At 38.0% G+C, this 72089-nt stretch overlaps 1 long non-coding RNA gene across 1 annotated transcript; it reads right to left on the reverse strand.

The window, feature by feature from the left end:
• Nucleotides 1-1620: 1620 nt before the first annotated feature.
• LOC132597834 (uncharacterized) lies at nucleotides 1621-55786 on the reverse strand. The gene is made up of 3 exons (XR_009565202.1): nucleotides 55659-55786; nucleotides 22219-22321; nucleotides 1621-4921 (listed from the first exon to the last, which is right to left on the reverse strand). It is a non-coding gene; the product is annotated as an uncharacterized lncRNA (long non-coding RNA).
• Nucleotides 55787-72089: the final 16303 nt, after the last annotated feature.

The following is a 72089-nucleotide window of genomic DNA, read 5'->3' on the forward strand; positions in this document are numbered from 1 at the left end:
TTCATTTTATTGTACTTTGTCTGTTAGAGATTTGGGATCCCTGCTGTTGGCAGTGCTATCACACACACAAAAAAATAGTATTATGGTTTAGATTTTCAGTACCATGCCAGCCTTGCTGGGTCTGAATCTTGGCTCTGATCCTTTCAAGCTATATCTCCTTGTGTATGTAACTCAGCTTCTCAATGCCTCTGTTTCCTCCTCTTTAAAGTAAAGGGAACAACCTTTCCACTTCACAGGGCTGTTGGAAGAATTATACGAACTAATTCAGTGCTCCTCAAACTTCAATGTACATATGAATCACCTGGGAGTCTGGGAAACCTGTGGATCCTGGTTGCAAGGGCTAGGGTGGAGCCTGGTGTTCAATGTGCAGGATGTGTAGACCAGAGGCTGACATGGAGTGATTTTTCAATAGTGGTCAACTATGATCATTTAATGATTAGATAAGGGAAGGTCGCTTGGAGCAAACGCTACTTTCGAACGAATTCCTGAGGGAATGATGATTGAAGAGATCCTACATTGTGCAGGCCAGCCCACCATGCCAGAACTTCTCAGAGGTTTCACCACGGCATGGCTGAAGGGTCAGGCACAGGCTACCTTCTTCCTGGAAATGGTATAATTCTGAAAATGCAGTTAGGACCAATGTGGCAGTGATGCAACCTACTAAAGAGCAATTCACTTATTGAACAAATATTTATTAAGCATCTTATGCTTTCACTGTTAGAGATTTGGAGTCAAGTAAGCATTTAGCATATGTCAGGCATTGAATTAGGCATGGGGAATCCTTGGCCATGCCATTATTTTAAAAGCTCCCCCAGTGGAAAATCCCCTCCAACACCAGCTGCGGGGTGAATGGTTTTTCTTTATGGGGAATATCTGTCCTTGCTCTGCTGCAGTGCTCCTTTTCATATCATATCTATCATTCCCTATTTATTCCCTTTGGTTCCCCCATTTTGATCTGTTTGTTTTAAGTACATCACTCTTCCGGACAGTCCCTGAGCTTATTCGCTTTCTCATCCACCCCACACATCTTTATTGAGTGCCCAGTTCATATATAATGTACAGCTGTTAGCACTGTGAGTGTTGGAAAAAATAATTAACAGGTAATTGACCATAATTTACATGATCTGTAGTGTTCTTAAAATTTTCCTATTTGCCGCAAAATAACATCTTTCTTGTTTGTATGCCTAATGTATCTGCAAGCAAATAAAACAGGGCATCTTGCCACAATAACCTGAGATCCACCTTAAACACTAACACTTTGCATACATGTTTAACTGTAATATAAAGGTGTTAGAAACTCAGCGGAAAGCAAACTTCTCAGTCCCCCTGTTTTGATAGATGCCTTTTTCACGAAACATATTTATATTAACATATTTTGTCCACTTTTACTTGTCTATCCTGTATCAGCTTCATCTTTATGGGCATCAGTCCTGTATTATCCTTAGGAGGCAGTAATCATGGTTTCAGATGTTAGAAATACCAACTTGTTAACATCATCCATAGGATTTTCTGATTTGCTGTGGAACCTTTGGTGATTCCAGCAGATTTTTTTGCACAAACTCTGCTAAATGCTCAAAAGAATGAAACAGAAGGCAGGCAGTTGTTCTTTTTCCCCCCAGCTTTATTGAGTATACTTGACAAATAAAAATTGTGTACAAAATGATGTTTTGATATACATGAACATTATGAAATGATTACAACAACCAAGCTAATTAATGTATCTATCACCTCACATAGTTACAATTTTTGTGTGTGTGGTAAAAACACTTAAGCTCAACTCTCTTGGCAACTTTCAAGTGTACAATATGGTATTATTGGCTGTAGTCACCAAGTTGTACATTACATCTTCAGAACTTATTCATCCTGCGTAATAACCTTTGTACTCTCTTACCAACATCTCATTTTCCGACCCACAGCCCTTGGCAACCACCATTCTACTCTCTGCTTTTATGAGCTTGATTTTTTTAGATCTCACTTATAAGTGAGATCATGGGGTATTTGTCTTTCTGTGTCTGGCTTATTTCACTTATCATAATGTCTTCAAGATTCATCCATATTGTCACATATACCAGGATTTCCTTCTTTTTTAAGGTTGAATAATATTTCATTCCATATGTACATGGAATATCATATATATATATCACTTTTTAAATCCATTCATCTGTTGATGGATACTTAGGTTGTTTCCATATCTTGAATAATGATGAAATGAACATGGGAGTGCAGATATCTCTTCAAGATCCTGATTTCATTTCCTTTGGATATATACTCAGAAGTGGGATTGTGAGATTATATGGTAGTTCTCTTTTTAATTTCTTGAGGAACCACCATATTGTTTTCAATAAGGCTGTACTAATTTGCGTTCTCACCAACAATGTACAAGATTTTCTTTTCTCCACATTCTTACCAATGCTTGTTATCTTTTGTCTTTTTGATAATAGCCATTCTAATAGGTATGAGATGATACCTCATTGTGGTTTTGATGATTAGTGAGTGTTGTTTGCATTCCCTGATGATTAGTGAGTGTTGTTGAGCATATCTTCATATACCTATTGGCCATTTGTATGTCTTCTTTTGAGAATTGTCTATTCGGATCCTTAGCCCATTTTTTAATGAGGTGTTTCTTGTTGTTCGTTTATTGTTGATGTTTGCCACTGACATGTTTGAGTTTCTTATATATTTTAGATATTAACCCCTTATCAGATATATGGTTTGCCAATATTTGTATCCATTCCACATAAGAGTGTAGCTCTATTAAAGGTAGACCCATGGCACAGTTCTCAGGGAAAAGAAACAAGAGAAAACAGTCAGTGCTCACCAAGCTTCTTCAAAGAAGGGATCTGGGCACATGGGTTTTTATTTATACATGCTTATGGAGGTACATGCTGCCATAGTGCCACCAGCACTTCCTCTTTGGAGATAAAGATGTGGGTAGAGCTGTGATGGTAGATGATAGACATAACACCTGTCTGTTATTATAGAAAGAATTCTGACTCAGAGCCAGGAACACCAGGATTGTCATCCTGATTGCTGTTAAATCCATGATCTTAACCAGTCATTTTATTTCTCTTGGCCTAAATGTATTAATCTGCTGAACTCATGGAATGGCATGTGACTTTCATACCTCAAAGAGTGTTCTGAGTATAAAAAAAATTGATAGGTGCTAGTTTAGAAAAAACTATAAATTTGCCCCAAAACACTGTACATTATGATTATTTTCATAAGCACTATCAGAGGTGTTGGGAGACTCTTCAATTTTTATCATTCACTCATTTTACTATTACTACTTGTATAATTACCACCACTCATAATATATCAGCAGGCAATTGCTTTACTTGCTTTGATGTTCAAGTTTCTCTTTTTGGAACCAAGGGTATCAGATGGAACATCTCTTATGTATATATGGAGAAGTGAAGTCATTGGAGGAAGACCCTATGTTTTTAGTCTCAAGAATTTGCTTTATCATTGACATCCTAAAAGACTCTCTAAGTAGGTTAAACTAATTTAGGAAGAGACTGAAGATAATGTTGAAGGTGTAATTCACTGTGATTAATAAAGAATCTTTAACCATAGAAAAGTTCCTCTTGATTGCTAAAAGAGTTTCAAACTTCAAATGCAAGTTTATCATTCTTTCTTAGAAAATGAAATGTAGCAGAGATGTACTTTTGCTTCAAATTGCTTTTATACTAATGAACAAATAAGTTTTACATTGTTCTATTTTCATGGGTTTTTACTGGGCCTTAGTGGACGTAGAAAACTCAAATTGTGATACCTTAATCTAATAAGAGACTTTTAAAAGGTAATGACTGTCACAGAGCCTGTTTCTCCAGTTCAGAGTCTTCCCTGATAATTCATCTAGTTTGGGTTCTCTGTAATTATATGGCATTTATATTCTCTTCTCAATGTACTCATATTACTTTTATGTCAATTGACAGAATATTTCAGGGCAGAATAAGTTGAGCCCTTGTTTCCCTCTGCTGCTCCTCTGGTAATTGTTTGAAGAGTTCTGTGAAGACTTCTTTTTAATTCCTCTCACTTTGAGGTAAGCCTTTATAAAGGTGGTCATAATACAGAAAGCGGGGACTTGTGCTGAGAATGACATTGTTTCATAAAAATGTCAGTGATTATTAATTCACAGAAGATTTGTGAGGCAAGTGGAAAGACTTGATAAGCCTCATTTCCTTGACCATACTCATTTCTTACCCTGGAATATAGATTTTGTTAATCACTATTTAAAATTTCATTTGCCTTTTACCCAGCCACAACTGTGTTCATTTTAATTAGTTCAAGTTTGAGGGATGTAAAAATGTTTTCCTATTCATCAAGATGTCCCTAGAATAATACTCTCCAGAGTCCTAGGCATTCTTGAGAAAACAGGGTTCTCTGCAGCAGATCAAAGAGCACTTCTAAGGGCACTTTCCCAAGTATATATACCTAAGGAGTCCAATAATATAGAATCACAAGGAAAATAACTTATTTTCAAACCTCTTATCACTAAAAATTCAGTAATTCTAAGGAATAATGACATTAACTTACACTGTGCTCTAAATTTGTTCAACTAAATCTCCAAGAACACAAAGTACTTTTTAAAACAGTACCACACTAACCCCAAAGACTATTAAACTGCAAGTAACGTTTCTTTCCAGTACCAAGTTTTCACAGCTTGCTCTCAAATGCTGGGAATATCCTCTGAGGCTCCTCTGTGGATCCAAAGGTCAAGGAACTGACACTTTAATATCAGCCACATAACTTTGGAATCTAGCAAAAAGATAAACGTGGTGAGTTACTTGTCCAGTCTTGACAATTAATATGGCTTGTAAAATCTGAGGCATCCCAAGTGAAAACAACAGATGTTAGTATCCGCTTTGGGTAAGAGATCCTGGCAGGTCATAGCCAGAATCAGAATGAGCATCTTGAACTCCTATAAAAAAAAAAAAAAAAGAAAGAAAGAGCTATTAGGCTAAGAGGATCTAAGTCCAGAAATTATATCTGCCCTCAGAATCCATATCTTGAACTCTGATACTGGACAAAATTAAATGTCAGTCTTTGGAGACTTTTTTCTGAACCACAGATATTTTTGTGCCAATCAGTTCTACAATCGAGTCTTAAGTGGATTTGAACCAAGAGAGAAGAAGAATTTTTAATGAAGGCTTTAAGAGGGTTTACATTTAACTTAATAATAAACTTTCCTCCAAACATTGCTGAAATGGACATTTTAAAACACATATTTAAGAGTTTGGGATTAACAAATACACACTACTATATATAAAATAGATAACCAACAAGGACCTACTGTGTAGCACAGGGAACTCTACTCAATATTCTGTAATAACCTATATGGGAAAAGAATCTGAAAAAGAATAGATATATGTATATGTATAACTGAATCACTTTGCTGTACACCTAAAACTAACATAACATCGTAAATCAACTATACTCCAGTATAAAATAAAAATTAAAAGAAAAACACATATAGCCATTCAAATACATCATTTTAACACAAGACTTCCTAGTCAGATTCTGATGAATGCTAAACCTTTCTAGAGCAAAGAGTTGGACTCATTCGTCTTTTCCTCACAGCACCAGGCAAAATCTCTTGCCAAAAGTGGTGCTAGTTGTTGAATAAAGAACACTTTTAACATATTATTTCCTTGCTGAAAAACCCCTAAGAGACCTCAACCCCGTGTCTATCGTGTTCAAGTTGAAACTCTCCTTCAGTCTTGTTTCCCACCACTCTCCGCCTCCCCCACTGTTCTGGGACTTATTTCCTTATGGTATTCCCACTACTGCGGTTGTGTCCCCTCTTTCCCATTGTTTTCTCAGTCCTAGCCATCATCAAGTCCTAATTCAAGTTGTATTTTGTCCATAAACTCTCCTCCTACTGCTTAGCCCACAAAGCTCTCTGTGTGATTGTTTCACCCTTAGAATCCAATGCTTCTCACTTAGCTCTTCTCTAATCACCAGATGCATGTTAGGCTTGTGATACATCAGAGTGTAATCACCTTCAGGGTAAAGACCAGGTCTTCTTGGCTGTCTTTCCCCTTAGGTTCCGGCCTAGAGTGAAGAATGAGTATGAATATTCATATGAATTAATATGAGTAAGGATATGATGGTGTCCTGAAGCACTGGATTAAGAGATTCTCATGGAGCCAGAACAGCCAGTTAACTTGAAGATTCTGTTCACTTCCATTAATTAAGAAATCAGGCTCAGATTTAGGTTCAGATCATGAGGACTACTCCAGACCCTCCCTAAATCAAACATGTGTGATCTTCTTGTACAGTTATTGCTAACTTTCAATAATATGTGACCACATACCCACGAATTCAATCTTCTGGGTTTATAAAACTTCTGCATTGATACCAATCTCTCTCTCTCTTTCTAGTTTCTTAAAAATCAGATGTGCTGATGTTTGTATCATAACCGTGAGTTGAGACTGAGCTGTAAAAATATCTCTTACACTTCCTGGGGGAGGTATGCAATTCCTTTTGGAGAATAAGTTTGCGTTGTTGAGATGTCCACATTCTATTTCAAACTCTCCTCTTGTATACCTGTGACTCAAAGATCATAGCTGGAAGAGAAAAGCTGCCTTTTCCCACTGACTAAGCTAAAATTTCTACATAGAAAGAGAGTCAGTTTCCTTTTAACCCAGAGGTTTGTGACATTAACATCTGTAAAGAGAGTCAACTAGACAAAATGGATCACCATCCCTATGGGAGGATAAGGGCTGATAGTTTATACACCCTGGATCGATAAGAAATGCAAAGGAAAGCCAGAAAGAGAGAGTGAGGAAGAAAAGGAAAAAGAGATAAAAGACAAGATTAACAGGTGATGTGAACTAAAATTAGTTCTAAGGTAGTACTAATATACAACTGTACATGGAAGCTTTGCCCCTCTTCCGCTAACATAGAATAGGATTCAGTCTTCACTACAAACCTGCTGTAAATTTTCTCAAATTGTTTCAAACACTTGACCAGTTTCTGAACTCCTAATATGTGCCTGGCACTGTTCTACATGCTGGTATATCAGTGAATGGAACGAAGTCTCTGTCTTCATGGTGTTTAGATTCTAGTGAATGACCAGAATCTATGTATCAGTCTATATTTATATCAATAATAATATGCTTTAATTGAGTAACTGCTAAGTGCTAGGTTCTTTGTATGTCATTTTGGATTTAATTCTCAAAATAATCCTAAGAGGTAGAAATATCACTATCCCCATTTTACAGATGAAAAACACTGAGGTTAAGAGAGAGCTAAATAACTTTTGCAGTGTCACACAACTACTTAGAAATGGAGCTTGGATCTGAACCCACCTTCCCTGACTGCTAAGCAGGAGGGCCAAACAGGCTTTAAATACCAGCATGTAACTCAAATGCTGAATAGATTCCACTTCATACATGCAATGTGTTATAAGGAAAAGTCCAAACTGGGAAAGATTTGATACATTCAATTTCTTTTATATCATGAGTTTTATTTTATGTAGAGTTATTGGGATAGTAAATAGCAGGGTATTTGTTTTCATGTTAAACCTTTTAACCATTAAAATAGTGTACATTATTGTAGCCTCCTGTAATGTCCCTAATCTTCCATTAAGGGCAACATTTTGCCTACAAAGTCTAATTTTTAAACATTTCTAAAAATCTTCGAATGAAAAGTATTCTGGTGATCAAAAAAGACTGTTCAGTATTTCCTTTGAGCTCTCTTTGGCTTCCCTTTGGGTTGGTTCTCACCTGTCAGCTTTCACAGGCATCTGGGCCGTGGTCCAGGGAACCTATAGGCCGTGGCAAGTGGAGCTCTGGGCAGTGCTGGGCTCACCACCAAGCAGGAGGCTGGCAGCTGTGGGCACCATCATTTCATAGGTTTCCAGAAATGTGTGCTGTTCTCCAGGAATCTGGGATTCCTTCACATGGACAAGGGCTTAGCTGCCTGAGAACTGTTAATGAGAATTTTGCAAGGGGGTGGGAGAGGAGAGGCCCAACCTCGGGACCTTTTTAACTCTCAGCCCCTGGGACCCACTTATAGTTCCTAGAAGGCCTTTGGGAAAATGAGCGCCAGAGAAAGCCAGACAATAAGACCTGCTGTGGACCTGCAGCTTACAGAACATTATGCTACAGCACAAGGAAAACAATATGCGTTGCTGCTGCCCCAGAGGATTTTATATTCTAAAGGAGGAAGGAAAATATTTTGAAACACCTAACTCAGTCAACAAGCCATACATCTAATTAGAGCTATGTAACCACTGGAGAAATGTATGATAACTATAGCATCCTCCTTTCCAAAAGGACAGTTTCTCTCCAGAAGTCGCATAATATCATAGTTGGAAGTATAGCCTCTGGAACCAGACAGCTTGGGTTTAGAGTCCTGATCTGCAACTTTCTAGTCGTGTGACCTCAGCTGAGTCATATAGCTTCTTGTGCCATAGTGTCCTTATGTGTAAGACACAATAATAAAAGTATGTCACTTGTGGCACTGTTGTGAGTATTAAATGAGTTAATACGTAGAAACCACTTGTATTAGATGAGATAATATATTGAAAGTGCTTGTAACAGTATTTGACTAATAGAGCTATAGTAAGTCTAGGTAGTGTCACATTCTATTTATTTTTAAGACAGATCTTAAGACTGAGTGAGTTATTATTCTACAGTAATAATAGCAATTTTTCACGTGTACTGAATGCTGAATGTGTAATGGGACATGTCCTGTCTCACTTAATTCTCAAAACAATCTTAGGAAGTAGATACCATTTTAAATTATACTTGAATATGAAGAAAACAAGGCTTAGAGAAGTTTAAATAACTTCTCAAAAGCTCAAACCCAGATTTGTCTGCCTCTTCTGGAACCCATATTCTATTAAGATCTCTTGCTTCCTCCCCTCAACCATGAAAGAATGTCAGAGACTATTTTGGCATTTGAGATGGGACTTGATACTAAAAGAAAGTTGGTAAGTGGACAGAGGAAGGAATTGAACAGCTCTCTAAATCTTATAATTTAAAGCAACTGAAGTGCAGCTATAGCAGCAGAGTTTTGTTACCCCTGAAGTTTCTTTAAGAATCTGACACACATTGGAAGTCCATTCAGATTATGTTTCCCATTTCTAAATTTTCTGCCACTAATATTTATGACAAGAGAAGGAAACATGGATGAAAAAGGCGGCATTTCTGAGGCCAGAGTTACTGGTACCTTACTCAGGTTTTGATCAGAAAAATGTAAAAGCTGATGGAGCTCTTAGAAATGTGGTTGAGGCAGACAGGAGGGAGAAAAGGGGTCTGTGTCTTGGGGACAGACCTGCTGGGCTGCATTAGAGCAGTAGGTGGCTCTTTACAACTGGTGACTGCATTGCCCATGGTCAGCCGGTCTAGTTTTAAAAGATCTAGATTGAGAAAAGAGCTTTCAAGAGGCATTAAGATAATGCTGAAGTTTCAGTCAGTCCTTTGGGGCAGACTGAAAAAATAATAGGTTTATTAAAATTGCCTGTGCATTATGCTATGAAAACTTCTACAAGGATGCACAGATGGGCTTTAATTTGGACAACACTGTTGCTGCATATTAAAGGCCTTTGATTTTAATATCCAGTAATGAATAAAACTACTGGTGGGTGTCCTCCTGTGTCATAATGTAATCGGAGGAGAATGAATCTGGCTCTCATTTCGTTTTGCTATTGAATATTTGCTCTCAGACAGATGTACCTATGCTGAAAACACAACAACGAATCATTCTATATGTAGTGGAGGAAACCAAGGGGATTTCATCAGGTGGGAAGCACGAACTGACTAGAGTCAAATAAAAATGTGGCTTTGAAATTATGGGGTTTTCTAGAAGAGATCAACTCTAGGTATCCACAGTCCTTCAAGTAAGCCAAAACTTTCCTGTAATAAAACATAGTTTACTGAGAACTGCCACCTCCACTCTCTACCAGCCGGCTCAGCCCCCTGCTCGTCATAGATGACTCTAAAGGTAGAGCTTAGCACTAGGATTTAGCACTACCTGCCTTCTCAGGTGCCTCAGTGCTGGCTGCTGTTTACCTAGGTTACTGATACCTGATACGGCTTCTCTTTATGATCCCGAAGACACTGCTGCCTGAATGGTGCGTAAGATCTCTATGTGCTTTGCATCCTTTACCTTTCTCACTTGGCAAATTGCATTTTCTTAGTTGAGGTAGTTTGAAGCCAAATACCACTTCCCTTATGTTCTTTCCTGTCCCCAAGTAAAGCCATTGTGTGGCCCCAGTTCTTCACCCTTTCTTCTGTGCACCTTCTTTTCCATGTGATTTTGCAGTCCCTTCCTTCATGTGGTGGAGTCTATCTCTCTACCCTCTGATTTGACTTGACTGTCCCCTTGACCTGTTTCTGCCAGTAGATTGTGGAAGAAAATGCAGAGAATGCCAGCTTTAAGCTTAGCCCCAAGAGGACACGGACACGTTGGCTATCTCTATTGCTCCCCTTCCTTCAGCATCTCATGATGCTCTCTTGTTCTCAACAAGAACAGGCTAGCCTGCTGGAAGATGAGAAGCCACATGGAGTAGAGCCAAGTGAGCTCAGTTGTCCCATCAGGTCCCAGAAAAAGTCTACCCCAAATCAGCAAAGCCACCCTGATGATGGGAAGCTGACGTGATCAAGTGCCAATGCCTAGCAAAACAACCCAGCCATCCTGATGACTCTTGAGGAGGGAAGGTATGATAGCTGTTTAAAGCCACTAAGTTTGGGGGTAATTTGTTACATGACAATATCTAACATACAACCACCATGGTGTATCCCCCAGCTCTGAGCTCTGACATGCACGCTTGAGTGTGAGCTATCTTCAGCTCCTAGTATCTGACACTCAGTACCTCTCATAACATAATTACTAAATAAATGATACCATCAAATTCACATCAGTGAACATCTGGATTGCTCTCTAATTTGTAATCAGATCTAAGTTTATTTTTCTTATTAATCAGCATCCTCCTTTGCCAACTGTGTCTCTTTTGTATTCTTAATTTGATGTCCTCCCTGTTTCTGTTTCCCTTTCACTTAGATAGAAATGAATAATATATTTAAAAGATTAATATACTTTTAAAATTTCTTTGCTGGAGAAATTTAGAAAGTAGAAGGAACCACATGAAGGGAAGTGCAAATGATCCAAAAGCAAATGAGAATGGAAAGTTTGCCTTGATCTTATGAATTTGATGATGAAATTCTGAGTCACCAAACAATTATTAGGGGTATTATTGCCTAATAACAAATCCTTATATTTTTATTTATTCATTTATTTATTTTTCATTTCATTCATTCATTTATTTTTTTCCTGCATAAAATCATCCTTTATTTTTTTTTAGCATCTTTATTGGAGTATAATTGCTTTACAATGGTGTGTTACTTTCTTCCTTATAACAGAGTGAATCAGCTATACATATACATACATCCCCATATCTCCTCCCTCTTATGTCTCCCTCCCACCCCTCTAGGACACAAAGCACCGAGCTGATCTCCCTGTGCTATGTGGCTGCTTCCCACTAGCTAGCTATTTTACATTTGGTAGTGTATATATGTCCATGCCACTCTCTCACTTCATCCCAGTTTACCCTTCCCCCTCCCCGTGCCCTCAAGTCCATTCTCTAGGTCTGCATCTTTATTCCTGTCCTGCCCCTAAGTTCTTCAGAACCATTTTTTTTTTTTTTTAGTATCCATATATATGTGTTAGCATATGGTATTTGTTTTTCTCTTTCTGACTTACTTCATTCTGTATGATAGACTCTAGGTCCATCCACCTCACTACAAATAACTCAATTTCATTTCTTTTTATGGCTGAGTAATATTCCACATATATATATGTGCCACATCTTCTTTATCCATTCATGTGTCGATGGACACTTAGGTTGCTTCCATGTCCTGGCTATTGTAAATAGAGCTGCAATGAACATTGTGGTACATGAGTCTTTCTGAATTATGGTGTTCTCAGGGTATATGCCCAGTAGTGGGATTGCTGGGTCTTTTGGTAGTTCTGTTTGTAGTTTTTTAAGGAACCTCCATACTGTTCTCCATAGTGGCTGTATCAATTTACACTCCCACCAACAGTGCAAGAGTGTTCCCTTTTCTCCACACCCTTTCCAGCATTTATTGTCTGTAGACTGTTTGATCATGGCCATTCTGACTGGTATGAGGTAATACCTCATTGTAGTTTTGAGTTGCATTTCTCTAATGATTAGTGATGTTGAGCATCTTTTCATGTGTTTGTTGGCAGTCTGTATATCTTCTTTGGAGAAATGTCTATTAGGTCTTCTGCCCATTTTGGGATTGGGTTGTTTGTTTTTTGATATTGAGCTGCATGAGCTGCTTGTTATTTTGGAGATTAATCCTTTGTCAGTTGCTTCATTTGCAAATATTTTCTCCCATTCTGAGGGTTGTCTTTTCATCTTGTTTATGGTTTCCTTTGCTGTGCAAAAGCTTTAAAGTTTCATTAGGTACCATTTGTTTATTTTCGTTTTTATTTCCATTTCTCTAGGAGGTGGGTCAAAAAGGATCTTGCTGTGATTTATGTCATAGAGTGTTCTGCCTATGATTTCCTCTAACAGTTTTATAGGCTCTGACCTTACATTGAGGTCTTTAATCCATTTTGAGTTTATTTTTGTGTATGTTGTTAGGGAGTGTTCTGATAGTCTTTTACCTGTAGCTGTCCAGTTTTCCCAGCACCACTTATTGAAGGGGCTGTCTTTTTTCCATTGTATATTTTTGCCTCCTTTATCAAAGATAAGGTGACCATATGTAAGTGGGTTTATCTCTGGGCTTTCTATCCTGTTCCATTGATCTATATTACTGTTTTTGTGCCAGTACCATACTGTCTTGATTACTGTAGCTTTGTAGTATAGCCTGAAGTCTGGGAGCCTGATTCCTCCAGCTCCATTTTTCTTTCTCAAGATTGCTTTGGCTATTCGGGGTCTTTTTTTTTTTTCCATACAAATTGTGAAATTTTTTGTTCTAGTTCTGTGAAAAATGCCCTTGGTAGTTTGATAGGGATTGCACTGAATCTGTAGATTGCTTTGGGTAGTATAGTCATTTTCACAATGTTGATTCTTCCAATCCAAGAACATGGTATATCTCTCCATCTATTTGTATCATCTTTAATTTCTTTCATCGGTGTCTTTTGGTTTTCTGCATACAGGTCTTTTGCCTCCTTAGGTAGGTTAATTCCTAGGTATTTTATTCTTTTTGTTGCAATGGTAAAAGGGAATGTTTCCTTAATTTCCCTTTCAGATTTTTCATCATTACTGTAGAGGAATGCAAGGGATTTCTGTGCATTTTGTATCCTGCTACTTTACCAAATTCGTTGATTATCTCTAGTAGTTTTCTAGTAGCATCTTTAGGATTCTCTGTGTATAGTATCATGTCATCTACACACAGTGACAGCTTTACTTCTTTTCCGATTTGCATTCCTTTTATTTCTTTTTCTTCTCTGATTGCTGTGGTTAAAACTTCCAAAACTAAGTTGAATAATAGTGGGGAGAGTGGGCAACCTTGTCTTGTTCCTGATATTAGAGGAAATGGTTTCAGTTTTTCACCATTGAGAATGATGTTGACTGTGGGTTTGTCATATATGGCCTTTATTATGTTGAGGTAAGTTCCCTCTATGCCTACTTTCTGGAGGGCTTTTATCATAAATGGGTGTTGAATTTTGTCGAAAGCTTTTTCTGCATCTATTGAGATGATCATATGGTTTTTATCCTTCAATTTGTTAATATGGTGTATCACATTGTTGGATTTACGTATACTGAAGAATCCTTGCATTCCTGGGATAAACCCTACTTGATCATGGTATATGATCTTTTAATGTGCTGTTGGATTCTGTTTGCTAGTATTTTTTTGAGGATTGTTGCATCTATGTCCATCAGTAATATTGGCCTGTAGTTTTCTTTCTTTGTGACATCTTTGTCTGGTGTTGGTATCAGGGTAATGGTGGCCTCGTGGAGTGAGTTTGGGAGTGTTCCTCCCTCTGCTATATTTTGGAAGACTTTGAGAAGGATAGGTGTTAGCTCTTCTTCAAATGTTTAATAGAATTTGCCTGTGAAACCATCTGGTCCTGGGCTTTTGTTTGTGGGAAGATTTTTAATCACAGTCTCAATTTCAGTGCTTGTGATTGGTCTGTTTATATTTTCTATTTCTTCCTGGTTCAGTCTCGGAAGGTTGTGCTTTTCTAAGAATTTGCCCATTTCCTCTATTTCCTCCAGGTTGTCCATTTTATTGGCATAGAGTTGCTTGTAGTAATCTCTCATGATCCTTTGTATTTCTGCAGTGTCATTAGTTACTTCTCCTTTTTCATTTCTAATTCTACTGATTTGAGTCTTCTCCCTTTGTTTCTTGATGAGTCTGGCTAATGGTTTATCAATTTTGTTTATCTTCTCAGTGAACCAGCTTTTAGTTTTATTGATCTTTGCTATTGTTTCCTTCATTTCCTTTTCATTTATTTCTGATCTGATCTTTATGATTTCTTTCCTTCTAACTTCGGGGTTTTTTTGTTCTTTCTCTAATTGCTTTAGGTGTAAGGTGAGGTGGTTTATTTGAGATGTTTCTTGTTTCTTGAGGTAGGATTGTATTGCTAAAAACTTCCCTCTTAATACTGCTTTTGCTGCATCCCATAGATTTTGGGTTGTCGTGTCTCCATTGTCATTTGTTTCTAGGTAGTTTATGATTTCCTCTTTGATTTCTTCAGTGATCTCTTGGTTATTTAGTAGTGTATTGCTTGGTCTCCATGTGTTTGTATTTTTTACAGATTTTTTCCTGTAATTAATATCTAGTCTCATAGCATTGCGGTCGGAAAAGATACTTGATAAAATTTCAATTTTCTTATATTTACCAAGGCTTGATTTGTGACCCAAGATATGATCTGTCCTGGAGAATGTTCCATAAGCACTTGAGAAGAAAGTGTATTCTGTTGTTTTTTGATGGAGTGTCCTATAAATATCAATTAAGTCCATCTTGTTTAATGTCTCATTTAAAGCTTGTGTTTCCTTATTTATTTTCATTTTGGATGATCTGTCCATTGGTGAAAGTGGGGTGTTAAATTCCCCTACTATGATTGTGTTACTGTCGATTTCCCCTTTTATGGCTGTTAGCATTTGCCTTATGTATTGAGGTGCTCCTATGTTGGATGCATAAATATTTACAACTGTTATATCTTCTTCTTGGATTGATCCCTTGATCATTATGTAGTGTCCTTCTTTGTCTCTTGTAATGGTCTTTGTTTTAAAGTCTGTTTTGTCTGATATGAGAATTGCTACTCCAGCTTTCTTTTGATTTCCATTTTCATGGAATATCTTTTTCCATCCCCTCACTTTTAGTCTGTGTCCCTATGTGTGAACTAGGTCTCTTGTTGACAGCATGTAGTGGGTCTCTTGTAGACAGCATATATATCTTGTTTTAGTATCCATTCAGCTAGTCTATGTCTTTTGGTTGGAGCATTTAATCCATTTACATTTAAGGTAGTTATCAATATGTAGGTTCCTATTACCATTTTCTTAATTGCTTCCGGTTTGTTATTATAGGTCTTTTCTTTCTCTTGTGTTTCCTGCCTAGAGAAGTTCCTTTAGTATTTGTTGTAAAGCTCGTTTGGTGGTGCTGAATTCTCTTAGCTTTTGTCGAATCTGAGTGAGATCCTTGCTGGGTAGAGTAATCTTGGTTGTAGGTTTTTCTCTTTCATCACTTTAAATATGTCCTGCCACTCCCTTCTGGCTTGCAGAATTTCTGCTGAAAGATCAGCTGTTAAACTTATGGGGATTCCCTTGTATGTTATTTGTTGTTTTTCCCTTGCTGCTTTTAATACTTTGTATTTAATTTTTGATAGTTTGATTAATATGCCTTGGTGTGTTTCTCCTTGGCTTTATCCTGTATGGGACTCTCTGTGCTTTCTGGACTTGATTGACCATTTCCTTTCCCATATTAGGGAAGTTTTCAACTATAATCTCCTTAAATATTTTCTTTTTCTCTTTTTCTTCTGGGACCCCTATAATTCGAATGTTGGTGCATTTAATGTTGTCCCAGAGCTCTCTGAGACTGTCCTCAATTCTTTTCATTCTTTTTTCTTTATTCTGCTCTGTGGTAGTTATTTCCACTATCTTATCTTCCAGGTCACTTACACGTTCTTCTGCATCAGTTATTCTGCTATTGATTCCTTCTAGAGAATTTTTAATTTCACTTATTGTATTGTTCATCATTGTTTGTTTGCTCTTTAGTTCTTCTAGGTCCTTGTTAAACGTTTCTTGTATTTTCTCCATTCTATTTCCAAGATTTGGGATCATCTTTACTATCATTACTCTGAATTATTTTTCAGGTAGACTGCCTATTTTCTCTTCATTTGTTTGGTCTGGTTGATTTTTGCATTGCTCCTTCATCCTCTGTGTGTTTCTCTGTCTTCTCATTTTGCTTAACTTACTGTGTTTGGGGTCTCCTTTTCGCAGGCTGCAGGTTTTAGTTCCCGTCGATTTTGGTGTCTGCCCCCAGTGGCTAAGGTTGGTTCAGTGGATTGTGCAGGCTTCCTGGTAGAGGGGACTAGTGCCTGTGTTCTAGTGCATAGGGCTGGATCTTGTCTTTCTGGTGGGCAGGACTGCATCCTGTGGTGTGTTTTGAGGTGTCTGTGACCTTATTATGATTTTAGGCAGCCTCTCTACTAATGGGTGGGGTTGTGTTCCTGTTTTCCTAGTTGTTTGGTATAGGGTGTCCAGCCCTGTAGCTTGCTGGTCGTTGAGTGGACCTGGGTCTTAGCATTGAGATGGAGGTCTCTGGGGGAGCTTTCGCCATTTGATATTACGCGGAGCTGGGAGTTCTCTAGTGGACCAATTTCCTGAATTTCCTCTCCCATCTCAGAGGCACAGGCCTGACACCCGGCCGGAGCACCAAGACCCTGTCAGCCACACGGCTGTAGTCCTCCCCTTGGTGCTCTGCGGCACAATCAGGAGAAAACTCTGAGTTCCTGGCTTCTCCCTTTGGTGCTTTCCAAGTCACCCCGATTCTGCCTCCAAAAAGTCCTCTCTCCTTTCCTTCCCTTCTTTCTTGTTAAATTCTATATTTTTATTTATGTAGTTTCAAATATTTGCTACCTGTCCTACATTTTATTCATTGTACTATCTTTTGATTTTTCTTGAAACTTCACTCAGAAGGCCAGGCATTAAAGTTATTTGTAAATCTATTTATTTGGTGATGGGGTCCTTCTGCTTAGGAGAATTCAGGACACGGCTATGTTTTCTATATTTTTCTGTATTTTCTCCTATCTTCTAATACTTTGAGATCTTCAGCCAAGGAACTACTTTTTTATGATTGTCAACAGTTTCCATTCACAAAAGGTGCACAGACGTGCTTTTTTGGGCATGAAGTCTTCAGAAGAGAACATTCTACAAACGTAGACTGGACATACAATGCAGTTTTTTGCATTATTTCTCCTTTGGGATAGAATCCACCAAATTCCATTATTAGTTTAGGTGGCAAAGTAATGAGTGCTTTTGAGTTATTTGCCCCTCTCTGCATCTAAAGCAGTGTGCAATGTAGGCATTAGAAAGCTGTTGTACTCTACAGAGATGCTGAGGGTGTTGTTCCCGTGCTGTGGCTGAGGACTGGCTGCTTGTTTCCCTTTTCTACAGAGACAAGTGAACTTGCAATCAAAATGGGCAATTCAGAAAAGGAAGAATAAAAAGGAAGTAGCCATGTTTTTCTCTTAATTATCCCATTAGACTGCAGCAATTTAGTAAGGTCTGGCGCTTGATTGCGTTCCTTGTCTCCTGAGGAATAGGAGCATTTCCCGTCGTGGCTTGGCTATTGATGCAAAGATTCTGTGAAAACCTTGTTCTTGTCTCATTCTTTCTCTGCCTCATTAACTTGTTCATTTTAATGACTACATCTTCATAAAGTCTAACATTTCAATATCAAATGTTCTGTTCTTAAATTAAGCATTAAAAAATAAGGAAGGGAGGGTTGATCACCATACAGTCTGTCCTTATCTATTTCAACACTTACAATGATTCCACTTCATTATTTGAGAGATGTGCAGGGGTTTACGTATCCCTGTGTCCTTACCATCTATTAATACAACTCCACTTTCCTTTGTCCCTGTATTTGACACACATTTATTGAGCTCTTTCAATGTTCAAGGCCCTGGAGAGAGGCTTTGAGGAAAAGAAGGAGAAGTATCGAACCCTCCTAAAAAGAGCATGTATCTCATTCCCTACATGGGATCAACTTTGAGGAAACCCTGATGAAGAAAGATAACACACACTAACGTAAAGGAGAAAAGACTTGAATAAAGGCCTGGAAGACTAGGAGTAGACACAGGAAATGAAAAGTATATTCGGGGGATTCACCAGACTTGTCTTCAATAACTTGTTAAGCTCTATATTTATATACTTTTCTCTATATTCATTATATCTGCAATTAAAAAATATCAATAAGATTAACGTATACTGGTAATGCTTCAAAAGGAAAGACAGGAGTATAGTTACCAAAAAATGATTGGATGCTCTTAGGAAGCTAAGGACAATTAATTTTCAGGAAGACAATTAAATTGGTATCTCATTTCAGTATAATTTAGACCCATAGTAAGATTAGAAGATATTCAGGTATGATTTTATTATTCTCCCCAAAGAACAGAAATATGGCCTGTGTGTAGGTGTCATTAATTAGCTTTCTCTTATACCCTACTCTAAATGCAGTCTGTCAACATTAATTTTTTATGTCATCCAAGTTAACAGATGTTGAATATTTGATCAATTAAATATGCTAGCTTGTTTTACATGGGAACAAATACCTCTTTGTCCTATGCAATTGATCTTTTTCATCTAAATTAGGTCTTTACAACATCCATAAAAAATTTGATCTGTATAATTCCAATCTATCTAGATTATTTAAAATTTTTTGATTTTATGTCAATTATTCACTCTACCTATAAGGTTTTTTACTCACCATTTACTAAATTATTCAATAAGTATTTATTACGTGCTTCCTATGTGCTAGACACTATTTTAGGTGCTGAGGAGATAGCAATAAACAAGACAAAGTTTCCTACCTTCATGGGACTTAAATTATAGGAGGGGAGACACATAGTAGAAAGAAGACAGAGAAGAAGACAGTACATATGAACTGTGGAGACAAATAAACTAGAATAAAGGGTTTAGGGGATGTAGAGGCCTCTAGGTACTGGTATCAGCCTTGTGTTTGGAGAGGAATGGTGATGAGGTCAGTGGCTCTAGCAGAGGGAAGGGAAGAGGCAGGATATGAATACAAAGATATGAAGAGAGCTGTGCCCTGAGGGCCCTTGTGGACCGTGGGAAGGCTTTGGCTTTTACTCTGCATAAGATGAGAAGCCATTGGAGAGTTTAGGTCAAGTTGTAACATACCTAACGCACATTTTAATAGATTTTACATTTTTAAAAAGTTGTGCTGAGAATAGATTGAAGAGGTGCAAGAGTAGAAACACGCAGATGTGCTGACTATTGCAGTAGTCCTGGCAAAATGATACTGGTTTGGACCAGGTGGTAGCACTGGAAGTTGTGAGAAGTGGTCAGATGCTGAATATATTTTGAAGGTTGGATTATGTAACTTGTTGACTGGGTATGAAGTGTGAGCAAAAGAGAATTCCAAGTTGAGTCCACGGTTTGAAGCCTGAGCAAGCAGAAGGGTGGAGTTGCTGTCTACTGAGATGGGGAAGGCTGCAAAGAGAAGGCTTGCAGGTGGGAGTTAGGAGCTGTGTTATATTTGACATGTTTAACAGACATACAAGTGGAGACATTAAGTAGACAGTTGAATAACTGAGTCTGGAGTTTAGGGGGAGAAGTTCTGGCTGGAAATATAAATCTGAAAGTCATCAGCGTATAGATGGCTTTTAAACCCAAGCAACGACATTGAAGCACGTAGGGAACTAGTGCCCAGAGAAGAGGTGATCTCCCAGGACAAAGCTCTGGAGAATGCAAATGCTGACAGGCCCAAGAGTTGAAGAAGAATCAGCAGAAGAGAGTAAAAATGTGTAGCCAGTGTAGTAGGAGGGTGTGAGACATGCTCTCCTGTATTTGATCAGGGTGGCTCACTGCACAAGTATTTTCAATGAACCCTTTGTGTGTTACTGAATCTTTCCTTTTTCTATGCACTACAGCATTACAGCTACGAAACACCTCCCTGTACCCTTCTCCTTCCATTCCATTCTCTCTCCCCGCAGAGGTCACCGCCACTCTTTTAACGTTGATATTTATTATCCTCGTGCAATATTTTCGTATTTAAGTATAAGGAAGTAATTTTGTACTATATACATGTGTTCACATATATATGTATATATGCATATAATATTATTTTCCAGGTTTTTCAGCTTTTTCTGTGCAACCTGTACATTGCCTTCACACCTCTTGGCTTGTGTTTGCTTAGTAGTATATTTTTAACATGTTGTTACATGTAGTTTGGGGTCATTTTTTAAAATGTGATACCACATTTTATTTTAAGAATATGCTACACTATATTTCCCCAAACACTTTATGCAGGACATTTATGTTTCCAATTTTTGCTGTTTCCAACAATGATGCTGCAGAAATTCACATGCTATCTTTAATGTACCGATGTGTGTGGCTTTCTCTAGCATAAAAGTTCAGAAGTGAAGTTGCTGGTTATACGGTATGTGCATCTTTATCTTATTGAATGTCATTATATTCTCTTCAAAGCGGCTGTGCCAGTTTCCACTGCTATCAGCAGTGAAGGACAGTTCCCTTTGCTGGACTCCTCAGCGATCCTTAGATCTGATGGGACCAAATAACATCCATTGTTGTTTTAATGTTCTTTTTTCTGAGTACCCATGAAAATAAATTCACATTCTCAAAAGTTTACTGTCCTTTGGGGTTTCCTCTTCTGTGAATGGCCTGATCATATCTTTGTCCATTTTTTGATTTTGTTTGCTAATGCTCTACAAATGGGAAAATTCACATTAAATTCTGGTTTTTGCTTTTGTTGAAAAAACAAGATCTGGAAGTAGCCACCAGCTTTTTTACAAGGCAAGAGTTGATGGGAACTCTTGAGCTGAAGCATACACTTTTCACTTTGCCACAGTCTGAAATACTCCTAATTGCATTACTACTAGCCTACTTCACTCATTTATTCTAATCTACCTGACCCCAAGAGGCATCTGAATGGGGGATCCTGTCTTAGAACCACCTGAACCAAGGTAGGGATCCAGGATTAATAGGGTTTCTCTTGAAAATATTGTTTAACAAGGTTAAACACGTAGGAATGCTATTCTTAAAAAAAAAAAAAAAAAACCCCAAAACCCCTTAGTTTATTTTACAGACATATCCCTGCTTTAGGTAATTCCAAAGCATGAAAATCCAGATTTTTAAAAGCAGAAGGTGATTATTCTCCCTGTTCTAAATACTTCTGTAGGTGGATTTTAAAATTTATCAAAACTCACTATGGGATTTCTTTTAACAAAGCAACCTCCCCTAATGCACGTAAAACATGCATTATTATTCATTCAACATAAACTTAACAACCTACCATTACCGCCCGTTTTCTAAAAACATCTATTATGGGAAATTACATGTACACTTAGATTGTGACAACATCTTCAGCTGATTAAAAAAATCATACATTCATTAGCACCTGCCTTACTTAAAGGTTAGAATGATGGCAAAAATAATAGAAAAACTAGAAATGAGAGAAGGAGGAAAAGTATGAGAGGTTTTGAGTGGCAATCAACAAATGAGTTATTCTGGGGCATTTCTTCACTGATAAGAATCTGGGATGCAAGGCTGAGCCCAAGGAAGTGAATTATTTCCCCAGGGCACTATGTCTGCTCTTCTGTTAGCTGCTACCACATAAATATTAATGTCTGTTTTGGGTAGCATAGCCCCAATTACTACACTCACTTCAGGCATGGGTAATGCAGAAAAACAAGATATGATACATTATTAACTTCCTGATGGTCTTTGTACAAAATAAACTTTAAAAATGAATCTACCTAAACTGATTAATTTGTACTATGATGTTATATTGTTATATTATTATTAAAGCAAGTATGAAAAAAATAATCTAAGTTCAAATTGAATACTCTTATCACTTATTTGTTAAATTTCCTTCAACAAATACTTACTGAGTACCTACTATGTGCCAGGAACTAGAAATAAAACCTTCAAAGATCTCTGCTTTGTAGAGCTTATGCAATGCTTGTCCAGCCCATTATATGGCTCTACCGCGTGTGTATTCGGATATATCCTCGGCTACTGCTTACCTGGTATATCTCTACTCCTCTTGGAAGTTTAGTGTTCTTTCTGTCTCCTGTGTTATTTCTTTCTTGTCATTAGTCAGTCCCAAGAAGTGGCAGAATTAGATGCCTGAGGAAAAAGAGAAAAGAGCGTTCTCTAAAAGTGGTGCCATTTCAGAGAGATACAGAAACAAAGGCAAGACAGGCCCACTTGCTACCATACTCCAGGCACTCGCACTTCATCTTCTCCCAGGGAGACTTCAGAAAGGTACGTGCTATGTCTACATGTTTTGATACTTTCTCCTCTGCTAAGCCAAGACTGTTTAGGGCAACAGCTTGATCTTCATTTGATGATTCCAACAATCACACTCAAAGTCACCAGAAGACACAGGGCAAGAAAATCTAAGGGAAAGAAAGTAGAAGGATTCAGAGGTAAATGAACAAAGAGCAAAAAAATGTAAATGATTGTAAAGATTAGGAAGACTAGCAGTTGGGAGATTGAATTAAGATGACTGGCAGAAGCAAGATGCCTCTGGTCCTGGAACTAACAAGGAAGTTTACCAGTTCCTTAATGGAGAAAAATTTGAAGGCTATTAAGAGTTTAAAGCAGTATTTAAGGATATTAAAGAAGATTTTGAAAATATCCAAGTTTTCTGCTTCCTATACCACATTTGAATTTCTATCTGAAGAAACATTCCCTGTACAGAGTACCTGAAATGCATGATAAAATGTAAACATCATCTTTTTAAAAGCATGGCTGAGCTTTTCAGAATGTTCAGGAAATCACCAGAGACCAGAGCTGTAAGGAATCATGATCTGGAAAGATAAATAAGTGCTGGATAAATAGGTGTTTATTATGGGCATATCTGAAAATTCCTTGTGGTTGAGAAGGTGGATTTTGAAGGTCTGTGCATGCAGAGAACAAAAGTCAAACCTGTGAGCTAGATCAGAGACCAAAACAATCAAAAAGTGGTACTTTTAATGGCAATTAAGCTAGGTAGCTAGACAGACAGCTAGACAGAAGAAATCTCTCCATGGGCAATGCCTAACCATATAAATCTAGACATTCCCCATACAAATTTGAAGCTGTAATTCATAGTAATTATATAACCAAAAAGCCCAAGGTAAATATGAATTTTAAATAGTCCCAAATTACCTACAAGAATGACAAAAATGTCATGAAGAACCTAGGGGTAAGATGGCAGTAAAGACACAGACCTACTAGAGAACGGACTTGAGGATATGGGGAGGGGGAAGGATAAGCTGTGACAAAGTGAGAGAGTGGCATGGACATATATACACTACCACTACTAGTGGGAAGCAGCCGCATAGCACAGGGAGATCAGCTCGGTGCTTTGTGACCACCTAGAGGGGTGGGATAGGGAGGGTGGGAGGGAGGAAGATGCAAGAGATATGGGAACATATGTATAACTGATTCACTTTGTTATAAAGCAGAAACTAACACATCATTGTAAGGCAATTATACTCCAATAAAGATGTTAAAAAACCTTACACTCATCAAGAACAATAGAAACTGGGAAAATTTTTTAAAAAATCTTTAAAGTCTTGATAGAAAATAGCTGTCACTCTAGAATACCCAGAAAAATGATTGTTTTTATTTGGAATGAGGGAAAAATTAAAGATGCTTTGAAGCATTAGTAACAACAACAAGAATTGAGTTTACCAGTAGCAAACCTTCACTAAAAGAACTTCTAAAATTATACTTCAGGAAGAAGGAAAATGATCCTTGACGCAAAGTCTGAAATTCAGGAGACAACAGTGAGGAAAAAAAAACTGGTAAGGACAAAAACAGAAAAAACAGAAACAAAACAAAACAAAAAAACTGGTAAGGCTGAGGGAAAAACTAAACAACATTGACTGTTAATAATAATAATATCTCACTGTGGAGTTGAAAATATGGGGGGAAAACTACCTCTCAAGAAAGATGGCTCTTGTGCTTTGAGGCAGCAATACTTAAAAGACATAATTTAGACAGTGTCATACTGACACATGAGTAAGTAAACAAAGCAATGAAATAGGAAAGGGAGCCCAGAAAGAGACCAACATGTATGTAGAAACTTGATATTTGCCTTGGCAGATCAGTGGGGGGAAGATGGACTGTTTAGTATATTGATTTCACAACTGGAAAAAAGCAAATCAAGACCACACCGTGAATTATGACTCACACCATACATAAAATTCAATGCCAGATGGACATACCTGTGGAAAGCAAAACTCCAAAATGCTTGCAAGACAATATAGGAGAATATTCTTCTGCCCTCGATTCACAAAATTATTTCATTTAAGACCATTTACAAAAGCACAGAACATACAGGAAAAGAGTGAAAAATATGTCAACATTTATATCTGGAACTGATTATCATCAAAGACATCATAAAGAGAATAAAAACACAAGCCTCCAGCTGGGAGAAGTTATTTGCAAAACACACAACTGTCAAAGACGAGAAATCAGAACATAGCAAAGACTTCTATAAATCAACCATAAAAAGTCAAACCAAGAGAAAGAACAAAAGGTGGTTCATGGAAGAGTTAACATGAATGGTTTGTGAGCAAATTAAAAGATGCTTAATTGTATTAGCAGTCAAGGAGAAGGAAAATAAAATCACCGTAAAATACCGTCTCACCTCCCACAAACGAGGGAAACAAGAAAATATCTTATTAGAGTACGTGAGGCAACAAGAACACCCTTCGAATACCGGTGAGAGTGGAGATCAGCACAACTTCTTTGGAGACAATTCTCATCCCTTGGTCATGCTTAACAACCCTTTGATGTAGCAGTAACTCTCTAAGGAGTGTGCTCTATGAGTGAGAGAAGAACATACCCCATTTGATACCATGCTTCTACTGTATAATAGAAGTAAAGCAAAAATCACAACATTTGGTATATTCTATTTCTTAGGTGGGTGTTTTATCACTTTTCTGTAAACTGTACCTACATGTTATATATAGCCTTTGGGGGAAAACGAGGTACCTATTAGAAACTATGTATTGTTCTATGTTACAATGCATAAGTAAATCAGTTGGTAAACTGAAATTCTCATTTCATGGTGACTTCATAGCATGGATGTAATGATTCTAAATCTGTCATCTACGTGCAGTCCTGTGTCAAAGACTGTCTCCTCCCCACATAGAGATAGATCTTGGAATTGTAAAGATGCCTCCTTCCACTCCAGTTCAGCCCTGCCTCATTAGCTAGCTGAGAAGGAGATTTGTAGTCCCCTGCCCAGTAGAAGCAGATAAGGCACGCAGTTTTCCTGGGCCCTAGACTCTGTGTGGAGGTGTGGCACCTTTGATTTTACACATCCTCAGCTTCTCCTCCAGAGCACACACGGCAGCCAGCGTGCCAAGATGTGACCTATTCAGACATCAGTAACCTCACAGAACCTGGAACCACCCTCACTTTAGAACCTCAGATACTGCTTCTGGGTCTGGCTTCTTGTACCAGCCTTCTCCTTCTCTTGCGGTGGACTCTTCTACAGACAGCCTTCCCCCTCCTCACCACCATCACCACTTTTCTCTACCACAAGGCTGCTCAGCTTCCAAGTATTTCAGAAAAGTACATAGCTACTGGAGAGGGAGGATCACTGGTGTCACACACCCAGGCTTTACTTGGGCCCTTCAGGAATAATCCACAACAGGGATATCACCTTTCCTGGTAGAGTGAAAGAAGCGAAGTTCCAGAGTTTGATGGTTTGTATCAGGTTAGAAATTTTCCAACATCTTCAACTGTATTTCAATCCTGACATTGGATTGCTTACTAACTCTTGTAATTATTTTATCTGTCTATTTTGATATGCATCGTTTTAGAATTCTGATAGGGTGGGTTGTGATAGCCCCGGCAAGTAGAGTTAATCATCATTAATGCCAGAGGGTTGCAGAAAACATTGAAAGGGGAGAAGCCGCAAAAAAATTCCCAAACCTCATGCCACCGCTTCAAAAATTATTAATTATACACAACTTAAAAGCTTTCATTTGAAGGTGGTTGATTCACTGTGGCTGTGCCGCTATAATCCCCTTTATCCTTAAGATGTTCCGTGGTCTGACACCAACATCACTTTGGCTTGCAACGAGTTAGTCCTGTTGCTTTTCCAATTTATATAAGACATATTTCCTTCTGAATTGATCCCCCTGGACAGTGGTTTCCAGACTTTTTAGCTTGCAAGTCTGTATTTGATTTGAGGTAGACTCATCGCTTTCAAAGAAGTGTTGAATGCCACATAAATATTTAAAGACGATAAAAAGGAGTTTTGAGAATTTGAGGTCGAGTTCTTATACAGCTAAAAAACATGGTTGAAAGTCACTGACAAAGTGTATAGAAAAGCACAAGAATAGAAGACAGACATGTCCTAATTAGGATGTCAGTGTTTTGGTGTAGAATCTTCCAAAATGAATAACACTGTGCCCATCATTCTCTTAAGTTTGGAATAACAAAGCCGACAGCCCTGCACTGACATCTTCTGTTCCACGTGGGCGAGTCATTCTTTTATTCATTGTGTTATTCATGAATATCATGATCCTAATCTGACTCATATTTCAGTAATTAAAGAAAAACTTAGCTATGCTTCTCAAAAAAAACATGTCTCTGCTTTCAGCTTTTTTTCTTTTCTTTTTTTTTTTTTTTTTGGTGTGTGTTCTTCATAAACTTTGGGAGTTTTCACAGTAAAGAGGACTATCAGCTGTAGCATCCTCATTAGGGAGATGCATCTGTTTACACTAGCTTTTTTCAGCAAATATAAGAAGTGTATTAAAAATGCAAAATATGATCTCTGTATCTGCCTCTCCTAGAAACTGCTAAATGTTATCATCCATAATGCATAAGAGTTGGTAACTTTTTGCACATTTTCATTTTCTCATTATTTCCTTTCCCAAACTTAGAAAATTAAGTTGGCAGACTGAAATTTCTCAAAAGCTTCAGAAGGTGGTTTCTTGGTCTTTGAGTCATTGACTTAGCATCAAATAAATTGTAGAAGAGGGGAAGAACTTGGTGAACATGATTAATATAAATAACCATATATGTAAGTCCAAATCTCCCCTTTTTCCTCAAATAACCTTTATCAAGGCTCAGACAATTACCATATTTCCCATTCCACTTAGCTTTATGAATTGGCTTCTGTTAGTTAGTTTGAATTACTATTGTTTTCTTTTTAATTATAAAATAATTATTGTTCTTTTTTGAACATTTGAAAAATACAAGAGACTAAAGAAAAATGTTAACATCTGCTGAATATTCCACCTTCTAGAGACAATAAAAAGCTTCTTCACAGCCTAGGGAACAATTAGAATGAAACAGCAACCTACAGAATTGGAGAAAATGTTTGCAAGTCATATAGCTGATAAGGGGTTAATATTCAAAGTATATAAGAAACTCCTTAAACTCAATAGCAAAAAAAAAAAACCTGATTTTAAAACGAGCAAAGGACTTGAATAGACATTTCTCCGAAGAAGACATACAAATGCCCAAAAGGTGTATGAGAAGATGCCCAACATCACTAACCATGGGGAAACTCACAATAAAACCACAATGAGATATCACCTCATGCCTGTTAGGATGGCTATTATAAAAGAAAAAGATGACAGGTGTTGGCAAGGATGGGGAAGAGGTGGAACCCATATTCACTGCTGGTGGGAATGTAAACTGGTGCAGCCTCTATGGGAAACAGTATAGAGGTTCCTCAAAAAGCTAAAAATAGGGCTTCCCTGGTGGCGCAGTGGTTGGGAGTCCGCCTGCTGATGCAGGGGGCACAAGCAGGGGACACGGGTTTGTGCCCCGGTCCAGGAAGATCCCACATGCCGTGGAGCGGCTGGTCCCGTGGGCCGTGGCCGCTGGGCCTGCGCGTCCGGGGCCTGTGCTCTGCGACGGGAGAGGCCGCGGCAGTGGGGGGCCCGCGTACCGCGAACAAAAACACAAAAAACTAAAAATAGAAATGCTATATGACCCAGCAATCCCACTGCTGGGTATATATCCAGAAGAATTGAAATGAGGATCTCAAAGAAATATTAGCATTCCCATGTTCATTGCAGCATTATTCACAATAGCGAAGAAGTGGAAACAACCTCCGTGTCCATTGCCAGAGGAGTGGATAAAGAAAATGTGGTTCATTAAACGGGATGTTATTTAGCCTTCGAGAAGGAAATCCTGCCGTTTGCGACAACAGGGATGAACCTGGAGGACACTGTGCTAACTGAAATAAGCCAGTCACAGAAGGACAGATACTGCATGATCCCACTGATCTAAGGCATCTAACCTAGTCAGACACACAGAAGCAGAGAGTAGAATGGTGGTTGCCAGAGGCTAGGAGGGTGGGCGGGATGCGGGACCTGCTGTTCAGGCATAAAACTCATTATGCAAGATAACTGATTAAGTCCTTGAGATTTGCATTGTGCTTAATAGCGCTTACTAATACGGTAGGGTGTCCATACAATTCTGTTGAGAGGGTAGATCTCATGTTAAATGTTCTCACCACAATAAAAAAGAGAGAGGGAGAGACAAATAGATTCTGTCTTAACATTCTCCCTCTCTGTTGAATGTTGTTTTGTTTTCAGAACAAAACATGAGCTCTTTAGTACTGCATTGCCACTGAATTACCTTGAAATGTAAAGTTGATATTTTTTGTGAACTGGCACACTGTTCTTCCTGTTGAATTTTAAAATTTGACTTTGCTGAGGGGAATTTCATTTTCTCTCATCTGAAATTACAAACAGATCTCTTCTGTGCCTGAGTTCAGCATGAAATTGAGGTAATTAAAGATGAGTAAAGCTAAAAGTTCCCTGAGCAAAATCAAAGTAAAAAAAAAAAAAAATTTAAAGACTGTTGTGACTGAAGTAGCATTACTCATAAATCTTCTGGGGGCTGTGTTTTTGTCCTTGTTTTAATTTTTTCTCTGTTTTCTTTTTCCGTGTAGGTTTAGATCAACATTCGAATCCAAGAGACTGGCTGGAATGGATTGCAAGCAGGTGGGTTATTGCAGTGGTCTTTTCTTCATTCCTGTAAACGCTTGCTTGTTTGTCGAGCAAATGTTCATTATGTGCCCATGGCGTGCCATTCCACAGCACTAAAACGCCAAGGCATCACATATAGGCAGGCAATTGCCAATTTATGAATTCCTAGCCTACTGTCAGTGCCCTCAGCCAGAGACCACCAGGAACCCCTTTGTAGCTGAACAAGTTGGGTTTATTACTCACCACAGCACGGGGGACCACATGACATGGGGAACCGTGGGGCATCTCAGTAAAGTCAGAAGGAACCTGTTACAAGACTTAGGCTTGGATTGGGTGATTGGGAGAGGGTCTAAGGAAGCAGAGTTTGCTCCGGATGGGATGTTGTTAGAAAAAGAGGGTATTTCTAGGTTTGGGTGTTGTATTTGGTTATTTTGGCACAATAACCATGTTTTTTTGTCTGTGTTTAGACAGAATTATGACGTGGTCTTGCTCTGTTTCATTTTATCCTTGTCTCAGGGTGATCTCATCTGGGGTTAGCGATTTTGTTTGTGTCCAACGGGAGAATAAAATGACCTGGCTCTGAATGTCAGACCAGCTTGTAATAGCATTGAGGTCTACCTGTAAAACTCAGTTCCAGATATCGAGGGCTGCTTTTGTCTTTCTTCTGTGCTGGCCTGGCCAGGGATTCTCCTCCTCACTGGCAACAGACCCCTAGAGTCACTCTGTTCCTTCATCCTGCTTTGCTTAGGGTGGTTCACTTTCCAGCCTTGCCTCTGCTGTGGCCACCTGCCCAGGGACTCCTTTCCTGCTCTGTGGCCTGTGCCTGAACAGGAGCACAGTCAAGCCCTCCCACACTGCCTGGATCAGATGAGGAGGCAGGTACACTGCGGGCATCCCTTCCTGGAACTTCAAGGGTCCTGGGCATCCCAGCTCCTCTTTTCTCCTCGCTCCCTACAGTTCATCAATCTCCAATCATCATTCATTCTGCGGACTTGCTACCATGCACTTCTAGTCACCTTCGTTGCCAATACCTTAGGCCAACCTACTGTGCACTTTCAATAGCAGTATTAGCCACCTGGTCTCCCTGCTGTCATCCTTGACCCTTACCACTCCTCCCGTAGACTGCTTCTAGAATAATCTTCCACAAATGCAAATCTGACGCTGTCCTGCCCACCTTTAACTCTCCACGACATTTAAGACAAAGAGCAATCTCATTCCAAAGCTTGCCATGATGTGACCTTTACGTCTCTCTCCAACATGGAGCTTTGTCTCACTTTATTCATAGGGCTCTAGCTGCAAGACAGTTCTTTCTGCTACTCACGTGGCCTCTATGTGCATATTTCCTCCCATGCCTTGACCTTTACACATGATCTTCCCTCTACTTGGAACCCATCCTTCCTCCTTTTCTCTCCACCCTCCAGTTTATATCTAATTCACCCTTAAAACCTCAGCCTAACCCTGCCTTAAATAAGAAGCCCCAGCCCAAGCAGCTCCCTTGTTGAACACTACCATAACCCACGGTCCCTCTTCATAACACTTAGTGCCCTTTATTATAATCACTCAATGTCTGCTTTGCCCCAAAGACCATTCACTCTGTAAGGAGAAGCTTATCTGAGTGGTTCATAGCTATACCCCAGTGCCTGGCATGCAGTGGATGCTCATCATAATATTTGTTGAGTATGTGAACATATTAATCCATTCATTAAATTTGGCATACAAATAAAAATGCTATAGTAAGTGCTACTACATTATATATCACTGTTAGTCCTAAGGCCTGTTTTAAATTTGATAAAGAAGATTATACAAGCTATCTAGGGAAATTGACTTATGTCAAATACTGTTCTGTGGGAAGATGGGACCTGAATTCTGGTCAAAAAAAAATCATAAATAACTTTCCATAACACATCTCAATTATAGTAGGTGGGCTGTCCATGATTTCTCACGTATCTTTGTAGTAAATTCTATTTTCTGTTGTGCCATTTAATTTTTATAGTTTTTGTCTCCTTTCTCTTCACATAGATCATAGGAACCTTGAAAACAAGGAATACATCTCTCATTTATTTGTATTTTCTAAAATTCCAAGCAGTTTCAGACATACACCAGGACTAGGGTAAATGTTGGTCTATTAGATTTGATTTCTGCCCTTAATGAATTGGGCTTGCTTAATAAGATAATCAGTTTCGGGCTTCCCTGGTGGCGCAGTGGTTGAGAGTCCGCCTGCCGACGCAGGGGACACGGGTTCATGCCCCGGTCCGGGAAGATACCACATGCCGCGGAGCGGCTGGGCCCGTGAGCCATGGCCGCTGAGCCTGCGCGTCTGGAGCCTGTGCTCCGCAACGGGAGAGGCCACAACAGTGAGAGGCCCGCGTACCGCAAAAAAAAAAAAGAAAAAAAAAAAAAAAGATAATCAGTTTCCATGAAATAAATGACATCTGCTTCCTTTTGGTCTTGTGAATTATTGCTCATTCATTATTCATTTGGCCACTCACTGTTTATAGGACCTTTGCATATGGCTCTATGTTAAGTATTTGTTGTACAAGACAAAGGAAAAGCAGCTGTCTTCAGGGGTTAGTAAATAAATTGATAATCATAATGTGAGATAAATGTTAATGGTATATAAACACAGAAGAAGCATAAACTCTGACTAAGGGAGTATATGAGGTCTTAAAGAGGGGGGAGGAGAGTGTGCCCAAGTTATTGTTTCCAACAGCATAGAGGTATACAAGAGTAGGGGAGTTGGGGCCTTCCCTGGTGGCACAGTGGTTGAGAATCCGCCTGCCAATGCAGGGGACATGGGTTCTAGCCCTGGTCCAGGAAGATCCCACATGCCGTGGAGCAACTAAGCCTGTGCACCACAACTACTGAGCCTGCGCTCTAGAGCCCGCAAGCCACAACTACTGAAGCCTGCGCACCTAGAGCCCGTGCTCTGCAACGAAGAGCAGCCCCCGCTTGCTGCAACTAGAGAAAGCCCGTGTGCAGCAATGAAGACCCAATGTAGCCAAAAAAATAAATAAATAAATTTATTAAAAAAAAAACAACAAGAGTAGGGGAGTTGATTGGCATCCAGGGTACAGGTAGGCTAATAGTAGAGAATAAATTGGGAAAAGTATGTTGGATCTGTCTTTGGACTGTGAGCTATATTGTTATGATTTCATCCTGTCAAGTGGTGTGTAGATGCCATAATGTGCCACCCAGATCCCCCTTCAAAAATAAAAGATTTAACTTCACCAACTGCTGCCAGCAGAAAGCCCTCAGCCCTCCCTAACTGGCCCCCCTCCAGGGACTGCCTCAGCTGAAGGAGGCCATCTCATCAAAGGTCATGCCTCCTTCTCATGGTGGCCCACACTCAATGACTGATTGACATGGGCAATAAAGCCTGGTTCCTTGACCCCAACTCAGGACAACTCAGATGGGTTATCCCAACCTCAGAACTCCTCAGATGAGGCCCCATGGAGACAGATTCTCAGTGTCACTTCTCCCCCTGCTTAATTCTGCAATTTTTTCTTCCTTTCCATCAGTGTTGATCCTAAAACCATTCCCTAATAAAACTCCTACACAGTAACAGAGTTTCCAAGTCTTCTTACCTAGGAAACCAACCTGCAACAGGCGGTGGTAGGGAGTCATCAAGGGGTCTTAAGCAAGAAAGTGATACAACCAAATATATATATTTTTTAACATGAGCTTTCCTGCACTTACGAACACTAAGTTTTAAAGAAAAATGCACATCAATTAATTTATTTCATTAGGGATTATTCCTATAGGGCTGAAAAAGCTGGTATGGCAGATGCAAAAACATGTAGTGTGGATATTTTTCAGTGATGGATCATTTCTCTTCATTACTGACACCGTATTCATCTTTTCAGGTTTTTTTTTTTTTTTTTTTTTTTTTTTTTTTTTGCGGTACGCAGGCCTCTCACTGTTGTGGCCACTCCCGTTGCAGAGCACAGGCTCCGGACGCGCAGGCCCAGCGGCCATGGCTCACAGGCCCAGCCGCTCCACGGCATGTGGGATCCTCCCGGACTGGGGCACGAACCCGTGTCCCCTGCATCGGCAGGTGGACTCTCAACCACTGCGCCACCAGGGAAGCCCCAATTTTGATTTTTTTTATTCTAACAAATCCTAACATCTTGTGTAATTCTCTGCAATAAACCCTCAGTGTATGAAGAAACAATTCTGAATGACATAGAATAGTATTCTGGATAATGAAAGTGCTGGATGTAGAAGTTGAACTCATGATGATAAAGGAAAGAAAGAAAGTCTTATCGAAATTAAGTCATTCAAATATATTGGAACTTTATGATTTTTGCAACATGATTATCATTGTGAAGTGCTCACAATTTCTCTTAGGAATAAAAACGTGAGTTGTATCTGACATATATTTTGCCTGTAAAATTTATACCTGAAATAATCTGTTCAGTTAACTGCGTTATGTTTCACTTGAGTCATCCAAATTATGTTAGTGAAAAGTAAATTACTCTAAAATGCAAATTTATTCAGCGTTTTATAAGTGTATTCTACTGTCCTTCATATTAAATGATGATATATTGAATGATGAATAGGGATTAATTTTTTTATGTTGAAAATTACAGTTTTTTTCATAAATACAATTCTCAAAGGTTTTTTTTTTTGCTTGACTTTGTGTCACAAATCCTCTTTCCACTTTTAAGATGATAACCCTTTTAATGTTTTACTATCACCTTTTGTCAAGAAAGACTCTAAAGTATTAAAATAAAATTCTCAGTAACCTTTTAAATAAATCTCCCTCATCCACACAAATGCTTAAATCTTGTTTCTGTGAGATAAGATGATTCTCAAAATTTGGAACAGTACTGAATCAGTTATTCTTTTAAAAATATATTAATAAACATCTGGAACTTATGATAATCTGAGGGAAAAGAGTGGGGTACTTGGAAACAGCAGCAATTTGTTCTCTTCTCCTTGACATTTACAAATATTTGATGGCTTCAATTCGTCCTGAGGTGTGTTAGCAATTAGAGAAATTCTAGAATCTCTTAAGGCAGACATTGCATAATAATTTGTTTTGCAGTATCTCCCGTCTAAATTGTGACCGCTACAGGGTTCAGAAATACTGAGTGAACTGTGGGATAGATCCATATAAGTCTACGCGTACAAGGAATGAAGAGGGTTCTTGGAAGGAAAATCATTCCAAGAGAAGGAGTTGGACACGAAAAGGTTGACAAAACCTTAGTTACTGAAGGTAAGAGCAAGTCTGCATTCAGCATGGTGTCCCTGTCCCACCTCATTTCCTGTGCCAGCATGAGGACTAATGCCTGAGGGAGTAAAATGGAGACCCCCCCCCCATGACAGGGGGAAACACAGAACAGGGAGGAGCCATCCTGCTCTTTGAACTAGACACAGCCTTTTGACAACTGCAGCACTCCAGTGCTTTGCCTTGGGGTGGAGGAGAATCTGGAGAAACTGGCATGAGAGAATTTCCACTCTTCGAAGCCTAGGGAACCCCAGGGGTGCCTTCAGGAGACTGTTGTGCCTGCAGCATGTAGAAAACTCCCATGAAAGTAAAAGTGGTTGTACTCAGCACTAAGGAGCCAAAGCAGGGGAGGAAGGAAACAGGATCACCAACACAGCAGCCGACCCCATGGTGTTTGGATTTATGGGAACTCATGTGAGACACTCCCAACGACACGTGAGAAGGAAAAGTCAAGGGTTGGGTCTTCCATTAGTAGGTCTGGATGGGTTTTATTTATGACCAATCTCTGTAACTTCCTTATAATAGATTCTCAATAACGGTAGATTGAATGAATAATGTAAAGGTAATCTGATAATTTTCAACAGAGGTGGAAGAAAGAACTGAGAATACCGAAGGGCAACTGCAACCCTTATTCAGTATGATTCTGCATTGGTTTACCTAATCTGTCTTTAGGATTTAAACATTTGGAAGACAGAATTAAAAGGATGCATTTTTCAATCATCTGATCGTGGAACAAAACAATCCCATTGTGTAGAATCTAAACAATTTTGGTCATAGTAAAGTCAAAGAATTTTAAAAGCTAGTGTAAATGTTGGGGAAAACTTCTTGTTTTCCCATTTTATACCTAGGATGATACATCAGGAATGTGTTTTATGTCTTAGAATAATTCCCTGATTATCAAGTTCTACATATAAAGATTTTACTTTGTAGTTCTTTTGCTGTCAAAGTTTAATAAATTCTGATGTTTAAAAAATATCTTGAGGGGCTTCCCTGGTGGCGCAGTGGTTGAGAGTCCGCATGCCGATGCAGAGGACACGGGTTCGTGCCCTGGTCCGGGAGGATCCCACATGCCGCGGAGCGGCTGGACCCGTGAGCCATAGCCGCTGGGCCTGCGCGTCTGGAGTCTGTGCTCCGCAACGGGAGAGGCCACGGCAGTGAGAGGCCCGCGTACCGAAAACAAACGAACAAAAAACAAAAAAAAATCAAAATTGTATTTGAGTAGATGGCAACAATAATATTAGCTATCTGCATTTCCAATTCCAGATAGTTAGGACTACTTGATTTTTAAAGACATACAAGGAAGAAGTCTACAACCTCCCTGTATCACCATTTCCAGCAATGAACAGCCCATATTGCAGGAAGTTTGACACAAGTGCTGGTTTTGATTTACAGACTTACACCCTGTGTTTCTTTAAAAAAAGTAAGTTAATGTTATCACCTTGTCTTTTCTTGAAGGCCTGGGGGTTAAAAGCCTAGGAGAGAGAAGTCAAAAGGTTGGTGATGTCTAACAGAAGCAAGATCTGCACAGAAAAGCAGCAATGCACTAAGACATTTTATTTAGTTTGAATTTGGAAGTGGTCTTAAAAGAGCTTAGAATGCTTAAGAAAGAATGATCATTTTTTTTTTTTTTAACTTGGAACTATACAACCCTATTTGGAGCAATTGGACTAATATTGCTACGAGCCAACTGGGTCTTTACAAGCGGAGTTCATTGAATCTATGCTACTCATAGATTTCTAGACAAGTCTCCCTTACGCCTTACCACTTGAACACATGTTCAACACATGAACAGCTCATTCTTACTTTTAGCAGATACAGAAATAGTTATAAATTCTAGACCAAGGTGACAAAATATTTAAATTATACATGCTAGGCTTGTACCTTCCAGAGACCACTTAACTTAAAATGTATATGACTGTTAAGGTTTTTATGGGGGGAGGGTGTATGAAACATATGCACACATTTGCAACATATATGTCTTTTAACCTCCAGATTTTGAGAATACTTCTAGCAATGTGAGCTGTATTTTTTTGCTTTTGGTCTACCTGATTTCAACATTAAGCCATGTGTAAAAATTAACTGTAATGACATTTATAGGTCTCCAGGTAGCATTATGAGAAATTTAAAATTAGTGTATATTTTTAAATATAGCATTAGCAACATTGTCAGTCGATAGTAAATGATAAAAAGAAAATCTTTTGCAAGTTTCCCCATGTTTCCATCAATAAAATATAACTACTTATTTGAGATGTCCATACTCTTTTCAATTGAAAATATTTTTGTAAGAAAAGAATTCTTCCTTCATATTTTCATGCATTTAACTTATTATTTAATAAATAATCTATTAATTTATTAAATATTTATAACATGTTACAGTGTTTAATATTCATTAATGTATTATTATTATATTCATTTAATTTAGTTCTTTGCAGAATTTTAATGACCATGGTCTTTGTGGGCTCCTCTGTTGATGTATAATTTATACAGTTTTAAATTTTATAAGGATACTTTGTAAGAAGCATGTGCTCAGTTTTGTTCATTGGGACCAAATATATTTTTGTGGTGCTCATATTTTCACGATTCTCACAAGCCATTTTTTAACGTAGAAAGGCAATTTTAACATGATTTGTGTTGATTTCCAGAAATCCAGGAAGTTTAAGCAGATTTAAACATTCACTTCATACCATTTCACAATGAACCTCATGCTGCGGCCAGTTGCATTTAAATCTTATGACAATTCTCATGACAAGAATTTGTTCTGTGATTTGAATGTTTTGTGTTTGAACTTGATTTTTGGTTTTGAACACGATAAACCATTATTTTAATCCTCATTTCTGGTTATTATGCCTTTGATTCAGTAAGGAACTCTCATTCATTAGTCATTAATTCTTAATTTTATGGACCAAGCAATTTAATTGTGCATCTCTAAAATAAATACGGTGAAGTTGAAAATATTCTGAGGAAAAACGTACTAATGTTTACTAGCAAATTTACTAATAATTACTGGTATACCGGGCTTCCCTGGTGGCGCAGTGGTTGAGAGTCCGCCTGCTGATGCAGGGGACACGGGTTTGTGCCCTGGTCCGGGAAGATCCCACATGCCGTGGAGCGGCTGGGCCCGTGAGCCATGGCCGCTGAGCCTGCGCGTTCGGAGCCTGTGCTCCGCAACGGGAGAGGCCACAACAGTGAGAGGCCCACGTACCGCAAAAAAAAAAAAAAAAAAAAATAATAATAATAATTACTGGTATACTACCATTAATGAACTATTACAGATCAAATGCAAAAGATACAGTTCATACATTACATCTTCTTTTAATAAAAATACATCTCGGGGGCTTCCCTGGTGGCGCAGTGGTTAAGAGTCTGCCTGCCAATGCAGGGGACACGGGTTCGTGCCCTGGTCTGGGAGGATCCCACATGCCACGGAGCAACTAGGCCCGTGAGCCACAACTACTGAGCCTGCGCGACTGGAGCCTGTGCTCCGCAACAAGAGAGGCCGCAACAGTGAGAGGCCTGTGCACCGTGATGAAGAGTGGCCCCCGCTCGCCGCAACTAGAGAAAGCCCATGCACAGAAACGAAGACCCAACACAGCCAAAAAATAAATATGAATAAATAAGTAAATATTAAAAAAATATATAAAATAAAAAAATTAAATTAAAAATAAAAATACATCTCTAATACACAACATATTCTTTTGGGTGTGACAAACCTTAATACACCCTCTCAAATGATGGCTCATTTCTCCTGTCAAAATCCTAACTTTACCACTGGGTATTTTGGGATATGTTACTTAACTTCTCTGTGCCTCAGTTTGCTTACCTGTAAAATGGGGATAATAGTAGTACCAATTCATGGGCTGCTGTCAAAATTTATATTCGTTTTCTATTGCTGCTGTAACTAATTATCACAAGTTTAGCTTCTTAAAGTAACACCCATTTACTATATCTCACAGTTCTCTAGGTCAGAATTCCAGGTAGAACATGGCTCAGCTGGGTCCTGTGCTTAGAGTTTCACAAGGGCAAAAACAGCAAAACTATGTTCCTTTCCAGAGGTTCTAGGGATGAATCTGCTCCTGAGCTCATTCAGGTTGTTAGCTGAGTTCAGTTCTTTGCAGTTATAGGACTAAGGTCCTCCCTTCCTTGTGGACTGTCAGCTTGGGGTCAGTCTTTGATTTTACAGGCTGTCATTATTTCTTCTCATGCTTTCCATGTGTCTCTCTCCAGCTATGGTGGATTGAGTCTCTATCATACTTTAAATCTTTCTCACTTCTGCTACATCTCTCTGATCTCCAGCCAGAGAGAGTTCTGTGTTTTTAAGGGCTCATGTGATAAAATTGGCCCATAAAGATAATCTCCCTAATTTAAGGTCCATAATCATATTTATATCTGCAAAATCCCTCTTGTCATCTATGTAATATATTCACACGTTCTGGGAATTAGGATGTGGAAATCTTTGAAGGGCTATTATTCTGCCTATACCACAAGATTAAATAAATTAATTCATGGAAAGTACTTAAAACAATGTTTGATTCAAAACTGGTTCTTATTTTTTATATTTTAATAACTGGAGTTTCATATATACTGTGTACCATGACATCATCTGCATCCAACATTTTGTACTGACCCATCATCAGCATTTATTAGTATGATGGGCTGTGGCTGTATTATTAAACCACAACATTTAAAAAAAAAATCACTCTGCCACAGTCATTTTTTGTGGTGTCAAACTAAAGTGATATTTAAAGATATATTTAAAAGCTAAAGTCAAATTAGAATATATCTTTCAGTTGTGAGTTATCACTTTAGAAGAGAAATTTTATGTATTTAGGAAAATAATTCAGTCTGAGCACTTGACAGGCTTTGGGCTATTGCTATCACTTTGACATTAGAAAGTTAACAGCAAGCAGGCAAGCTTATCAATGCATTTAAAAAAAAACACGTTGTTTTAGGGTGCCAGTTTGATCAAAAACTCAAACACAGATATATTTTAAGTCTACAGCAGTTCTTGGTTATAGGAAAGTCATCTCAATGTTCTTGAATAGGAATCTATTAATATTTCCAAAAGGTTTTTGAAATTACAACATAAAATGTAAAATATCTCATAGGAGACTAGAACATCCCTTCATAATACATGGAGTCCAGCTGGAGAAATATTTAGGCCTGAGGAAGGTTTTTGTAAAAATATATTACAGTTGTTTATGTGAATCCTTTTCTCTGGCTTAAGCTCTGAAGAAAGAAACTGTGCTTCTTTTTACATTTTGGAATCCTTAATTCTACATAGAAGAGTTTGTTAAGTGGAATTTAACATGTTGCCTAATAAACATGGCAAAGTAAAAGTAAAATTAGCTAGGCTTCAATACCCATAAATATGTTAAGATTTTCATTTTGGCTTTCATATGAAGTATGCTTAGTTCTTCAATTTCACAGAGTAAAAATCAAAATGAAACAAACAGAATTTCTAAGGTACTATTTCCCTCCAGTCGCATTACAAGATTAAAATCTGTATATCTGGAGTGTTATATATTTTCCAGATGCTTTTCAAGCATTTAATTTTCTATTTATTGCTCTAAGAGTCTGTCATTACTCTGATGTGGCAGATGAAAAGCCCAGAAACTACTTAACATGCTAAAAGCTAGTAGGCAAAACAAAGCAAAAAATTATACACACAAAAAGCCCTAGGGCTTCCCTGGTAGCGCAGTGGTTGAGAGTCTGCCTGCCGATGCTGGGGACACGGGTTCGTGCCCCGGTCCGGGAAGATCCCACACGCCGCGCAGCGGCTGGGCCTGTGAACCATGGCCGCTGAGCCTGCGCGTCCGGAGCCTGTGCTCCACAACGGGAGAGGCCACAACAATGAGAGGCCCGCGTACCGCAAAAACAAAACAAAACAAACAAAAAAAAGCCCTAATGATCAATATGATCCTCATAGACTTTTAGACTGACATCTCTCAAATCCTTTAAGTAACAAGATGATTGATAAATAAATACACACCTTATTAAATACAATGGCAAATTGATTTGTTCTGAGAATAACCTCTAGGGCTGAGAGGAACTAAGTCTCCCCGGTTCTGACTCTGAAATCTATACTAAATGGAAAAGGTCAAATAGAAAAACAAAACTTCAATAAAGGGGGTGTTGAGGGAGAACTAAAAAGGACACATTAAAAAAGAGAAACAAAACTGTTCAGAACGTGCCCATGGAGCCATTTATAATTCCTGGGTATAACTCACTGTTTAAATTACTTGTCTCTTAATTATCTGGGCTGCAATTTATCTCCTGGTCACATGTTTTAGGCAGAACACAGCCTAGACCAAAACAAAATAGTGATCAATGGGAATTAGTTCCATGATGTACTGTTGATCGCATATAAAACAAGGAGGATTTAGGGTTTGTCAGTTTGTTGAAAAGAGTTTGTTTTCTTCCACAGATGCAGCCATTAGTTAGGAGCAAAACATATGGCTGGAGGGTAATTAAGATGCTGGTGCCCAACAGAATATGAATAAATAAACCCCATTACATCTCTCTGCCCCTACTGGCCTTTGTAACAGAACTTTGGCCCATAAATATCAGTTCTATTTAATGACATGGGGAATTTTGAGGGAAAAGCAAGTTTAGGGAAGAGAGGAGAGGATATCCAGAATATAGTTTGCACATGCTAAATTTAAGATGTCTGTTAGACATTCATCTGTTGGGATCAATAGACAGATAAATCAAACTCAAGAAAAAGGCTGGAGATATGAATTTGGGAGTTAAGTATATGATGGTATCTAAAGCCACTGGGAAAGAATGAGATTACCCTGGGAATAAAAGACAGCTGAGGACTGAACCTATGGTTCTCTAGCATTAGATGTCAGGCAGAGGAGAAACAAACAAACAAAGGGAGACTGATAAGAAGCAGCAAATAAATAAGAAGAAAAAAGAATGGTGCCCTACAACACCAGTCCTGAGGTGTTCTAAGAAGGAGGGAGTGACCAATAATGCCAAATGACAGTGAGAGGCCAAGTTAAATGAGGACTGAGAACTGACCACAATGTTTGGGAACATGGAAGTTGTTGATGACTTGAAAAAAGTAGTTTTAGTGGAAGGATGGGGACTGCAGTAAGATAAGAGAGTGTCAGGTAAGGAAACGAACATCATTGCTCTTTAGATATTTTGCCATAAAGAGGAGAGCTATGTGGTAGTAGACAGAGGATCTACCGTCAAGGGGCAGAACTGTAATTTTTTTTTTTTTGATTGGAGATTTTAGAGCATTTGTGTATGCTGCATTGGGAGGGAAACACTGATAATGCAGAAGAGAGGGATAGTCATTGTAAGATCAGAGTTCTAGAGCAGCTAAAAATGGTACTCCTGGAGGAATTAGTCCTAAACAAAGCCAGAGAGTTCATTGTCCATTACAGGAGAGCAGTTATTGATAATGACAAGGGCAAGAAGACAAGAAGGGCTTGACTGCTGCAGTGGGTGACTGACGCCGGGTGGAGGACAGGATCATTGGAAATGTGAATATGAAGGAACTGAGTGGAGGGTAAGCCAATGGACGAATCATCTTGGCACAATCTACACTCCACGGGCAACAATCATTAGAAGTTCCTAAAGAGTGTTTTACACACAGCCATGAATGAGAACAGAGTGCCTCTTGCCTTTGATCATAGCTACTCTGAACTCTTCCCATGCTGGCTACAGAGGCTCCTAACTTAGAGTTGGGACAGTTCTGCAGTCTGATTCAAGACAATAAAGGGAAAGGTTTACCCTCTGCTGTAATTACACTGTTCAAGTGCTGCACCTGAAGGCACTGCTCTCACTTTAAAATCACAGCGTGTGTCTTTGTGTCTTCAATTTCTTTCAACAGTCTTACGGTTTTCAGTGTACAGGTCTTTAACCTCCTAGATTAATTTTTTTCCTAGATATTTTATTCTTTTTTTGCAATTGTAAATGGGATTGTTTTCTTAATTTCTCTTTCTGCTTGTTCATCATTAGTGTATAGAAATGCAACAGATTTTTGTATATTGATTTTGTACCCTGCAACTTTACTGTATTCATTTGTTATTTCTAATATTTTTGTGTGGTATCTTTAGGGTTTTCTGCATATAAAATTATGTTATCTGCAAATAGTGACAGTTTTACTTCTTCCTTTCCAATTTGAATGCCTTTAATTTCTTTTTCTTGCCTAATTGTTCTGGTTAAAACCTTTAATCCTATGTTGAATAAAAGTGGTGAGTAGACATCCTTGCCTTTTTCCTGATCTTAAAGGATAGTTTCAGTTTTTCACCATTGAGTATGATGTTAGCTATGGATTTGTCATTTATGGCCTTAACTATGTTGAGGTACATTCCTTCTACAGCCATTTTATTAAGGGTTTTTATCATAACTGGGTGTTGAATATTGTCAAATGCTTTTTCTATACCTATTAAGATGATTTTAATCTTTTATTCTGTTGATGTGGTATATCACATGTGGATTATTTAAAAATTAAAAAATGAGGAAATGAACAAACCCAAACAAACAAAAACAAACACAAACACATAGATACAGAGAACAGAGTAGTGATTACCAGCGGGATAGAAGGGTGGGGAGAGGGCAAAATGTATATAGAGGGTCAACTGTATGGTGATGGATGGAAACTAAATTTTGGATGGTGAGCATACTATAGTGTATACGGAAGTTAAGATATCATGTTGTACACATGAAACTTATATAATGTTACAAACCAATGTTACCTCAATTTAAAAAAATAGAAGAAAAGATAAAAAGAGACACAAATCACAGCACGTTTTCTCCCTGGGGGCTGAGAAGAGGCTTGGTCCAGGTGCTCTGACTACACTCCCCCTTCGAATTTCAGATCTTGTCACAGAATCCCGCTCATTGTGTCAGACTCTTTTTTTCTTATTATAAATTTTCTCTTTGGGTACCAGTTATTGGAATTATTTATGTTTCTCCTACCAAAAGAGTACCAGCCCCATGTAAATTAGTCATTGAAAATATATAATGGGTGACACCTGCAAGCTATATCTAAGTATCAGTTACAGCCCTGCTGGGAAAACCAAGGTGCCCATCATACGAAATAATACAAATAAGTAGAAAACATGCAGGTCTTAAAATATAACGGTAGAGCCCAATGGTCAACATTGGAACAGGCTCTCATGCAATTTCACAGAGCATTGCTTGGTGAGCCTTGATTTTAAAAGTATCCTTTTGCAAAAAGAATATTCTCCTGTTCAACCAAAGGTCCTGTTTGAATGGGAAATATTTTACATGGAATGGTGAGAAAAATGGGGACACAGCCTGGCCAGATAGATAAAGTTATCTTCTGATTAATGAGTGACAGATACTACAGCTCAATCACTTTCCCAAGAAGGAGGCTGAATCCATACTCCTAAGCTCCTGGGGACAGCCAATTTGGGAAGGAAAGCAGGAGTTACCAAGAGGAAGGCAGTTGGTTCAGGTCTCCTAAAGATTTCTTGTCTCAGTCAGGACTGCATTCCAGGGACAGAGGTTGATAATACATGACCTTGACTCATTGTTAGTATTGCTGATAAGTTTTATAAGGCAAATGATTAGAGATGTCAAGAAGGAGAAGATAAACATATTAGCAACTGATCTGAAGTTATAAATAGCATAATTTATGGATATTAAGATGTGTAATGGATATTGGGATGATTTTCAATATAATCTTCCATAATGAAATCAGAAATCATAAAATTAAAGTCACAGCTAAAAAAGGTCAGAATTAACTTTTTTTTTCCTTTTTGAGGCAATAATCTTAAGACTTTGGAGACACAGAATCTAGGTATACATTTCAATGAATCTCAATTTATGAGACATTTCGCCTAAAGCGAAAAAATGTACCTGTTGGAAGTATATCTTTTTTTTTTTTTTTTTTGCCGTACGCGGGCCTCTCACTGTTGTGGCCTCTCCCGTTGTGGAGCACAGGCTCCGGACGCGCAGGCTCAGCAGCCATGGCTCACGGGCCCAGCCACACCGCGGCATGTGGGATCTTCCCGGACCGGGGCACGAACCCGTGTCCCCTGCATTGGCAGACGGACTCTCAACCACTGTGCCACCAGGGAAGCCTGAAGTATATCTTTTTTTCTTTTCCTTTCAACAGGAAAAGTTCAGCTAGCTTGAGAAAGAGACGATTGGAAAGTCTACATCGCTTCTATAATTCACATCATGACATTTCACTGTCAGCTATTATTTCTAAACTATTAACTTTTATGAAAGCTTTTTGGACAATGATGTTGATGTTTAATAATACTGACTTCAAAAATATCATTGGATAAAGGACACAATTCTCATGGCAGTTCTTAAATTCTGAATATTTCCTTTTTTTTTTTTCCAGAGGAAAATGTTGGGGCAATAGTTCAGCATCATCACGTTTTCTTTCACTAAGAAGCATAATTTTTTTTTTTCAGTATTAAACACCTTTAAGATTGATGCTGCCCTGAGAGGATCGTAAGAAGATTTTCAAACTTCAGGTTAAGATGACCCCTGCAGGTGGCTGCAGAACCATGGTGATGTACACAGTGCCTGGCACACAGTAGGTGCTCAAGAACCAGCTGCTGAAAGAGTTATAATAGCTGGAGCAGGTACCTTATCCCAATTGAGACTTGATAGTGATTCAAATATTAGGCAGGAAAAGCCAAAGACAAAATCAACACAAAATATGCCTCTTACTGCATTAATTTTTTGGCTCTGCATTTCCTTTCACAGTTTCTGCTCATAATGTTGTAAACAGTTCCAAATTCCTAAGCCATGCCAGTTATTAATTTCTTGAGAAAATTCAGTTTTATTTTATAAAAAAAGCAAAAATTTCTCTAAATCTTGTTAGTAGAGTTATTTAAGTTTCACCTAACTAACAATATAAACTCGGGGATTTTTAAGGATATTAACTAGGGATACTTTTAAGGATACTCGGGCATTTCATGAAGCATAAAAAGGAGTTGTTACACTCTAACATTTGAACTAATATTTTTCAAATATTAGTCCATTAAGATTTCATTTCTCTGATCTGATTTTTTTCCTGAGGCTTAAAAAAAAGATATATTTGTTTATGTAAAGGATCAATAGAAAAGTGATTCTCAGAAGGAAAATCATTAAATTCTTCTCCCCAGAGCTCTACTCAATAAGGCATGAAGTAGTTTTATTTCTTATTAATAACTCCAGATAAAGAATTCTTATTTTTGAATGTGTCTGTATCTCCAGGTTTAAGTTAAAATGCTCACATTCCTGTTGGCCACTGTCTCTCAAAGCACAAAACAGAGTCTGGGTTTTTGTGCATCTTCATAGGGAAACCTCAGAGTATCCACTCGGGAGAGCTAATTCCTCTGCCTGTGATCATAAAAGAATCCCAAACTTCCAGGAGGTGTCAAGTCCAGGAGGCAGGGCAGGGACCACAAAACCATCCCTAACAGTTTTGGTGCAACACAGAGGAATTTCAAGGCATTACCAAGCAGCATTCAAAAAAGAGCCAAATGTAGCCAATCCTCCTTGTAAAAATAAGGTCTGTTGGAGGCTGAGTGAGTGGTCTCTGTCTAACCAGGTCATCATTTTTGTTCCTTTTATCAATCTGTAATATTAACTTAAAAATTTGAAGAAATATCACCTGGAACTCATATAGCAACTTTCAATTTTCAAAAATATTTTTACTGATGTCTTCCCAATGTGATCCTCAGAACCTATCTGTAAGAGATATTTTGTAAATGGGATCACTGGTATACAGAAGAGTAGAGTAGCTGTCAATGGAAATTGGGTGTCCAGGTGCCACTCAGATCTCATGATTCTGAACATCAGGCTCTGTGCATAGTTCACTGCTGCCCTTTTGCAAGGAAAGAATTTAGAATTCTCATCTTTGCTCTCATGACAGAGACATTTGGAAAACACAGACTCACTAATTATCTACATCCTAGAGCAAAATTTGAGTTAATTGACACCATTTATTTTCATGGAGGAATTTAGTCAAGTAATTATGAAAATTATTTCAAAGAACAAATCTGTTGGCAATGATGGACTCTAATGAGCAAATATTAAGCTGCTACATTAGTTCTCCAAAATTAGTGCCCTTTCTCTTTCTTCTTTAAATGTAGCAATTTCTGTAAGAAGAATTAGATCTTATTAGTCCTTGACATCAAAAGCCACACGGAACTAATTACATAAAGTTGAATGAATACCTAACTTTGTTGTGTGGAAGGCCTTGGCCAAGCTGATTCATGAAAAGCCCCTAAGTAGATATAAGTGGAAAACACCTGGACTCTACAGACAGAGAACTGTGTAACTGTGGCTGAAAATGGCCAGTTGTCCACAGAACCCTTTTCCTCTTCCTTCTGTGCTACTCACTAGAGGTGCAGGTAGCCACCTGACTTACTTCTAGCCTACAGAATCTAGAAATAGAAGTGATGGGCATCAGTTTCAGGCCTGGTCCATACAAACGTTTCCAAGCCCTTTCCCATTTACCAGCTTGATGAAACAAGCACAATGGCTTAGAAGGCATGTGCTGAAGATGACAAAGTTGCATAACAGTACAAGCCCAGAGCCCTGAATCACCACATGGACAAGAGCTGTCTACCAATCAGGAACACCAATTTTGGAAGTTATGAAAGAACTAAACTTCTATCATGTTTGAGCTATTACACATGTAGGGGTTTGTTTGTGACAGCAGGTAGCATTAGCTTAACTAATGTGTGTAACACCAGCACATGCACAGAAAAGAGGAGTTTGCATTAGAATGGTTCAGCAAGATTTCAAGGCTTGGAATATGAATTGTTGGCATGCCATGATTGTGCTGAATAACAGAATTATTGTCTTGTGTGGAATCATAATCACATGAGTATTAGTGTGGCCCTTTCAGGAGGAGTGAACCTTAAAGTCCAGTGCAGCCCTCCTTTCCGGTTCCCTGAGACTAGGAATATTCCTCTCCTGGAGCGGGGCATAGACCATCACCACCCCTCCACTCCCCCACCCCCACCGTGCATTCTCACGAGGAATGAAAGGAGGATCACGAGGCCGTGATCACTCAGATGAATCCATTGTCCATGCTCTTCTCATAACCCCTTGGTATCTGAATAAGCTTGTGAGTAGGATTACTTGGTGCTGGTGATTTCTGCCATCAATAAACTGTGTCCCAGCCTTAGTCTTCTCTGATCATTTATATGTGCAACCGCTGTGTCTAGGAAGCAGAATTTATTGAATGGTAATCAAAAAGCAACTTATTTTTATCCTCATTGTACCTGTAAAAGTATACTATGGGGGCTCCTTTGTCCTCTTCCTCTGGATGAAAGTTGGGAAATACCATTTTTCTGGGTGTTATCATATAGAATATAAGTGCAATTCAGTCATTATTTTAAAATTCTATTAAAGATTCATGTTTGGTCCATTTCATTCTTCTGCAGGAAAGCCATCTGCAGGGGGAGAGTGGAACATTTCTCTTCCCCTTCCTTGTATTTAAAACTAGTTACAAGTATTTAGACTGAGAAAAATAAAAGGTCTGCAGATTTAATTATGTGGAAATATAATATCTGATATCTAATAATCCAAAAGTATAAAATTAATATAACAAAAGTGAAAATGTCTAAACAGAGAAAAATTAAATTAAAAAACTTTCTCTGTTAATGGTTATAATCATTTCTTAGCTACTACGTGTTAGAAACTATTGAACATCAGCCAAATAATAATCTTGAATTCTAGACCTTAAATCCTAATTTCATCCAGAACACTGGTGTTTGTTCTTAGGGAAACATCATATATTTTCTCACTGAATTATAATTCAGTGTGAGAATGTGTTACCTCAGGCAACCATATGAGATATTATTAAAAATGCAATTTATTCTACTACATAAAAAATAACTAAAAATGCTCCAAATCACAGAAGTGATGCAACCAATGAACTGAAACATATTTCAAATCCATTAAATTTCAAAAGTATGTTCGTCCTACATCTAAACACAAAGTAGCACTCAAGAAAGTCAGTGCTGTTTATTAAAATCTAAATTTCATTATAAGAAGAAGCGTTTTGAAAACTGTTGATAATTGCTGAAGCTGGGTGAGGAGTGCGTGGTGATTCATTATATATTCACTCAATTTTTACGCATGTTTGAAAATTTACATAATAAAAAATTTGTTGTGACAATCGTGAGAACTCATTCAAATAAAAAGATATTTATACTTGAGCCAATTTATTTCACTACTAGTAGGAAATCAGAGTGGCTCTTTCTCTGGAAGTCAATTTCCAAAAAGAAATAAGTAAAGAGGGTAAAAAATATGGAACAGAAATAGTTGCCAATCAAAGGGGCAGACCATTTCTAGGAAGTGCAGAAGGCTGGGTATCACTCCAACACTGGGTTCAGGTGTAGCATAAGAACCAGAAAAATCTGAAGTTATCACATTAAGTGATAAGTATCACATTAACTTCATCAAGGTGAAAAACCTCAAAGGTACAAATTGATCTCCTGTGCCAATCTGAATTTAAACGGCCATTAGTGTTTCAACCACTTTGCAATGTATAACCGCCTATAGAACTATGTATAACCAGAATCCTGACTTTTGTGACAAGTGCCTTGTTTCTTAATAATGTTACCATATATAGATTCATCCCTAAATGATATATTGCTTAGTTTCGTCTACTTCTGAACTTTATGTAAACAGAATAATATTATATGTATACTTTGTTGACTCGTTTCTTTCATTTAGAAAATCATTTGAGAGGTTCATCCATGTTGATGTGCTTAACAAGTGGTAGTTGCTCAGTTAATCAAAAAGCCAGTTTAAAATGAGTAGGTACACAAGGAATACATACATTTTAAGCATTTCTACTTAAAAATATACAAATACATGTTCATTTGCCAGTCTTTTCATGTGGAGCTTTTTCATTAAGCATGGATCAGATGATCGACGTTCTATATCATCTTTGAGCAAACCAATATTGTATCATCCTCAAGCTTCAGTTTCACTTTCTTTAATGTGGAGCAAAAAACCTTTAATGTGGTGTATGCAACTTAGGTTCCATAAAATCCAGGACTCTTCAAACATATTTCATTGGTTTGTTTATATCTAATGAAATATCACAATTTCAATGTCACACACATTTGGCACTTACAGGTTTGGTAACGATCACAACTTACACTTAGTAAGTGTATAACTCAGTTGGAAGTAGCAGAAGTACGTGGGCTGGCCAGAGAGTAGCCTCATAGCCATATAGGTACTCATAGTGGCAGTTAAGTTGGCCAAGTGGTTAATTCAAAGTTGGTTAAGGAAGCTTCTATTGTATTTCCAAACCCAAAGTGTTAACTGAATTATTCTCAGATTATCTGTATTCTCCAAACATTAATTCATTCACTTTTCCAAAATGTTATTTAATTTTCATCTAATGCCCCTTCCCCAATATACCTGCCATTAACACCTACTGATTCTAAAGTATTGTGGAAGAATTCTGTTCTAGGTGGTCATCACCATATTATATTTTTTCATAGAATGAACACATAGAGAATTAGCCAAAGTAAGTGTGTGTTTGTGTGTGAATGAGGGAGTATGTTATATTGGTGGAGCAAAATTCAGGAGATATTTCAAGCATCATACATTTTTTTAAACCTCTGACTTCTTTCAAGAAATATCAGTGTTTCATGGTGGCTGACTGAGTTTTGATGTTCCTCTCTCTTTGTTTCTCAAGGATTAGGGATGAACTCACAAACTAATTTTAGCCAATATGGGATTATTTTATCACTAATTACAATTTTACATACCATGGTCAAGTACCATCATTTTAGGAAAAGAAACTGTGTTTTTCTCAAGGAATCAGAATAGATAACAGCTTAGAAAAAAATAAATACTAATCAAATTCTTTGGCTTGGAATTAAGAATGAAAAATTTTAAGTAAATTTCTGAGGTATATATATTAACTTTTCTTTGAAAGTAGAAACACACAGTAGGAAAAGTGAATGGTAGAGAGAGGTAAGCACCTCCTCAATGTTCAGCACATCTTCCTTTCCTCAGTTTCCAAGTGCTCTCAAAATATGGATAAAGTTAAGTCGGAGCTTTCTAAGAATCCCAAGAAGAGAGAGATGAGTAGCAACTCCTCTAAATGCCTGACTCCCAAAAAGGTCAAACTGATAAACTGTAGTAAAAACAATCTCTCTCCCCACAATATAATCCACAGGAAAAAAAAAAAAAAAAAGCTCTAGATATCATGCATGTATCATCTCAAATTATGCATTGTTAAAAGAGACAACTAAATTTGATGGAAGAAGCTCTGGAAAGTTCCATCGTGTGTGTTGGCTACCTTAGTAATTCCACTTCCCAGCCCAACAGAGAACATTTAGTGAGCCCAAAGAGAAGTCTCAAAAGGTTTCTCTTTGACCTTGGACAGCACTTCTTCCCCTAAAGACTAAAGTATGACTTGACATTCAGTAGATTGTCCTCACAGTGAGGAGGCACTCATCTGCCTCTCCCACAGGTGGAAGAAGGAGTTAACGAGATTGACTCAGGACTGTCAGGCTCTGTCACGACTGTTCCCAATCTTGAAAATGTACCCACAGGAGACTGAACAAAGTACATTTACTTAATGTCGTAAGACATAATAAATTATACTAGATACAGTTAAAGAAATGATTGATGTTAAGCTTTTCTTATTCCTTTAATATATTTTGGATATTTTGAAGTTGTCTTAAAAAATCTAGCAGGGTATTTGGGCCCCTATCCAGCACTCTGTTACTCCACTGTATGAAAAGGGACCCAGCACTGTGAGAAACACACATTTCCTCTTTTTAATAATCACTCAAACTGATTTTTTTAAAAAAAGAAAGAAAAACTATTAAATTATTTTAATTGTTTAGACTAGGAAAAGAGATCTATTGGCAGGAAGTAAGCAACACAATAGTCTTTCAAAACCCGTAGTATTTAAGTAATAGTCAAATTTACCAAATCCCAAGTCAGGAGATGTGTTTTGATCGATATGAATATATTTATGCTAACATACCTGAACAAATAGATTCACAGAGGACAAAACTAAACAATCAAAAATTAGGACAAACAATTTTCAGAAATTTTCTAGAAAAGGTATTAGTGTGTTCGCAAAGTTCACATTGATTTCCAAAAGTTGTCAGGATCAGCCTTCAATAAAACTACATTTTAGTACATAACTTCAGTTCTCTCTGTAATGGCTAGGAGTCAGGCTCATAATAATAGCAAGATCTGTAGAGTAACAGACCTGATTCCATATCTATTGATTGCTAACTAGCTCTTTTCATCTTGAACAAGCCTCTTAAATACTCTGCTGCAATTCCTTCCATTTGTGAAATGAACAACAATAATTCCTATCTATAAAGTTAGAATGAGAATCAAACAAAATCTACAAAAATGATTTGAGAATGAATTATAGTTACATATATACAAAGTATTATTACTGCGCAGAAACCATTCTTTAAGGTAAGAGTCAGCTAAAGCCATCTCAGCTCAGGGTGTGGCACAGCTGAGATCCTGACTGCATAACTAGATCACCCATCACCATTTCCTTTTCTCCATTCTTTCCTAATAAAACAAATCTCTCTTTTCTGACTTCTTCCACAGCTTCTTAGGCAATCGCCACATTCCAAACCCTTGTCCTGACATTTTGACACATTCTTCTAAAATCCTCATTGATCCCTTTCAGTTTTATTCCACTTGATAGAATCACACCTGCCTGATCTCTGACACTGGTCATATTGATAAGTAGGGGAGGCAGCTACAGGCTCTCTTCTCACGCTTCTTGATCTACTTCTCATCCTTCTATTTTAACACTTACATTTCATACTCTAATTATTTACAAGTCCATCTCCTGGTCCTCAAGGACAGGGCTGTGTTTTAGTGATCAGAATGTCCCCAGGGCAGCAAACAAGACCTGGAATGTGCTATAGATTCCACAGATATTTATTGAAAACGTGAATGAAAAGATAATGGGTTAGGTTTGGTTTCTTGAGTATGAATGTAGAGATATTAATTACAGTTGAAAATATAGATCAGGATCACAGAGATGACGCACAGATACGGATGTAGGATTAATTTACATCACTGAGAAACAATGTATAGCAGAGGGGGGAAAAGGAAATGGACAAAGGTAAAGGAGGCAGGAAAAGAGAGCAAAAGCAGTCCCTAAACCGGCTGGAGAATCAGGAAACAGTAGTTTTATATAAACTCAGAGAGGAAGATAGTCCAGATGGAGGAAGTTGTTAATGGCGTCAAGCAAAGCTGCTTCCTTCTCTATAAAATGTGGAATAAAACACCTAATACACAGGATTATGTTGAGGACTAAAAGGAATATGTGACAATTATTAAAACAATGCCAGGGACAAAATGGTGACTGAATAATTATTTCAAAATCAACTACAATGAAAATGGAGATGAGAAAATCTGGCAATTAGGAAGTAGATGGAGATGACCATTGTGAGAACAGCTTTATTAGAAAGGAGGGGATGGAAGCTAACTTTCTGTGGGGTGAGCAAAAAAAATGAAGTGAGAAAATAGAAAGCAAAAAGATACTTTCCTTTTAAGGACTGTACTGATGAGAGAGACAGAGAGTTTGGTGGCCTCAGGGAGAGGCAGGCTTGAGTGGGAAATGTTTGGTTGTAGACATGAGAATTTTGAGCACGTATGTGACACAGGCGAAGTAGCCAATAGGGAGGAAGAAATATTAGACCAAGGGAGGACAGAAAAGAGGCTTTGACATAGCTGTACACTTAATGGAAAGTTAAGGGCAGTTACAAGAGTTCTCTCTTTTCCACAGGACGGGAAGTTTCCTGATAACATTCAGGGTGGTTTTGGGGTTTAAGAGAAGTCGTTAAATGTGTGATGTGGCCATGATAAGACTGGGAAAGGAAGCTGTTGAGGGGTAAGTAAAAGCAGATTATTAAACTACTTAATTTAACCTTAAATTAAATTTACCTTAAATTATTATTAGTGTCTGTCTGTTGCTGTCTGCCACTCTGATCTTGCCCACCTGACCCCAAGTCTTGCCTGCCACCTGCAGGGTGAGCCCCTCATCACTGAGGGTCCCTTTGTCCTGCTTGGAAAGCCGGATGAGTCAGGTGATGATCTCTTATGGACCAAAAGTCACAATGGAGCCCTGGGCACTGATAGCTGGTTCATGTTGCCCACGGGACTGAACCAAGCAGATAAATTTCCAGAGGGTCAAGCCAAATGAAAGATAACATTACCTGGATTCAGTTCACGGAATAATTTTTTTAAAGGTCATTTTCATTTAAATGATATAAACTGACCCTAGTGTTTTGAACATGAAGCTCCCAGTCTCCCAAAGGTGACCCAAGGTCTCTGACTCAAGGTTTCACAAAGTCTTCTACAACTTTAATTACAGGAAAGTAATTTTCATGTGCTTTGCTGCCTCCAGGTCATTTCAGCTTTCAGTAAAAGCTCTGCCATGGGAGTCAGGGTCCCCAGCTCCACTACCCACCCCTCCCAATCAACTTCAATCAGGGACCCTTATGGAAGAGACTTCATCGAATACTTGAATTATGAAATAAGATAGGTCTATAAAGTGAACATGACCTGTGAGGAGTAACTTCTCCATTCAGATAGCCAAAGGGTCCCAGGCTCTTTCTCAGGTGCATGCGGACTTTGGTACACTGCCACAAGCCCAGAGACTCAGCTTGCTTCCGTGGTGTTTAGCAGAGGCCAGCAACCACTCTGTCCCCTTGGTTTCTGGGCCCCCCACCATGGGTGGATGTAGAACCGGTACATTCTTCTCAACTCTTTCCACCTCCATCCCTTCTACCCACCCTTCTCATCTTTCCTTTGCCCGCGCAATAGACAAGTGCCCTGGTATTCTTACATTTAAAGGTGGAACTGCTTAACATTAAGGAAAGAGACGGGAGGTGATCAATATAACAAATGGGTACGTTAAGGTATCTCACAAAGTTTTTACAGGAAATATCCCTGACTCCCTGGGCAAGGTGGTAACTGGAAGCCTTTGGGTTTCAGCTCTGTTTTGACTCTCCCAAGGCTACATGGATGTCTGATGTCACCCAGCTCGTGGGCAGACCAGGTCCTTGCCCTCAGGTGCACCAGGCTCCAAAGCCCATGTCCACAACAGTTAAGCGACTCTGGTTCAAGCAGAGCTGGAAAACCTGCTGGGCCATGTTACCTTTATTTATGTGACAGGTATTATCTGTATTTACTTGACAAGTGTTACTCTTGAGGATGGAAACATTTTTATAACGTTCACATCTTTTTCTTCCCCCATATTACTTGTAAACATGGCTGGTGGGAATCCACCTATATGCTGGTGTGGGTCTCCTAAGCACCCTCACATAAAGGGCACGTGGGTGCCTTCTGGCTTTGCAAGATGGGTAGATCTTCCACTGTCAGAGCAGCTAAGGGTTGTACTGGAAAGCCGTAGAATATTCCCATGGGCCTTCACTTTCTCTAGGTCCGACTATGTGACCTATCTATATGAGAGTGGGCAGGGGGAGGGGGAGGCTGGCAGATGTTGTACCTTCCTCCCGTACCCAGAAGAACACTGCGTTGGCTCTTTGTATTCAGTTTCTGTTCGCTGCTGTTATAAAGTACAGAAATGTGGTAGCTTGAAACGATCCAAATGTATTATCTTTAGATTAGAAGTTCAACATGTGTCTCACTGGGATAAAATTAGGAGGTCAGCAGGGCAGAGTTCCTTTCTGGCGACTCTGGGCAAGATTCTGTTTCCTTGCCTTTTCCAGCTTCTAGAGGCTTCCCCTGCTCCTCGACTCATGGCACCTTCCTCCAGTTTTAAAGCCAGCAGGGTGGTGTCTTTAAATCTCTGATTCTTCCGCATCCCTCCTCCACTTTTAAGAACCTTTGTGATTACATTGGCCCTACCTGGATAACCTAGGATAACCTCCCTTTTTTTTTTAAGACCAACTGATTAGCAACCTTAATTCTACCAGCAACCTTAATTCCCCTTTCCCATGTGAGATAAAATATTTACAGATTCTGAGAACTAAGACAGAAATACCTTTGGAGACCATTTCTCTGCCTACGACACTCTTTTAGGAATCAAACATGAAGAATAGGCCAACCATTCCTGGAAGGCCAGAGACAAAATTAGGTGGTCCATAAGGAAGCATTCTTGAAGCAGAAGCTTGAAGTCAAAACATCTCTCCTCTCTCTTCCTCTCCCCTCTGCTCCCCACCCATCCTCTCCTCGCCTCTCCCATATATGAGACATTAAGGCAATATTCCAGCCAAGAGTAGTCTTACAGCAGGCAGAAATCCAGAGAGAAGAAAATAGGTCATTCAGTTGGAGGTGTACAGAGCTGCAAATTGCCTACCTGAAACCAGGGTGGAGAATCTGGAGCTTTCATCTTTCTCATCTGTAAACTGGAGTTGCTGTTTGCCTCTCAGGTTTGCAGAAGGACCCAGCGACATAACAGATGTGATGCACTCAACACACAGTCCTGTCACGTGGTGGACTACCTCATGAGTGTGGGGATGTTACTGGTTTCAGATCTGTCCAAGGACCAAAAAAAAAAAGTTCTGTGAGACAGCAGGATTTAAATAGCTGGTTCATAGCAATGAATTATAAAAGTTAATTAGTGACATTGGCCTAGGGCTTATTGGTTAAGAACATCTTTATTTTATTCAAGCGGATACAAAAAATGAGGTTTACTACCATTTAAGTAAAGTTCCCTTGCAAAGGAAATTTGCCTAATCTTTAGGAAAGGCTGCATATAGTGAAAATAGGTATTTATCATAATTCTTACTGGCAAGCACCTAAAATTAAGTCCTGCAGAGTTAGTAATGATGTTAAAACCCATAATACTCTTCAATTATTAGAATATTTTACCTTTAGCAAATGCACTACAAGTTTCAAAACACTCAATTTACACTGGTTCACTTTTAATGCATGCATAGTTCTTGCCCTAATCTCATTTCCAGTTGGCCCGTAAATTGATTTATTTATGCTACTTAGCCCTTGGGATTAATCAACTTTTGCAACTGTTTTGAATTTATCTAAATAAATAGGGCTTTCCTGATACAATTAGTCCAGATCTTATGAAGTAATATAGGATTTAATATGAAAAATGCATGTCTTCCTAGGAAAAGTCAGACTTTCCACAGTATAGTCTAATCAACGTTAGCCTCCTTCCTCAGCCCATTTAGCATTTACAGTATATGCATAATAGCAAACGATGCTACACCTCCTAATAAGATAAAAGTTCTACTTAATACCTGTGCTCACAGATTTAGGATTTTTGAAGACAGCATAAGAATTTGCTACTATATTGCTAAATCCACTTGACAGAATAGAACCCTGCAACAGGGATTTCACATACACTGAGCCATAAGCGAGTATCAGTTCCGCTAAACCAGCTTATCATTGCTGGTTGTCGCCTCTCCCTGTGTGTAACTGATGGAATGGACTTCTCTCTGTAAGTCTGAGATCATCTGAGCTGGACCTGTAACACGTGCTCAGCTTTTGTTTCCTAACCCAGGAGTGTTCCAGTGTCGTGATGCAACTCTCCTGCGCTCCATCCAGAACATTCTATGTGTATTCACAAAAGAGATACATGGAACATTTGGCACATGCTGTGGGATCAGCACCCTAGACTGGAGGAGAGGAGGGGAGTGGGAATGGAAATGCAGGGTCAAGGTTACCTGCTTCCTGTTAGATCAGAATTCTTGGAGCTGTACCAGTGAGGGGGTGTTTTAAATCCATTTGGTTAGAAATTACTGACTTTATATTTAGGATCAAAACTGAAATTGGACTCTCTCCACTGCATGGAAAATGGGTACAATGCATTAGACGTTTCCATGGAAGAAGTGCCTTGGAACGCTTCCAATAGCTTCATACCCAGTCTTACACAGCTGAATGCTAGAAAACGGTATGCATTACAGTGGAAAGCATTTAATTTTTTTTTTTTTTTTTAATTTTTGGCCACACAGCGTGGCATGCGGGATCTTAGTTCCCCTACCAGGGATCAAACCCACACCCCCTGCAGTGGAAGCACAGTCTTAACCACGGGACCACCCAGGAAATCCCTTTTTAAAAACTTTTTTAAACAATGTAAAGCATTTAAATAATCATTTTAAATAACTTTTTGCATATGATCAACATGAATATTGAGTTTGTTATCAAACTATATATTTTATTTTTGAGATATTTGTAGTGAGGTGGATGGATCTAGAGTCTGTCATACAGAGTGAAGTAAGTCAGAAAGAGAAAAACAAATACCATATGCTAAAAATTATCTTAATTTTTAAAATTCGGAATAGCTTGTCATCCAGAAAACCTTGAGACAACATGATAGTGATGATTATTTCATCTCTTGCCCTGTTGCAGTAATTGAATTCTTACAAACACTCTATGTCTACATTATGAACACATGTACACATATATGTATGTTCCACACACACATAGAGTTTCTTGTGTTAACATTTCCCTCAGCCTTAAGTTTGTCATATGGAGAAAAGTATCCAATTTTAAATAAAAGTAGGATGTGTAGGTAATTATTTTGAGATTTTCTTATCAGTGCCTGACAATTTTTGTAAACAATCTAAAAGATGACACCTAAAATACATTTATTTTTAATATAACAATTTGCCTCTAGCCAGTTCAGACTGAATTATTAACAATTTTTTCCCTATTCTCTCCTATTTAAACTTACTTGATAATGAAATGTCCTATTGTTGTCTTGTTTATTAAAATTTTTTAATAACAACACAGGAAGATGAGAATCCTGTTGCAGAGAGTTTCAGAAAAACAACTCAGGTCAATAAGCTGATACATATTTTCCTGGGACCTAATTTGAAAACTTGTAACAAACAGGGAAAGTAAGGCTAAGAGACACAAACGAGTCACCAGTGTTACCCAGAAACCCGTGACAGGACCATGAAAGCACCTCTCGCCTCTGTGGTGCAGTCCTCCCCGCCTCTCAGCACTGCTGCCCTGTGCCCTTTGGTAGCTGATGAAATGGAAGAAGCTTCCTGTCCAAACCACATGTGGTTACAGTTCCCTGATCTCTATAGTAACAATGTAAAGATAGGAAAGCAAGTTGACTCCACTGCAAGTTAACTAAGACGTTAGAAATTCTTCTGAGCTGATTAATCATCCTTTTGCTAATTGAACCTTCCTGTCTTTAAGAAATTCTGTTTGCGCCACACTATAAAAGTGAGATCCCAGACGGCGATGTCTCTCGTAATGAAACAAAACAATTACGGGGACACAGGCATTCATGTAAAAGTTTACTATTTGTTAGTGTAAATTTGGAGTGGTGATGTTTGGTCAAATTCCCTGTCATATAAACAAGCAATTTGGGAAGACCATTTATTTTCATCAAAATACTATTACATACAGGATCTGTTTACAATAAACTTTAAAAATCTGTCTAAGTTTGTTGGATAAAATATTGTTTGAAGTTGGTGGAGTTTCAGCTGGTGACTGATCATCATTTTGCTCCACGGAGACTTGTTTTGGTAATAGCTTTACTGAGATATAATTCACATACCATAAAATTCACCCATTTAAAGTCTACAATTCAATACTTTTAGTATATTCACAGATGCGCAGCAATAACCACAGTCCGTTTTAGATAATTTTCATCACCCAAAAGAAGCCCCTGTACCCTTTATTTACCACTCTCACAATTGTCTCCCAACACCCCCTATCCCTAAACCCCAGCCCGAGCCAAGCATTAACCTACTTTCTGTCTCTATAAATTTGCCTATCCTGGGCATTTCATATAAATCAAATAATATAATATTTGGTTGTTGGTGACTGTCTTCTTTCATTAGCATAATGTTTTCAAGGTTTATCCATGTTGTAACATGTATCAGTACTTCATTCTTTTTATGGCTAAATAATATTCCCCTGTATTTATATTCCACGTTTTATTTAACCCTTCATCAGTTGATGGACATTTAGGTTGTTTCCACCTTTTGGCTATCATGAATAATGATTACAATGAACATTCTTATACAACTTTTTGTGTGGACATGTTTTTATTTCTCTTGGTTATATAACTAGGAATGGAATTGCTGAATCAAGTAAGTGTTGTTTAACTTTGTGAGGAATGGCCAGAATATTTTTCAAAGTGGCTACAGCATTTTACATTACATGGAAATTTAATTTATCAGAATTTGACCCTGTCATTAGTTGCTGCTTCAGTGTTTTGAATTGGCACTTAGTCTAACATATATTAAGGCTACATGTCTGGTCACCTCAATTATCAAAACTCCAACAAATCAGAAATCAGATGAGAAGGTGTGTGTGTAGCGGGGAGGGACCCCTGAGGGGCCAAAACCAATACTAAATAGTCTACTCACTAAAATTCATATCTATATTTATCCCCAGAAAAATCCCATAAGTTCTCACTCTTAGTAAATTTACACTTTGTTTGGGCTAGTTATAAAAGCTTCTTTTGCTGATTTCCTGAACTCTTAAATATTAGAAGAAGAAAATTAGAAAATTGGTGAGAGTTTCTGGAGACCAGATTATTGATGGCAGCAAGAAAAAACAGCTAAATATCTCATAGTGAGAAAAGGAACTGAACACAGAACCGTAAAGGAAAACCTAAGGCCTCTAAACACTGAGAACTGTTTAATTTCAGGGGAGATGTCCCTATAGACCTGTAATTACTCTAAGATGTCACCGCATTGTATCATTGGTGCAATTATTGATACTTAGATTTACAGTCTTCAGTAATCAAAAATGGATACAATCATACCATTAATAAAATGTGGAAGTTTTCAATAATGATTTGAAGGGTTACATCCAAAATGATGCAATTTTTGGAAGCTCACCTGCTAAAATCATAGACTCTCAGGGCTGGATGAGACCTTAATGATTGTCTCCTACTTAATGTGATGCCACAGAACAATCTAATGGGATTACAAAGAGAACTGGTCGTAGGTTTGTAGGTCTGTGAACTTGAGCACAGAATAGTACATTTGGATCCTACTTTCCTGATACATGAAGTTCTGGATCTGAAATGGATAATACACAAAGCTGCTTTTAGATTTTTTAGTCTAAAAAACTTATTTATTATTATTTATTTAACCTCATCCTCACAAGGAAGGCTCTATGAAGGATTAGGAATATTCTAATTTCCCAAAAGGAAAGAACAAGATACTTAGAGAACCTGGAGAATGTTTTTGAACTCATAGACTCTTCATTTAGAAACAGTCATTCAGGAAGCATTAAATATCTAAGTGTCAAGCTTTGTGATAGGCTCTTGAGACAGAAAGATGAATGAATGAAGCCTAGTTCTTTCCCTCAAGGGTATACAGACCATTTATCATGTAACTGTCACTGTAGATGACAGAAGTTATACAGAGGTAATAAGGCTGACAGTAGATCTCATTTATTGGTCATTTACTATGGACTAGGAATTGCACTAAGTGCTTTATACACTTTCATAATTTAATTCTTATCACTTTGTGAGTCAGACACTATTACTATCCTCAGGCACAGAGAAGTCAAGTAAGTTGCCAAAAATCAAAGGGCTAGTGGTCTGGTTCTGATTCCAGAGGGAAAGCAATAGGAAGAGAACAATTAGATTGGGGGTGGGGGGTCAGCTGGACATTCAACACATTTAGTCCTTTTCTTTCCTAAGCCCTTCTGGCAGCATGTGATAAGGATGTATTCTACTATTGTGTAAAAGTTCAGTTTGCTGGTAATAGAAAATATGTTAGGTGTTTTAAGCAGAAAAGAATTTAATACAAGAAATTAGAAAATAAAAGAATTTAATACAAGAAATTAGAAAATAATTTATTCCTAATACAGGGAATAAGGTATTTACAAAATTGTTACAAGAGCTGAAGGATCAGGCTCTGGGCCTTCAAGAATGATTCCCAGAACCGCACAGTAGACGTGACCTGCCAAGAGAATTACAACTTCTGGGAGAGAATTCAAGAGTCAACTCCTGACTCCGGAATCACCCTTGGCTTAGCTGTGATCTGAGACCAAGAGACCCACCATTGCCACTGTTGGACCCAGAGTCACGCAAATCCTACTGAATCTGCACCCGCAAAATTAGTGTCTCACACGCTGGGCCTCACTCCTCCATTAACTCAATTCTGAACATAAGTGCCATTTGAGAGCATCCGATCGGCAGGACCGAAATCACATCTGGAATCCTCACTTCGAACCCATCTGGGATTTTTTATTTTTATTTTCAACCTCTGCTTATTAGAAGGAAGTCGAATCAGATGTTTAAAAGAGCCAATCCAGCATATCCACCATAACCAAGAAAGAATTCCTGGACAAACCCCACAGCCCTCGACAGTATTTCTTCCAATATTTAAAAAATCCTTGTGGTTTCCTTCACTGTTCTTGATGGGTCTTCCCACATTTCAAAATGCATTTCTTTTTAAACATGCAGTATCATTACAACTTCAATTTTGTTTGTTGTTGTTTTGTGTCTATGTATAAATGGACAAGCAAGAAAGATTTTAAATAGAAGTATCTATTTGGTGGTTCATCCTCTAAATTTAACTTGAAAGTTACAGTATTTTTTTAAAAGAGTAAGCGTTTTCTAATGTTCTTTTTTTCCACACAAGCTCTCATTTTGTCCATAGAATTATTATTTGTATTTGAATCTAGCAGGCCACCTGAATATTTATGATGTCTGTGATGATTATGAGGTCTGGGGAGAAACAAATGGAGGAAGTTCCAGGTTTCTTATGCTCCCTTTCTGTGCAGGACATTCCCACAGTGCTGACGTTCAGTTTTCTAATCTATCCTCAGGACCCCCATTGCAATGCCCGATATTACCGGGGTTACAAATTCCATCAGCAGTGCCCCGCCTTAGAGATCACTGGATATCACTAAGATCCTTCACTAATCAACCCATATTCTTGTCCTTTGACAATTTCACTTCCTTGACCCAACACACAAACACACATCTCTGTTAAGTAGAAAACTGGACTCATGTACAAAAGGTAGATCTCTCACCTAGAGAAACCAGCCCAACTTTACGGAGTTTCTGAATTGATATTTCAATAGTGCATGCAAAGGAAAGCTAGGTTTCCCCAAATCAAATGAAATCTTGATGAACTCCTATAATTTATTTCAGACTTTTAAATTTGTAATGGCATATCTTCAAAAACTATGAAAAGAAAAATATATTCTGTAGAAAATGTTAATGAAATAAGGCTTATGCATCTTCCCTAAAATTTGGAAAGAATATCATAATTCAAAGCAGAATACCTGAAAATGCTGATAGACAGTACACTTTTTAGCAATGTCCGCTTTACCTCTTATTTATTTAAACTGCTAATTTTTTTCCTGATTTTTAAAAATGTGTGTCATTTAAAGAAAATATCCTGGAGTACCCCTTACACCCAAACTCTGCTGTTATGTAGAAGGTAATGAGGCTGCAAATATGCTGTTTTCCATAGCCTATTTCCTGTTTTCCAGCTTGACAAGGCAATCTTAGGTACTTGTGCTTGCAGCCAGAGTCACTATATGCTTCTGATCGTTTCTAAATGTCATCTACCATAAAAGAAAATAAATAACAGGACAGTGTGCCATTTTCATCACTTTACAAACCACTTAATCACTATCTTAAGTCCCAGGCTCTGGGTGCTGCTAAAAAAAATTTAGTGCCCTAAGAAACAGGCCAAGATCACATGCTAACCAAGTATTCCTATGACTGAACATACCATTAGGTACTTACGAACCTGGTTCTCTCCCCATTCTGAATGTGATTAAGATGCATAAATAAAATCACGTGTGTGTGTGTGTGTGTGTGAATCTGTGCATGTATGTGTGTTTGGCGGGGGGGGTGGTGGTGGTATTTTTTACTTGGCCAATCTCATCCAGTAACAAAAAAAAGATTTGTAATCCCTTTTGACAGCAAGACTAACCGGGAGACATGATGGGTTTCAGTCCTGGTCTCCTCTAACTTGACCTACGTAACCATGGGAAAGCTCCTGATGCCTGCGGGATCCACACTTTTTCACCGGCAAAAGAGGAGTTAAAATCAATGCTAAGATTCTATGTGTCTATAACTGAATATGACAGAACACCTTTAACTCAAAGTAGAGTATTTGAAAGGTCTCTTAGAGGAATCTACTGGAGCTGCAGGTTTAGCTGTTATATGGTCCCTAACTGCTTGACTTGATGTTTTATACTTTCAGTCTTCTATAATGCTTTTTCAATTCAATAGGCTACAAATATTATAATTTGAAATCTACAAAAGAAAACGTATTTGGAGAATAGTGAGAAGTGTACAATTCTTACTAAATTCTATCTTGTTGCATTTTCTGAAATACCTAAAATAGCCATTAATAATCACAAGGGCTCCTTTCCTTATTCTACTCATTTGGGTTTTTGAGAAACAAAGTAACTCACTGGGTTACCTCAGTCGTAATTTCCCTACATATGATTGCAGTTTTCTAACAGCTCGTTTTCAGAGTCTTTCATAAACTGTATTCCTTGAAAAACTTGGAAAATGTGTTCTATTATCATCTTGAAACCTCTTCCAAGTTATGCCTTCTTGATCAATTCAAGTAAAGTGTTCCTGACATTAGTTTAATTGTATCAACTATTTCCTATTTATAATTCTCCTAGAATTTAATCCTTTTTTAGGATGATCCAAAGACTTTTTTTCTTTCATACAATCATGGTTTTAGCAGCAAACAACATACACTGTATACTAAACAGCATCATTTATTTTTAAGGAACACTTACATAATGTTGCCATATGGATATTGAAAACAAGATGGGTAATGTAAGCCTATAATATTGCTTAAAATATATTATGAGCATAACTAAAGGAAATATTGAGCCTATTTGTCACAGTTGTTTATTCTAAAGTAAAGGGGAAAAAAGCCTTTGTTTTATAATAAACAGATGCCCATATCAGTGTTAGAATTTAAATTACTTTGGTACTCCTTTTACAGATAGCCTAGTTTATTTGTTGTTACTTTATCAATTAGATATTTTTCAAAAGAGAAATTTTAATTGATAAATTCATTGAATGAATATTAAGATGTTTATAGTTGTGGACATGAACATAATACAATGATTTCCTACAACATATGGCTTATTCCAGAGTTGAGCAGATTTTTTCTCACAAGGGCTACATTCTCCTTTATGGTTATGGCCCACTTGAACTTCTAAGACATTCTGGATACTTATTTATCCAATATATATTTGCTGAGCATCTACTATGTGCCAGACATTTTTGGAGATGCTAGAGAATCAATAAAAGCAAATAAAAAGGCTGAAAATCATGCTTTCATGGAGGTATAGTTCTAATGGGGAATGCAAACAATCTGCAAAGTAAAATTTATTGTATTTTAGAAAGTGACAAGTGTCTTAGGAAAAAAAAGAGAAGGAATATGAAATATCAGTGGAGGTAGCTATTATGAAATGAATGTTTGTGCCCCCCCCCCCAGAATTCATATGTTGAAATCCTAACTCCCAATGTGGTGGTATTTGGAGGTAGGGCTTTTGGGAGTTAATTAAGTTTAGTTGAGGTCATGAGGGTGGTGCCTTCATGATGGGATCAGTGCCCTTACAAGAAGAAGAGACAGGAGAGCGCCCTCTTGCCCTATGCACATACACCAAGGAAAGGCCATGTGAGCCCTCAGTGAGAAGGCAGGTTTCTACAAGCCAGGAAGAGGACCTCACCAGACACCAACCCTGCTGGCACCTTGATCTTGGACTTCCAGTCTCCAAAATTGTGAGAAATAAATTCCTGTTGTTTAAGCCACCCAGTCTATGGTATTCTGTTATGGCAGCCAGAGCCAACTAATAATAGCCAAGTTTGAAGTTTTAGGTAGAGTAGCCAGGGAAGTAAAGATGTGAAGGAAGTGAGGAAGGGAGCCATGTAGATACTGGAGGAGGAGCACTCCAGTCAAAGGGAAGAGCAAGTGCAAAGACCTTGAGGGAAAAAGAAGATGGAATGGAGGAGACAATAGGGAAGGCAGTGGAGTATGAGGACAGAAAAGTAACCATGAATGGTCTTGTAGCTCAGGGTAGCTATTTGCGTTTTTATTTTGGGTGAGATAGGAAACCACTGGAGGGGACTCAGCAGAGAAAGGGGAGACATAATCTGGTTTATGTTCTAATTATACACATTTTGCTCTTTGTTGTGAACAGATTGCAGTAAACCAAGATCAAAAGCAGGGAGACCAATTTGGATTCTATTATCATCATACAGATGTGAAATGACAGTGGCTTAAGCCAGGCTAATAGCATTTGGGATGGTAAGAAGTGGTGGGATTCTGAGTGTGTTTTGAAGGTAGAAATGACAAGATTTACTATCAGACTAGAATTGGTTTATGCAAAAGAGAAATTAAGGATGACACCAAGGTTTTTGGCTTGAGCAACTGAAAGAGTAAATTTGTCATTAAAAAGAGTTGGTTTTGTGGGAAAAAATAACAGAAACTCAACCTGGGTCATGTGTTTCAAAGAGGAAAGAGTGATCAAATACTTCTACTTATCCTTTCAGATGAAACCTGAGAAATGACTTTTGGCCCTGATAACTGGGATAAGAGCAGTTTTAGGGTAGTCGTAGAACAAAAACTAGATTTGAATATGTTCAAGAAAGTATGAAGGAGAGAAATTAAGGGTAGTGAGTATAGATTCCTCTTTCAAGGAGTTTTGCTGTATGGGCTTCCCTGGTGGCGCAATGGTTGGGAGTCCACCTGCCGATGCGGGGGACACGGGTTCATGCCCCGGTCTGGGAAGATCCCACATACCGCGGAGCGGCTGGTCCTGTGAGAGCCATGGCTGCTGAGCCTGTGTGTCCGGAGCCTGTGCTCCACAACGGGAGAGGCCACAACAGTGAGAGGCCCGCGTACCACAAAAAAAAAAAAAAAAAAAGGAGTTTTGCTGTAAAAGAGAGCACAATATGGGGTAGTGTATATAGAGGGAAGGTGATTTAAAAGAATTTTTTTAGAGGGGAAAAGTAGCAACATATTTTTAACGTGCTAGGAATAATCCAATAGTGAGTGAGAAATCGATGGTGCCCCAGGATGGGAATGATGAATGAACAGGTGAAAGAGGGTAGAATCTAATGCACATATGTAGGGGATGGCTATAGCTTAAATAACCTCTTTGGGAAATTGGGTGAATCTAGGTCAAAGGTTAGAAATGTGTAAAGTGAGCCTAGGACCTTTAGATGTGCCAAAAGGCAAGAAACTTGTCAAAAAACCACTGGAGTTGTATCAAAAGAACAGTAGAATCAATTCAAAGGGGCTTCCACTAAGCTGACATAGATAATTTGTGCAACAAAAGGATAATGGCTGCAATAGATTGAAACACATTAAGAATATGAAAACCCACAAGTTCATAATGATATAAGCACCATACATACATTCAATGACCACCATTAGTCGCTTCTGGGAAACCAACACGTTATTCTTAAAAAATAACAAATAAAAGGCAAAGAATCAAGCCAGTCTTAGCTGTACCAAATCTGTTTCAGTGTAAGCAATTAGTTGGTAAGGGAAAGTTCTTTAAAGAATTCCAGCTAGGGCTTCCCTGGTGGCGCAGTGGTTGACAGTCTGCCTGCCGATTCAGGGGACGTGGGTTCATGCCCCGGTCCGGGAAGATACCACATGCTGTGGAGCGGCTAGGCCCATGAGCCATGGCCGCTGGGCCTGCGCGTCCGGAGCCTGTGCTCCGCAACGGGAGAGGCCACAACAGTGAGAGGCCCGCATACCGCAAAAAAAAAAAAAAAAGAATTCCAGCTAATAAATGCAAAGGGAATGAGGGAATGACAGAATTAGAAAATCACAATTTTGTAATCCTTAAGGAAATAATGGATCTATGCAATTGTCAACATGGATATAAAACAATTAGTGAGGAGTTGTTGGGGAACTTTATAATGGATGCATCACACTGACAACACCTGGACCCATCTGGATCTTATTTAAACAGAACAATCAGGCATTTTGCAACAGGAAGTATAGGGCATCCCTTATGCAACACTCTGGTCAAAAACTTTTAACCAAGCCTATATATCTATCATTTTACAGTAAATATAAGGAAAAACAAGTTAAATAGCATATTGGAAAGCAAACAGCTGAATTTGTCTTGTGAGAAATTCTACACAAGAATATAAATGGGTATGAGTATAAAGGAGTATGTTTTTTCAATTAATGAATGGCATTTAAAAAGAGGGAGAGGAGGAACTGTTACAGATTTTTAAAGAGAAGAAACTCAAAGGCATAATGAACCAAATGTAATATATAAAACTTAAGATCGTAAATCAAACAAACCTAAAATTCTAAACAGAAATTTTTGAGAAAATTGAGGAAATTTAAACATGGGCTGGGTGTTAGCTAATATTAATAGCTTTTATTCAAGTTATGTTTTATTACAAAGTCTTTATTTCTTAAGTATACATACCACAGTTTTAGGGAGTATATTATATTGTTTTGGGCTTACTTTAATAAACTCTGTCTCCACACTCAAATGAAAGTACTAGCTTTCCCAAATAAAAGTACAGGAGGAGACAGACAAAATTAGCAAAATGTTGACAATTGTTGAAACTGGGTGATTTAGTTAATTATACCATTCTCTCTTTACTCTTGTATGTTTAAAAATTTTCCATAAAAGAATCTGTCCTTTTTTTTTTTTTAACACAGGAGAAATACAGAAGCAGTGAACATCACTGTTCATAAATCCTTGTGCTCGTGTTTATTTATCCACTTAGAATAATTACTTAGTATAATTGCATTATTTCAAGTTTTGATATATATTTCTAATTTGTGTTCTGGAAAAATGTGTCAGTTTTTATACTCTCTCCAACAGTAAATGAAAAAGTCAATTTCCATTCTCTTGCCAATCTAAGTTTGATCAGTCTTTTAAAATCTTTTAAAATTTACTAGTCAGAATTGTGTTTATTTGAATTCATTACATTACTAATAAGGTGGAAAAATTATATAAAATTCACTGAACATTTTTTATTTTTTCTTTGGTGAATTGCCTGTTTATATCTTTTTACCTATATTTCTTTTCAGAAATTATCTATTCTCTTTTCAATTTTAACAGTGCTTTGTATACTTTAAACACTAGCTCTTTTTTCTATCACCTTGCAGATATTTCATGTTCATCAGCCTACGTGGTGTTTTTTTTGAAAGTTTTCAATTTTTACATACTCAACATTTTAAATCTTGGTTATATATCTTTCTGGCCTTTATTTCAGGCTAAGAAAGGTCTTTACCATTTCAATATTATAAAGTATGCCTTTATAGCTTCTTCTAGTTTTTTAACAATTTTATCTTAATACTTAGTCTTTGTTCAATCTGGAATTTTTCTTTATATGGACTGTAGTAATCTAGCTTTATTTTTTTTTTTTAATGGCTGGTTAACTATCCCAAAACTTTATTAAAGAATCTACCTTTTTTTTTTTACAAATTTTAATACCACGTTTACATATGCTTATTTCCCATATACACCTAGTTCTATTTCTTGTCTACATTACTGATTTATCTATTAATTTATGCATCAAATTGACACTGTTTTAATTACTCCAGCTTTATAACATGTTCTAAAAGTCACTTTTCAGAACTTTCTCTTTCAATTTCTGATTATTCTCACATATTTTGTCTATATCAACATTGGAATAAACTTGTCATGGTTCAAAAACAAAATAAAGTTTCATTAGGATTGGTATTATTAGTGCATTACGATCACAGATTGATTTAGAGAAACCGACAATTTTATACTGAGTCTTCTTATCCAATACTAATGATGCAAGATGAGTCCCCGTCTAGCTAAATATTCTATATATATCCCCAATAGAGTCTTGAAGTTTCTTCATAGTTGTCCTTGATATTTCTTGCTAAGTTTATCCCTAGGTAATTTATATTTCATGCTGCTATTCTAGATGGCATCTTTTTCTTTTATATTTTTATATACAATAAACTATACTTAAAGTGTACAATTTTGAAAGTTTTCATATATGTATACAGCAGTGAAAGCAACACTACAATCAATACAGTGAACATATCCATCACCTCAGAAGTTTTCTTGTGCCTCCGTACTGCCCCCCTCCTCACTGTCCCCACATTTTGTCCCCAGGCAACCACTCATCTTAGTTTTTTTTTTTCTTTCACTATAAATGAGTTTGCTTTTTCTCAAACTTTATATATATGGAGTAACACAGTATATACTTATACTTTTTTGCCTAGTTTATTCCACTCAGCATCATTATTTTGAGATTTATCCATATTATGTACATCAACATTTCATTTTTTTTGTTTTTTTGCTGAGTAGTTTTCTATCATACGGATATACCACAATATGTTTAGCCATTCATCTGTTGATGAACATTTGAGTTGTTTTTTAACTTGGCTGTTAAAAATAAAGCTGCTATAAACATTCTTATACAAGTCTTTGTATGAGCACGTGCTTTCATTTCTGTTGGAGAAATACCAAGGAATGGAATGGCTGGATTATATGGTAGGTGTATGTGTAATTTCTTAGGAAACTGCCAAACTGTTTTCCAATGTAATGTCATTTTACATCCCTACCAGCAGGGTCTGAGGGTTCCAGTTCCTCCATACCCTCACTGATACTCGCTTACTATGTCACTCTTTTTACATACAGCCATTTGAATAAGTATGTAATGGCATATCATAGTTTAAATTGCATTTCCCTATTCACTAATACTATTGAACACCTTTTCATGTACTTATTTGCCATCCATATGTCTTCTTTAGTGAAGTGTCTCTCAAATCTTTTTCACATTTTTCTTCAGTTGTTTATTATTGGAGTTTTGAGAGTTCTTTAGGTATTCTGGATACAAGACTTTTTTTCAGGTATATGATTTACCAATATTCTCTCCCAGTCTGTGGCCTGTCTTTTCATTCTCTTTACACTGTCTTTGACGAACACAGACTTTAAGTTTTGTTCATGTATAATTTATCAGATTATTATTTTATGGGTCATGCTTTTGATTTTCATATCTAAGAAATTTTTCCTAACCTAGTCGTTTTCAATGAGAGCTTATTTTTCTCCCTAGGAGAAGTCTCCGGAGACTTCAGAAAGTCTGAAGACATTTTTGCTTTACACAAATGGGAAGGTACTACCAGCTTCTAATGAGTAGAGACCAGGGATGCAGCTAAACTTCCCACAATGCATAGGACAACCACTCACAACAAAGAATTATCTGGCCCCAAATGTCAATAGTACTGAGGTGTTTTTTTTTATGGGTTTTATTATTTTCTTTGTGTTCTCATCTCTTATCAGATAACTACTGTGTTGTTGTCACTGCTGCTGTTATTGTTTTCCATCCCTACCTGAGCAACTGGAAGGTATTCAAGCAGTTTTCAGCTCCATTTGTAGTTACCTGCTCTTGAGGTGAAAACACTCTCTAAACGTTCTACATTGGAAACATATGCCTCTTGACAGTCATTACTTTTCACAGAAAACTCTTTGTTGTCATTTAACTGTCCCTGTGTCTGTCTTGTATTTACCATAATCAAAAACCTGTAGTCTACGCTTATTCTGTTATTATTATAGTCTTTTGGACCGTGCACTGGAACTTTTCTTTGAACATCAGGATATGGTGGCAAAGCTTCATCCAAGGGCATTTTACACATATTTCACAACGGGACAATCTTTATCTTGTTTTACTTCCATCTGTTAAAATACAGACAACAGTTTTTCCTCACGAGTTTCAAGGGTCTTATTATTCCAAGGTGATTATGACTTGTCCTGAAATGAATAATAACCATCTTGGTCTATCTGTAGCCAGATATAAGGGTTACATTAAAAAGGAATATATTCTATGAGGTTGTTATCCTGACACTTTTGTCAAGCATCTGCACTAAGATGAATATGGCTCCTAATATTATTTCTCTTCAGAAACTTGTTTCAGTGGATCGATTTATTGTTTACTTAGAGGACGGAAATGATGGTCTGGCTGAACACTCACATAGCTTTTGATTTCCAAAGAAACGTTCTGCTTTTTAAGCAGACTACTAATTTCTTTTTTTTTTAAATACATCTTTATTGGAGTATAATTGCTTTACAGTGCTGTGTTAGTTTCTGCTGTACAACAAAGTGAAACAGCTATATGCATACATATATCCCCATAACCCCTCCCTCTGGAGCCTCCCTCCCACCCTCCCTATCCCACCCCTCTAGGTGGTCACAAAGCACCGAGCTGATCTCCTTGTGCTATGCAACACCTTCCCACTAGCTATCTATTTTACATTTGGTAGTGTATATATGTCAATGCTACTCTCTCACTACGTCCCAGCCTCCCCTCCCCTCTCTGTGTCCTCAAGTCCATTCTCAACTTAGCAGACTACTAATTTCTTGGTTCAATTCTGAGCCAAAATCTAACTTTCAAAGAAGATTATGTGCTATTGGTGGACAGTAGGTCTATAAGCCCTTTAGGAAGCTTCAGCAATTGTCCTCAAAGCTCCCCAAAGGCTGAAGGAGAACAGAATATAGCATAATATAAGATTTGAAAGTCAGTTCTTTGGTCAAAAATAAGTTGAATAAATAGGCAAAGAAGTCTCTGAGAAAGCCTTCATTTGACAAAGTAGAAGTATCCATCTTCTCTCTCATTTATACTATGACTTAGAAAATATATTTATATTACAAGTCATTCCTTAGACAGTGTATCCAGATAAACAGATACCAGAGCTGGCTCTCTTTTTGCTTTACCAAGCTTTATTTCCCGAAGGCACATCAACAATGTGAACTAAATGGTATCATTCCACAATTCACTTCTCGGTGCTTAAGTCAGGTGGTGACACTCCTGAGTTTAGCCACCTTGAATAATAGG

This window comes from Globicephala melas, chromosome 9 (assembly GCF_963455315.2).
Source record: "Globicephala melas chromosome 9, mGloMel1.2, whole genome shotgun sequence".
NCBI lineage: Eukaryota > Metazoa > Chordata > Mammalia > Artiodactyla > Delphinidae > Globicephala > Globicephala melas.